Source organism: Sciurus vulgaris (assembly GCF_902686455.1).
Source record: "Sciurus vulgaris genome assembly, chromosome: 17".
Lineage (NCBI taxonomy): Eukaryota > Metazoa > Chordata > Mammalia > Rodentia > Sciuridae > Sciurus > Sciurus vulgaris.
The window spans coordinates 13,245,412-13,311,998 of record NC_136478.1 but is presented as its reverse complement, the minus strand read 5'-3'; the positions used below and the strand labels follow the sequence as shown (position 1 = coordinate 13,311,998).

At 48.5% G+C, this 66,587-nt stretch overlaps 1 protein-coding gene across 1 annotated transcript; it reads right to left on the bottom strand.

Moving 5' to 3' along the window:
- Window positions 1-31,868: 31,868 nt before the first annotated feature.
- CALB2 (calbindin 2) lies at window positions 31,869-60,066 on the bottom strand. Its single transcript, XM_079116813.1, has 11 exons — window positions 59,918-60,066; window positions 48,400-48,476; window positions 45,228-45,317; window positions 42,412-42,492; window positions 38,095-38,151; window positions 37,499-37,576; window positions 36,921-36,976; window positions 36,606-36,645; window positions 36,378-36,431; window positions 35,470-35,541; window positions 31,869-32,550 (listed from the first exon to the last, which is right to left on the bottom strand). The coding sequence occupies exons 1-11, from the start codon at window positions 60,009-60,011 to the stop codon at window positions 32,434-32,436; spliced, it is 816 nt and encodes a 271-aa protein (XP_078972939.1). The 5' UTR covers window positions 60,012-60,066; the 3' UTR covers window positions 31,869-32,433.
- Window positions 60,067-66,587: the final 6,521 nt, after the last annotated feature.

Sequence of the window (66,587 nt, the reverse complement as noted above, 5' to 3'; positions counted from 1 at the left end):
GATTATATACAAATACTATACCATTTAATATAAGGGATTTTGCTATCCGTGGGAGCTTCTGGAACAGATACCACAGATACCAAAATACAACTCTCCATGTGCGAACTTTGAGTGGTGGCAGGGTGTGGATAGACCCACGATGCTAGGTTACTACCTGAGTTGGAACTCTAGGAGGTGGCCTTACCATGTCCTGAGGCTGGGCTCCCTTTGCCTGTCTTGCTTGGTTGATGCAGGAGCTCCTTACTTCATGTTACCGCATCATACCTCACTCTGTATAGGCCCTGTTCCTAATCCTGGCATTTGGTACCAGTCAAACCAGTCATTGCTTTAGTTCAGCTTCCTCCCGTTTGAGGATGCAGGATTTCCTTGGGCTTTCTCCAGGCTGAAAAAGCCCCAGCTCCTGCAGCAAAAGCATGTAGTCCTGCTCTCTGGTCCTCCTCCATCTGCCTCTGTTTGGTGTTGGCATGGCTGAGGTAGCTAACCACTCATTAAAGTCTGTAGTTAGTTAGAGTTGTCTCTCCAAGGAATCTGCACAGCCGGAGACCAACTCTCTCATTCTTTGCAGCTTCTAGACATGGTCATGTACCCAGTTCTTGCCAGGGGAGCATGAATGAATAATGTGCCATATCTGGGCCAGGCCTAAAGAAGCAGAGTGTCCCGATCCCTCCAGAGACATTCTCATTCTACCAGCTCAAAGCAAATGAGGTGGAGACCCCAGGGCATTACAGAATCACAAGGTGGAAGCATCCTGTGTGCATGTATCAAATGCAGAGCAAAACTGCCCACTTTTGATTATTAAATGGAAGGAAAATAAACTTGTATTGAACTCTTATTAGTTTTGAGGTCTATATATTGCTGTAGCACTGGAAAGAGGTAGCAAAGATTTTAGTCTGTGCTATACTGACTTCTGTTGCAACTACTCAATTCTGCTGCTGCAGCATGAAAGCAGCCACAGATAATAAATGAATATGAATTTTATAAATAAAACCTCATGTATAAACAAGCAGTGGGACAGATTTGTCCTTCTGAGTGTTGTTTGCCTACCCCTGCGTTACCTGATGTTTCTCAAAATAATACAAGCAATTAGCATCCATTTAAAAACAGAGGGTAGAGGCCATCAGTAAATCTAATCTGGGCCATAGTAACAAGGGACTCCAAAATTTATAATGTCCATCAAAGGATGAATGAATAAACAAAATGGCACAGCCACTTTGAAAAATGGTTCGGCATTCTTCAGGATGCTAAACATTGTTACCCTGTGGCCCAGCCATTCTGCTCCTAGGTGTATGTCCAAGAGAACTGAAATTGAAAACAGGCACAAAAATTGGAAGGGAAATACTTTTGAGTGACAAAGAAATTCTAAATTCCTTTCTGGAAAAAAAAAAAAAAAAAAGAAAGCCCCAATTATCAGTAGTATTGGTAAGTCAAAGAGTAGTATTACAATCTCTAGGATAATTACAAAAAGAATATTGAACAAGTATACAGTATCCAAACTAATAAAAACACAAAAGTAAGGAAAGAAAATCAAAGAACAGGCAGAACAAAAAGGAGAAACTACTAGGTAGAATTAAATCCAAATATATCTATAATTATATTAAATGTAAATGAATGAATAATTCAATTTGTAGAGACTGACTAAATTAAAAATCTCAACTATATATATTTAAAAGAGACATTAAAACAGTACTGAAAGCACAATAAAAACTAGAAAAAATACTTCATGCTAAAAGAAAACCAGTGTTGCTGTATTATACTAGACAACATATATATTTGAGATGTTAGTGAACACTTCCTGAGTGTTTGAACCTAAGGTTTTGAAGAATACTCTTTATGAACTTATTAATATAGCCTCAAAATACATAAAGAAAAATTGACAAAATAGACAGATGTACCACTCACAGAAAGAAGTTCATGAGGATAGAGATTTGAATAACCTGACTAGAAAACTCAGAACAGTGCACACAACCACCATAGAATCCACATAACCACCCCAGATACAGAACATTGACAAAACGACCACACGTTGCAATAAATTCAGATTTAATTTTTACAGACTACATTCTTTGAACACAGAGCAACTGAGAAATAAATAAGAACACTAAGATCTTTATTTTGGAAATTAAGAGACGGACTTCTAAATACTAACAAAGGCTGTTATAACAATTAGCGCTATTGTAAACTCAACGATCAAACATGAAAAGGTGAGCTAAAGCAAGGCTTAGAGCGTGGACATCACCGGGTCATCAGGGCCACAGCCCACCGGGCGTTGGAGCCACTGAGGACAGCGCCTGCTGCAGGATCTGCCGCGCTTGGCTCTCGAAAGCTGGTTGGAGGGAGGGCGGACAGTCTCGGAACAGCTGAAAAAGGACGTGGAGCCCAGCGTGTTACCAGCAGAGGAAGTTGGGGACCAAGAGATGGGTTTTAGGAGCCAGATTTTCAGATGTTACCAAAGAAATGGAATCAATTTACGCTCTCGTGAGCAACGCGAATGCCCGCTTCCCCCCATTTGTAGGTTTTAGTTCCCGGGAGAGGGCACGGTGGTCATTTCCTGAGGCTGCAATTCGCATTTTTGTTAGCAGTGAGGATGAACCGTTTGCGCCTCCCGAGGCTCAGCTCTGCGAGGGGGGGCGTGCTTGCCCTTGGGGAGTCCCTGCTCCGGGGTCGCGGGATTCGGAAGTCTGAGCCCGCTCGCTTTCGACTACTTTGCAGGGTGACGTCCCACCTTCTGTTATTATTTTTTTTTAAATTAGATTTTCGGAAGGCAAAAACAACCGTGCCCTCTCTGAGGCTCGAACTCAGGACCTTCAGATTATGAGACTGACGCGCTGCCCACTGCGCCAAGAGGGCCGCTGGCGGAGGGGCGTTCTTTATTACTAAAGAGAAAAAGCTGCGGCACCTTCCGCCTGCCGAGCTGCCTCGGGAGCTGGCTCCGAGCCGCCGAGGCGACAAGTGGAACACGTGGGGAAGCAAGGTCTCCCTTCCCGAGCGCAGCGGCCTGGGCGGAGGGGACCGTCCCGGAGCGCTGCGGGTCACCCGGGAGGAGTGGGGTCCTTGGATACGTGCGGGACGCCGGGCGCGCAGACTGTGGGCGAGGCCAAGTGGGGGCAACCCGGGGAGCGGCCAGCGCGGCAGCGGCTCCGAGTGACCCGGCTGCGCTGGGCACCGGGAACCCCCGCCCGGCCTCGGGGAAGGGGCGCGGGCGAGGAGCGGGAGCGCGCGGAGGAGGGGGCGCGTGCGAGAGGCCGGCCCCGCCGGGGAGCTCAGGCCTGGCCACCGTGGTCGCTTGAGCAGGTCGCTGGGGAGCCCGGCTCGCGACGCCCACGAATGGTGGTGGTCCCGGTGGAGGAAGGCCAGAGGGGCGACGCGGGCCCCGGCTGGGCGACGAGGGAGGGCCCAGGGGAACTTGGGGCGCGAGGTCTCCAGGCCCAGGCCTGGGGTAGGGTCGGATGGGAATTGGGGTGAGGTGAGAGATGAACCGGAAAGTCCAGGCGACTCTTGGATGTGACCTCAGTAGGAGAACGAAGAGATTATTACCTTGTGCTTGCTGACTGATCTCTCTCTTAAACCCCATTTCGCTCTCTTTTTTTCCTCTTTCAAATCTTTTTGCTTCCTCCATACCTATAGGAGCATCTCATCTTGAAGGGCAAAAGTCGCCCTTTAACACTCTGAGCACAGTTTAAAAATTCTAAGAAAAGGCAGTAAGAATGAAGGACGCAGGGACGGTGGGCATTCCCTCCTTGCTCCTTCAGGGACAGTTCTGCTACTGGGAGGGGTGGCCACCACGGAGTCTTCACTCATCCCGTTTACTCCCAGATTGCCTTGGACGCAGCTGCTCGTTCACTCAGTAAGCCCTTGTGAAATTTTCGTTTTGTTTTCATTATAGTAGTACTACATTTTAATACCTGGTAGGACTAATCCTCTCCAATTTCTTTTCCGGCTTTTGGGACTGCCTTGGTAACAGATCCAGGCTGTTCCACGTTGATTCTCAATTCCTTCCCTGGTCTTCTAGGGCATGGAGTGTCTAACTAGCACATGCTGTGGCTTCAGGTGCTGCTGCATCCTTCCCTGAGCCAGCCCTGTCTTTTGCATTAGACTGGGACCTTTGTGATCCAGGGACGGGATTTGAGCTGCCCCACATTCCAGCCCCTCAAAAGGATGCAGAAGGGGAAGGTTCTTGTTTCCTACCCTTAAACCACACTCTGCTGCCATCTCCTGGGAGAGTCTCATGGGGGAAGGAGGGTGTCAGTGAGGAAAGCAGTGGCTTCCCTTCCCACCAGTCTTGAGCCGGTACAGATTCAGCCCAGCAGAGCTGTGGCACAACTGTCATGCATTCCATTTATACTTACAGAGCTGGTAACAGCTCAACCCAGCAGCAGGTTATCGTAGAGGAAGAAACACTTTCGGGGTGAGAGTAGACTTTTTACTGGTCAAAACCATTTTTCAGAACCTCAAACTCTGTCCGCATATACTCTTTTGGACAAACAGAAGTTCTTATTTAGGGAAAGATTGTGTTTTCTTGAAGGATCTAAGGGAACAGCAGGTAGAAGGGACGGGGCACAAGTTGTCCTCCATTGGGGTGGTGGCCTTCCTGGTGGGGTGGGCGTCTTTGCTTGGGGTGATCATGGAACTTGTGGAAAGGACAGGCAGCCTGCGATGTCTAACTCCCTAGAAGAGAGGGTTTCTTGCCCCTCTGGTGGGGCCTCTGCTCACCCTAGGAAGTGGTGTTGGGGCCTCCAGTCTAGACAGGGCTCCTTCAGTAGGAAGAGAGATTCCACAGGTTAGGTGGTGGGTGGTGGAGGGGAGACTCCACCTGCTTTGGGGTTGGGCCAGGAGAATTCTCTGGAGGTGGAGGGCATCTTCCAGGAGCCTCTGATGGCTGCTATTTCTGGGAGCTACTGTGAGGGGTGTGGATTGTCGAAGTGTCTCTGTTTCTTGTTTTTTCCTACAGGGTGCCTCGGGTTGGCGGTTCTGTGTGGCCAGAGCTCTTTCGCTGTCCTGTGCCATGAAGGAGGGTCCTTCTTTTGGGGAAAGATTTTGCTGCCTTACTTGTTGGTTTTTGCCTCACTGAATCCACTGGTTTTGAGGACCGTATGTTTGCTGATAGTCTTCACTAAGACCCTGTAGGCTTTTAACACTGATTTCCAGGAAGGCATTGTCCCTATGAAGTAAATAAATGCCTTTGAATACGCGCCCTTTCTCTAGCTGGTGCTTCACTGGTGTGCTCCCTTGGTGTCATTTTAAAGAGCCTACGTTTCTTTCGCTGCCAGGAGCACTTTGCTCTGCACAGCCGTGATCTGCTGATGGTCTTCATGGACCTACAATCATTTTCGAGAAGAGTGTTGACTTTGCCCAGTGAGTGCTGTTTATCTGTTTTACCAGTTCTTCCTGGTGTTGCCTGGCTGATAAAACCTCTCTGTTTTCCCTGGAAGCATTCCTCGTGATTTTTCACTGTGGGTAAACAGAGACTTGGTCAAAGTCATCCGCCACTTATTACAAACTGTTCTTATCATTCTGCTGGCCTGTCAGCTCTTCCCGTGGCATAGTGTGATCTTTCAGAAGGCATCTTCTTGTGTCTTGCGGAATGGATTTCTGGGACTTTCTGAGATTGCTCAGAGCATTCCATTGAGTCTTTTTTTAAATTTATTTTTTAATTTTTTTCCCTTCCCTTCCCCCCACCCCTCCCACCCCTCTTTTCCCTCTATACAGTCCTTCCTTCCTCCATTCTTGCCCCCCTCCCTATCCCTAACCCTAACCCTAACACTAACCCCTCCCACCCCCCATTATGTGTCATCATCCACTTATTAGCTAGATTATTCCTCCTTTGGTTTTTTGAGATTGGCTTATCTCACTTAGCATGATATTCTCCAATTTCTTCCATTTGCCTGCAAATGCCATAATTTTATCATTCTTTATGGCTGAGTAATATTCCATTGTATATATATACCACAGTTTCTTTATCCATTCATCAATTGAAGGACATCTAGGTTGGTTCCACAATCTGGCTATTGTGAATTGAGCAGCTATGAACATTGATGTGGCTGTATCTCTGTAGTATGCTGATTTTAAGTCCAAGGAGTGGGATAGCTGGGTCAAATGGTGGTTCCATTCCAAGTTTTCTAAGGAATCTCCACACTGCTTTCCAGAGTGGCTGCACTAATTTGCAACCCCACCAGCAATGTATGAGTGTATCTTTCTCCCCACATCCTTGCCAACACCTGTTGTTGCTCGTATTCTTGATAATCGCCATTCTAATTGGGGTGAGATGGAATCTTAGGGTGGTTTTGATTTGCATTTCTCTTATTACTAGAGATGTTGAACATTTTTCCATATGTTTGTTGATTGCTTGTAGATCTTCTTCTGTGAAGTGTCTGTTCATTTCCTTAGCCCATTTGTCGATTGGATTATTTGTATTCTTGGTGTAGAGCTTTTTGAGTTCTTTATAGATTCTGGAGATTGGTGCTCTATCTGAAGTATGATTGGCAAAGATTTTCTCCCACTCTGTAGGCTCTTTCTTCGCATTGCTGGTAGTTTCCTTTGCTGAGAGAAAGCTTTTTAGTTTGAATCTATCCCAGTTATTGATTCTTGCTTTTATTTCTTGTGCTATGGGAGTCCTGTTGAGTAAGTCTGGTCCTAAGCTGACATGTTGAAGATCTGGACCTACTTTTTCTTCTATAATCTGCAGGGTCTCTGGTCTGATTCCGAGGTCCTTAATCCATTTTGAGTTTAGTTTCATGCACGGTGAGAGATATGGGTTTAGTTTCATTCTGTTGCATATGGATTTCCAATTCTCCCAGCACCATTTGTTGAAGAGGCCAACTTTTCTCCATTGCATATTTTTGGCACCTTTGTCTAGTATGAGAAAATTGTATTTATTTGGGTTTGTGTCCATGTCCTCTGTTCTGTATCATCGATCTACCTTTCTATTTTGGTACCAATACCATGCTGTTTTTGTTACTATTGCTTTGTAGTAGAGTTGAAGGTCTGGTATTGTGATACCCCCTGCTTCACTCTTTCTGCTAAGGATTGCTTTAGCTATTCTGGGTTTCTTATTCTTCCAGATGAATTTCATAATTGCTTGCTCTATTTCTGTAAGGTACATCATTGGGATTTTAATTGGAATTGCATTGAATCTGTATAGCACTTTTGGTGGTATGGCCATTTTGACAATATTAATTCTTCCTATCCAAGAACATGGGAGATCTTTCCATCTTCTAAGGTTTTCTTTAATTTCTTTCTTTAGTGTTCTGTAGTTCTCATTGTAGAGGTCTTTCACCTCTTCTGTGGGATTGATTCCCAAGTATTTTATTTTTTTTGAGGCTGTTGTGAATGGGGTAGTTTTCCTAATTTTTCTTTCCAAAGATTCATCACTTATGTATAAAAATGCATTAGATTTATGTGCATTAATCTTATATCCTGCTACTTTACTGAATTCACTTATGAGTTCTAAAAGTTTTCTGGTGGAATTGACTGGTTCCTCTAAGTATATAATCATATCATCAGCAAATAGGGATAGTTTGAGTTCTTCTTTTCCTATTCGTATCCCTTTAATTTTTTTGGTCTGTCATTTGATTGAGTCTTTAAAGCTGCTATGCTGCTTTCTGCAGTGTTCTTTGCCTGTTGGATTCTGAATACTCATCTGTTCTTCCTGAGCCTGACAGTTTGGATCTGCATGTCTCTTCTCCCCATTTAAATTCTTTAAAGCTCTTCTTACCTTGGAATGCTTTATTAAAGCTCATGTGAAGTCCTGTAATATTTCCATAGATTCTGGACTTCTTGACATCCTTGCTATTTTTCCTTGTTCCTCTGGTTCCAAATGAACACGTAGATTCCCCACTTGCACTGGGTTTGATTTATTCAAGCCCAGACACTTCCCCAGGCTGATTCCTGTTTTGCACCCTGATGAACTCAAACAATGCCCTTAAATTTATGTTCAAAATATGCTAATGTATTTAGAATGCCTCAAAGTCACTTCATTCGGGGACCCACTCTCAGGGTGAGGAAGGAAAATTGCATCCCACCCCTTTCTTCCTGTTAGCTAGGTACCAGGGGGTGCAAAGAGCAGGGGTCACTGGGACATTCTTGTGGACAGGTGAAGGAGGACATAGGTCCCTGCTGCCTCAGTTTGGCTGACCTTTGCTCTAGGTACTCTCTTCAACTTCTTGACCACAGAAGAGTTTGGGGGCAGCGTCCTGTGTCCTCAGCCTTCCTCCCTGGGAGCTGCAGCCTCCAGTGGCAAAGTGGAGTGCTCTCAGATGCTGGGTCATGGGGACCTTGTGCCCCTTGGTTGTGCCCAAGCTCTGACATGCTCCATTACCCATGGCACAGAGCCAAGGGGCTGGCTACAGAACTGGGGGCTGCTGGGACCAGGGATGCCTGAGGAAAACAGGAGGGGAGGGTGCAGGGGCTAGGTGTGGGATCCCAAGCTGGGCGAAATGGGAGACCTGGGAGGCCTGTTGGGGTCCCAGTGACCCCTTCTCATGGTTGGGGGTCGTGGTTGAAGAGGACAAAGAGAGCAGAAGAAGCTGAGGTACCACCTTCCCAGGCCCCACCATCTGACCTTGGATCAGGCCTTCTAAGCCCCCCAGTTGTAGCCCGTGCCCCTTGTGTGTCACAGAGGGCTCTTGTGCTGCTCCTTGCTGCTTGTAGCTCAACTGTGGACCCTCTTCAGTAGAGGAGCCTATCCCAGGGGCAACCTGCCTCTCTGTCGGCAGCCCTGGAGTCTTCTTGTCCCTCACACCCTTCCTTGGTCTCCCCGACTCAACTCCTAGCCCACCCCAACCCCACTGTTCATGTCACCTCTGAAAGATGCAGGTGTTGACCTGGAAAAATTACCTTTCTGCAGAATGGAGGCATGGAGAACTTGGTTTTTGTTTGTAGATCTGTTTATAGCATATATCCACCCCCAGCTCTCCTGCTTCTCAACAGCAGAGGAACAGCATTGTTTGGGTTTTGGCATGATAAAAAGCACTGATGTGTGGACTTTATTCTGGAGGGCCGACCTGGCTGGGTATAAAATCCTAGAGTCAGTGTGGTTTTCCTTGAGCTCCTCCCTCCCACCACCCCTGTGTCAAAGGATGCTGTGGAGACATCTGAGCCCAGGCTGGTTCTAAGCCTCTCTGTACAGACTTCCTGGTTTATTCTTTTTTAGCTCCAATGTCTATTGGGTGGTTCAAGGTGTGAAGGCAGTGTGGGTTCTGAAGCCAGATAGTCTGGGATCAAAACCTCCTGAGTCCATCCCTCATTGTATGGGCTTGGGAATTTGATATCTCTGTTCTTCCATTTCTTCATCCAAAACATAAGCATAATAATGGCACTGACTTTACAGGGTTCAGTGGGGTGACATATGTAAAGGATATAGGATGAAGTTGGGACATTATGAGTACCATCACTAAAGCAAATCTTGCACAAATAATTTATAAGCATGTCAAAATTGTTACATAATCCAAATAGCAAGGGAACCAGCCAAGAAAAAACTGAATTTCTTTTAGTCTTGTTAGTAGTGACTTCCATGGGAAGAAGGAATCATGGACAAGATTGTTTGGGTGACAGTGGCCAGCTTTACAGTCCTGCAGAGCTATGGTTTCTTCCTCAGTTACTTGGGTGTTGGGGCCTGTGTCCTAAAGACCCAGAGTCATCGTCTAACAATGCCAGGTGTGGGTGGTAGTGCTAAGTGTGCAGCCACCAAGTTCTACCTGTTTTTCATTGGAGACATTTTTCTTTCTCCCTGATTCATATTTCATGTTAATTCTTCCCAGAGTGCCCACCCTTAAAAAAGCATGTTGAGACATAATTCATTTTTATAGATCACCCATTACCACATACACCTCAGTGGTTTTAGTGTATTTAAGATCTAATGCACAATCACCACCATCATTTTTAGAACATTTTCTTCAGCCCCCCCCAAAGAAACCCCATATTGATTAGCAGTCAGTCCCTATTTCTCTCCCTGCACCCCTAAGCCCCACCAATCCAATGCCTGTCCCTGTAGGTTGGCCTCTTCAATCCACTTGATATAAATGGAATCACACAAGAAACCTGTACTGGTTTCTTCCACTCAGCATAATGAAATTCAGTTTCCTTCAGATTATAGCTTGTGTCAATACTTCATTATTTTATGGACAAATCACATTCTATTGCATTATTGTACCAATGCAAAAGCCATTTAAAATTTCAAGGAAATTGAAAGGGCAAGGAGAGGGGCAAGGAAGTGTAAATAGACCAGTTTGGCAATATATTGATATTTGATGAAGTAGGGTGAGGGTGGCAGAGATTCTTTATACTGTCCTTTTTTTTTTTTTGGTGTATGTTTGAAATGCCTCGTAATGAAACTTTGAAGATTATTTTAAATTTAGAGCACCATGCCTAGATGTTTTCACAGGAGAATTCTGTGTAACCGTCACAGACCAGACGGTTCCAATGATCTACCAGTTGTTCCAGATTATATTATTTTTTTGGTGAGCGGGTACCAGGGATTGAACCCAGGGGTGCTTAGTCACTGAGCCACATCCCCAGGCCTTTTTAAAATTTTTATGTTGAGACAAGTTCTTGCTCAGTTGCTTAGGGCCTCAATAAATAGCTGAGACTGGCTTTGAACTTGTAATCCTCTTGCCTCAGCCTCCTGAGCTTCTGGGATTACTGTTGTGTGCCACTGTGTCTGACTATTATTATTATTATTAATTATTAATTAAAATTTAGAAAGGAACACTTTCTGATTTTTGTGAGGCAAGAATAATATTAATACCTAAACCCGAAGATGAGAATATAATAAGAAAATTAAAAATCAATATCACTTATGTATAGCAAGGTGAAATGCCAAATAAAACATTACCAAATAGAATCCAACACCGCATTAAGAAAACAACATACCATGAGTAAGTGGACTATTCCAGGGATGCAATGTTGGACCAATACTAGGAAATGTGTTAATAAGAACTCATATCAACAGTCTTTAACAAAGTTCAAAACCTACTTCTGATTTAAAAATTAAAGAAAAAAGAATTAATCAATACTTTCATGATGAGATATATAGTGATTGGTCTAGATCTAACCTCTGTCTCTTCAAGGTATTTTCTTACTTAATGAGGAAATACAAGAGGATCAGTCTTGCCAGACATCAGACATTAAGCAAAACTATAAAGCTAAGAGGGACCCTTGGACATGGAAGGACATTAACAAGCAACTGGATAAGTTTGCATGAAGTCTGTAGATGAGGTAGCCTATCAGTATTCATTTTCTGATTTCAATTGTTGCATTAGAGTCGTGTGTTATGGGTAAGTTGGGTGAAGGGTATATGGGAATATTATTATTTTCATAACTGTTTTGTAAGTCTAAAAATTACTTTGAAAGGAAAAATTAAAAATTAAAAAAAGAAATGAATGGATAAAATAGAAGCCCTTACTCCAGAGAGTCTGATTCAGTAAGTGTTGGAAATGGGCTCAAACTTCCTGAGCGTTTCCAGTATTTGTGTATAAATTCTCCTGGATTAGGTGACCTTTAAAATCTCTTTTACTCAAGAAATATTTGAATGAATAGATGCATTTCATGGAACTGAAATAAATAAATGAAAACATGGTGATGTGACTTATGCTTGGCAAGGAAGGCCCTAGGCTGTGGGTGTGAGCGATTGATAAGTTTCCATGCCAGGAAATACATCCTCGTTAAATTTTTATTTATTTATTTGGTACCAGGGATTGAACCCAGGGGTGCTTAACCACTGAGCCATCTCTTTTTATCTTTTATTTTGAGACAGAGTCTTGCTACGTTGCTTACGGCCTCACTAAGTTGCTGAGGCTGGCTTTGAACTTGTGATCCTCCTGCCTCAGCCCAGCCTCTGAGTTGCTGGGATTACAAGTATGCGCCATTGTGCGCGTCATTACGCATTTTTAAATCAAATGCTTCCTACGAATCAGACTTTTTTTTTGCTTTAACTAAATGCTCAAATTCCTTCCCTCAGAATATGTTTATTATTTTTTGGTGCCAAGTGCTGGGGTTAGTGTTGTGGGGGTAAAAAGTAGGGAGACTCAGGTCCTGCTCCCGTGGTGTTTGTGGTTCATTGGGAAGGACACACAGTGTGTCCAGGGGGACAGTAGAGGGCAGTTGAGATCGAAGGCAGGAGAAACTGGATCAGGCTTACTGGAGGGCAGGGTGAGCAGTTGGTCTGTTGGAATGTGGGGGAAGGGAACGATCTAGGAGGCAGTTGACTGTGAGCTGAGAGGACCGTTGGGGGAACCAGGAGACAGTTGGAGAGGGATGGGCCAAGGGATGTGAACCACAGTGCTGTGAGCAGAGCAAGGAGACTGGTGGGGGTGCTGCTGGAGGAGGTAAGTCCTGTGTCTGCTGTGTGGTCCGTGGGAGGTACTGAGCTCAGTTTCCTGCTCTCCAGAATCCCACAGTCCAGGGCTGGAGGCCAGCAAGGCCACCATGCACCAGACTTCTGGATAGAATGAACTTAGTGCCCTAATGGAGCACTAAGGGATGAACTAGGGATGAACTGCCCAGGGCTCGGGCTAGAGTCAGGGGCCAGAAGCTGGGACTGGTTGAGTTGCAGGGGAAGATGGACATCCATAAGGACCTAGTCTGCTGACCTTTGGAAGTGTGGGTCAATGGAGAAGACTTGGAACAAAAACTTGACATTTGCTCTTACAACTGTTTGAGGATGAATTCTGGGAGGGAGAAAATGTAGCCTGAGGGTCATGGAGTGGACATAGGAAGGTCTTGAGTAGGGTCACATGGAGCCATAGAAGGAGAGGGGCACTTGGGTGGGTCACCCAATTCACACTCTGCTTGTGCTCCAGGATGAGCTCCATCCTTGTGTTTTCTCACCCTCAGATTGGAAACTGAATAAGACCCATGTCAAAGCGTGATTGTAGATTTAGATGAGCATGCTTTCATAGATAAAGAACTCAACCAATGCTGTCAGTTAGGGGCAAGAAGAGCTTGAAGGAGCATCTCAAGGGGCTACAGAGAATGCAACGGTGGTGCCAAGTCTGAGGGGCAGGTTTTAAGTAGAGTGGAGTCAACATGACATTGGGTACCAGTTAGATGGCAGGTGTGTACAGGGCATTATCATAGATAATTCTCATGTAACCTTAGGAGGGAATTTCTGTTATCATCCCTATAGTACTGTGGAACAAGTTCAAGGTCAAAACGTATGACGTGCTGGGAGTGGTGGTGCATACCTGTAATCCAGCAGCTCGGGAGGCTGAGGCAGGAGGACTGGGAGTTCAAAGCCAGCCTTGGCAACTTAGTGAGGCCCTAAGAGACATCCTGTCTCAAAATAAAAATATAAAAAGGGCAGGGATATGGCTTAGTGGTTAAGCCTTCCTGGATCCAATTTCTGGTACCAAAAAAAAAAAAAAAAAAAGTTGTATGACTTACAGGTCTTGGTCTGATTTGGACCTTGGGTATAAGTGGCCCTTGCATTTTAAAGGCAAGTCTCCTTTAGAGACTGTCATTTGCAGGATGCTTTCCAAGGGCCAAATGCTGGCCATCTTGAGATGAATAAGCCCTGAGTCATATCCTCCGTGAGCTCCCAGGGTGAGGATCCCTGCATCCTTTTCCTCCATTGTGCCATGTCTAACCCAGGACAGGACCAACCCCAGAAGGTCTGTTCAGGTCCCAGACTCCCTTCCAGTTCCAACACCTTCCGTGGATCCCTGTGGCCTCCGGCCTGTGAATCAGATGTGACTGGCCCAGAATTCTCTGCCTGATTTCAGGGCCTTGTTTGTGCCTTGAGCCTCCAACCCATCCTAGCTTTCTCTGACTGCTGCCCAGCCTTTACTGGTGCCCTGGCCACCTAGATCCTTTTCCTTTAATACCCTTTATCAATCTTTTTTTTTTTGGTTCAAAATGCGGCCCTTCCCTCCACCAGGTGAATTCTAACCACCCTCCTACACAAGCCCCACCTGCAGGAAGTCTTCCCAGCCATGAATCCACACTGATCCTTTCCTCCCTTCTCTTTTCCTAGGTTGAGAGATGAATCCACAGCATGGCTCAAGGTGAGAGACTGTACTTGGCTGAGACATGTGTATCTGTCCTGGGTTATAATAAAGAAAAGCTCCTTGAGCCAGGGTCAGGATCACAGCTATCCCTGGGTTCACACTTACTGCTCTGGGGAGGTTTCCTGCCAAACTCCTGTCACCATTTGATGCCATCTTGGGCCCAAGTCCAGCTCTGGGGTTGGAGGGACAGAAGTGGTGTGGGAGGAAGAGCACTGGACTGGGAGTCAGGGTCTTGTCTTCCACTGCATGGCCAATGACCTTCAGTAAATGGATTCCTCTGGGCATTCCTCTCTGGATCTATATACTGTGGATGTGGCATTGGGCCAGACTGTCCTGACTTCATTTTCAGGACCTAGGACCAGAACGTTCTCAAACTTTTAATGTGCACATGAATCCCTGGAGAATCTGTTATAATGCAGATTCTGGTTAGTGCATTTGGGGTGGGTCCTGGGAGTTCGCATTTCTAACTGGTGATTTTGGATGCCTGGGTCTAGCTCAATGGTTCTCAGCCCTAGCTAAATACTAGAACAGTCTGAGGGGTAGCTGCTCCCCTCCCCTCCCCGTTTCTAAAGAAAAGTTCATTTGGAGGAGGCTGTAAGAAACCTGACGTTAGACTCACATCCCAGGCACTTTAAATCAGAATTGAAGACAAATGAATTGTTTTCAGGAGAACGTTTTTGTCTTTGCGCCCCCTTGTGGCCACCTTGTGCACCCTCAGATTGTTGGAGAAAGGAATATCAGAACAATAAAGAAAACAGTGTTGTTACCCATGGTGAACGGACTTCCTTGTGACCCCAGGATCCACCCTGCCATGGGTCAGGGCCTCCTCTGGTACTGAATATAATTTTTTAAACAGGGATCTCAGTCTCACTGTCCTGGGATGTCCCAAACTAGTGGGAAAACTTCATCCCTGATATACAGGGATGATCCAGGAAAGAAGGGGCCCTGGCTGGATCCCAGACCCCACACTGGCCAGAGCTGGACCGTCCGTTATAGTTTTGATTGACATCTCATATTGGAGCCTGTAGAGTTGACCGCAGGAGAGTGGAAGTGCTCTAGTTGACGTGAAGGGCTGGGGTGGCAGTCAGAGGCCTCTGGAGACTGAGTAAAGGGTCTTTCTAAAAGGTCCTTTAATCGGTGAGCGGCAGAGTCATGGTGAAGAACCAACCCCTGGGCCCATCCTTCTCCATTGCTGCTGCCCTTTCCTTGAAGCCCTGAGCTTATCCTCAGGACCAGGCCCTGGCCGAGTGCCTTGGGGCCTTGGGTCAGCAGAGTTCTGCCTAGAAGAACCAGTAAGCCCTGAGAGCAGGGGAGGTGAGCCCCCTGGGAGGGACCCTCAGGCAGAACCCAGGGCCCCCCTAGAAGCCATGGTGCTGTGCTGGGGCTGCCCCTACCACTCCTGCTCACCCTTGGTTGGTTGATTCTAGAAACCCCAGAGAAGCAGAGACAATTCTGCTCCAAGAGTCTCTATAAGCATGCTTAATTTTTTTTTTTTTAATCATATCCCTGTCCTGTTCCAAGTCTTGACTTTGCCTTAATGGAAGCACCCCAGCCCTCCTCCCATCCTGATCACACCTACAGCGCTCTGTCCCACAGACGGTCCTGAACCCTGAGGAAAGATTCCAAACCTTCCCTCTTAAATCCTCCTCCTCATCTCACTCAGGCAAATCCAATGCCATTGCCTGTGGACTTTGTCCCAGCACCCCCGCACCCCCACCCTCCCCCACCTCCTCTTGCTATAAAGGCACAGAGTGAACTTGCTCTGTCCCCTGAACCTGCCGAGCAACTTCAACAGGCACAACCCCTTTGCACTTTTTCTTCTCCCTACCCCCACCCCCAGGGACAATTTCTCTTTCTTAGGGAGAAAGGGTGGTTTAGAGTTTGCTGAGTCCCCTGCAGCTGGTGCATCAGTGATGTTTCCCATGTGTTGAATTCTCGTCCAGGTTGGGGACAACCTTGTGTGGGATCCAGGAAACCAAGAAGTGTTTATTGGCAGGATCAAGATATGAGTGCTGCTGGGTGTAGTGGTGCAATCCTGTAATTCCAGTGACTCTGAAGGCCGAGGCAGGAGGATCGCAAGTTCGAGGCCACTTCAGCAACTTAGCAAGGTCCTAAGCAATTTAGTGAGACCCTGTCTCAAAATTGAAAAAAAAAAAAAAAAAAAAAAAAAGGGCTAAGGATGTGGTTCAGTGATTAAGTGCCCTGAGTTCAATACCTGGCACCAGAAAAAAAAAAAAAAAAAATTGGGTGCTGGGGGCATCATAGGAATCCCACCAGATATGGACCTGGCCAGAGGGAGGTCTGGCATGGGGAGATGGGCAAATTCTCAAGGTGGAGAGATGCTGTGGCTCATGGTGAGTTAGGAGGGAGTGGGGAGAGGACGTGGCTGGGACGGGGGGTGGGGGTGGGAAATGAGGGGCATTGTCCATCTCCCTTCCCTAAGAAGTGCCTTCTCCCCTCGTCTGCACCTACCTCTGTTCGCTCTTCTAAGCTTGCCTCAAACATCAGCTCCACCATGTCAGCCCCTCTGATGGATTTCTTTGGTGTCTGGTCCTCCATTCCATGGCCCCAGCCCAGTCCATGTGCTCATTTCCATCAGATCTTTGCCTTGCGGTTTCTTTGGACATCTGCCTTATTCAGGAAACTGCACGGGGATGTGGGGCCTGAATAGTGTCTGGTCATTTCTGGTCTCCAAACTGCAGGTCCCAGTGGTTGGCATGCAGAAAGTCACCAATGGGTGATGCTGTGTAGATAAGTTCAGGGATGCAGTAAGGGGAAACCTGCCTCGTATGTGGCAGGAGTCCCAAGGGGTGCTGTGGAGGGAAGGCGAGACTTTCCTGGAGCTCAACCCATAGCGTCCGCAGGAATCTTACACACCTAAGGTATGGGTTACTCAGCAATTAGCCAGCAGAGGGCACTCTGGCACCACCTGCCTTGGCTTTTGGAGCCATCTCCCCTAGGTCCTGATGGTAGGATGCGGGATTCTGGCAGCTGGCTGGCTCCTCTGCACGTAGGTGCAGGAGCAGGGAGATGTCTCTCTGTGGGATTAGGAGTAAGAAGGCTCTGATGAGGTGAAGTGGCATGGGCTAAGAGCAAAGCTAGTCCCTCCCTCAGTGCCCCCAAGCTGTGTGAAACATTCACCTCCCCACTGTGGGCCTGCTTCTTGCCCATCAGATGGTGGGGCTCATCACTTCCAGCCTGTTTTAGGATGCAGAGTGACCTCAGTAATACTGGGTGGTGCTGCTGCTGTCCAGGCAATGGGGTGAAGGTGTTGGACCCATGCATTTTGGGGCCCATATGGCCCTTAGGGAACCAGAATCATGGGAATCAACCATCTTCTATTAGGCCTGGTCCTGGGTTGAGCATTTCCCATCCCCCTTTCCATAAGTCACTGGTGCTCAACCACAGGGGTGAGGTTGCCACTCGGAGAAAGCAGACCTCTTCTGCTAGGTGTCAGAAGGCACCAGGCATCATGGCAAGTTGGTTCTGACTCCGTGACTGTCCCCAAACTAAAAAATATCCAAAGACATGGATGGGCTTGTCCCTGGGAGGGGGCACGTGCTGAAAGAAATAGCAGGTGCTGGGGAGTTAAACTTCACAATACTGTTTTACCACTTTAAAAAAGTGGGTCTAGCAAAAAAAAAAAAAAAAAAAAAAAAAAAAAAAAATCGGCTGTTGTTTTCTGAAACAGAAAGATTTGACCATGTGTATTTTCAAACTACTAGACAAATGCACCTCTGAACACATTGGTTGAATGCAGTTTCTTGATTGTCACAGGCCTCTGACAGATGTGAAGGTGTCATGCTGAGCGGGTTTTCAACAGCAATCGGATAACCTTTCCAAGACTAGCAGGATGCAAAGACAGAGGATGGACCCCTTGGGGCTTGAATTTCCACGCCTAGGGTCAGTTTCAGGCCACAGCGTCCAGCCAGAGGAAAATAAGGTTGGTTCTTGCAGGAGTAGCCACTTGCTAGGAAACAAGAGCAGAGGCTGAGGGAACCAAGAAGAGATTTAATGGAGGAAAAAGACAGAAGTCTCAGGGATTCATCGTTACTCTCATTAATTTCCAGGTGTTTTCAGATTGCTGATCTGTCTGAGGAGCACAGAAAGCAGCCTGGTGGGCTCTGAGTGGGCAGGTTGGTGATGGTAAATACACCAGGTGGGTCTTGGAGCTTACCACGAATTGACTACTGGTATGCTGGTCATGTTTACCTGTGAGTGCGTTTGGAGATGTGAAGGAGCTGACCGGGGGACCTTGAGGCTACCAGGAATGGTAAGCCAGCCGGAACTGCACCTGGGGACGCCTACACCTGTGAGAGATTCGGAGCAGTGATCGGCTTCCGGCAAACACCTGGGGGCGCCTCTGTTGGGCAGCTGCTCTTGTCCACGTTCACGTCCATCTCTCCATGTCTGGCTGAAGGAGCAGCTGTAGCTGGCAGCTGGTGCGGCAGGGTGTGAGGATTGGCCAGGTGTCTTCAGTGACTCTTCAGTCTCAGCCTTTGCATTTCACTGTGTGAGCTGGATGGAAAGCTGAGTGTGTGTGTGTGTGTGTGTGTGTGTGTGTGTGTGTGTATGTGTGTTGCGGGGGAGTCAGGGTGGCCAGGTGGGTTTCATGAATGTCTCCGAACCTGGAATGCCTGAGGTCTTTCCTGCAACTCTGCAGTGTCACCTTGAAAAGATTGCCTTAACTTCTCTGTAACCCCTACTGCTCTGTCACATGGCGATCATAATAATCCCAACTCAGTTGGGTGGCTGTGAGGTTTAAATGAGGTAATATGTGCAAATGGCTCTTTTAAGCAGGGCCCCTTTTAGTTATAAAGATTTAAAAAAAAAAAGTTGGAATATTTCCTTTACAAAGTACCTGACCTCAGGGTCTTTGAGTGTCGGAGATTGAGAGGTGTTCATGACTGCTCATAAGAAACTGATGAACCCCTAACCCCGAAAGCCTCTCTGTGTATGATCATGGTACACATATTACTTTTTCCCCTCTGGGGATGAAGTAAGCTGCTCAGAGGGGTTATGACTCAAGACTGGATGTCCAGGGGATCTCAAGGGCCTATGTTCTGGACCTGCATTTCTCAGCTTTGGCACTATTGACATTTGGGGCCCAGTCATTCTTTGGCGTGGGGGACCGTCCTGTGCATTGTAGGATGATTGGCAGTATCCCCGTCTTTACCCACTAGATGTCAGCAGCACCTTCCCCCTACTCCCTCCCTAGTTTTGACAATGAAAACTGTTCTCGACCTTGCTGAATGTCCCCAGGGAGAAGCGAGGGGGCGAAGTCAGCCCTGATGGAGAACTGCCATTTCTTCATGTTGCCCCTGCACTGGGCTCTAAGTGGCTACAGGCTGCTGTGTCACAGTTTGGTGGGATTTTTTTTTTCTGAACTTTGTTGTTCTTTGTTTGCTTCTATGCACTGATAGGAAGACCCGCTGCGGTCCCAGGAAACGGGTTTTTCAAAGTTGAAGGACTACAGACTTTCTAAACTTCAGCCCTGTTTGAAATAAAGTACTGGTTCCTACACCGGGCTGGGCAGCTGAAGCAACTGGAACTCAGTTCTTCTAATTCTTGCTGTGCAAACCTGGAGGTTTTTTACAGCCTTAAATGCAACATAAAATTTGCAGTCCTTTACTGTTGGGTAAAATGAGAGCTACTGATTACAATGAACCTGTGAATTCTGTGGGGAACGAGATCTTGAGGTAATTTTCTTTTGTGGTGAATACATTTTTGTTTAAGCGCAGACCAGAGAGTTGGTGGATCCTGATTCAGGCAGACACCAAAGATGGGTCCTAAGGAGAAGTCTTCACAGGGCACAGGTGGAAGAAGAGGTGGAAGCATTTGAGGTCCCCGCTATGTAGGAGGGGGCCTACATGCTCAGGGTGGGAGGGCTGGGCCTTCATTTGGGGGCATCCTGAATGTAATGAGTGTCTTTGCACTTTCTGTTAAATCATCCTTCACAGACAAATCAGGCTCAGCTCTTCTTCTCTTGTTTGACTTCTTAAACACCAGCTCTCAGATTTTCACGTAATTCCCATCTCAAGGCTGTGTTGCTACTCAGGAGTGAAGAGTGTCCCTCCAGACTTGGGAAGCTTTTTACCTGAATCCCTCATGGAGCTTGCTCTAGGGTGGTCCTCCTGCTGTGGGCTTGCCAGCACATTGGTTCCTCATTGTTGGGTTTGCCTCTGGTGCCGGGCACAGGGCAACGGAAGCAAGCTTTGGACATGCTGTTGGTGCAACAAGAAACACCACTGGGTCCTAGCATACAGGGACCCAGGTACTAGTTTTTGCCTTGAGTTGGCCAATGACCCAAGGTGTAAAAATCAACACGGAGATAAGCTCTCAGAGGTGTGCTTCAATAATAAGCATTATCACAGCCTCCTTTTTGATCATGTAGCCGTCATTTATATAGCTGATCCTGAGCACTTGGTGCTTAGGATTCCAACTAGCACCTTGCAATACCATGGTCGTGCCCCAGCAGATAGAGCAGGTGCTGAGTGTCTAGAGTTGGGTTAGACATGTGCCCCTCGGCAGCACTGGTGCAGCTGTTGACCTGGGACTCCCTTTGCAATGATGCTAGGGGGTTGAGTACTGCATGATGCAGACCAGACCGATGTTGTGGGTCATTGATGGCGTGTGGTATTGGAGATTTTGGCTTCCCATCTGAGCATGGTAGCCCCAGAGCTTGGGTATCAGGTTTGGAATTCATTGCAAATGACATCTCTGAGAATACACGTCTTAAAACTGGGCACACGCCACCGAGGACTGTTGTGGTGTAAATTGTCATTATCAGTGTGCAGTCTCCTGCTTGCTGTGTTTTCAGCAGGAGAACATCTCATTCTCTCTGGGTGAGGCCCCAATCTCATGATTCTCACTTAGGGGAGCTAGGGACAGATATTGAGGACCTGAGGAAGCTGATGGTCAGACAGACCCCAGATTTACCAACTTTTGGGGAACAGAGTTGGTTCCTCTTTGACACATTGACTCAGAGGTTCTTCTGCACTTACCTGCAGAGGTGAAGGGTTTCAGCAAAGTGCAGATATGGGGTCAGGAGAGACAGCCCTAGGACAGGGGTAAGGCATGCTCAGCAGGCACCAGCCTCAGTCTAGGCTAAGCTCTCAGGGAGGGTTGAGGACTCTGCATCTTGACTGGTTGGTGGCAGAAGGAAAGAGTTTTGTGTGTGTTGGGGCAGGTGGTCAAACACTGGTCAAAACAGTGTTTAGGAACCTCAGACCTCAGACTGTGGTCTGCTTATACTCTCTTGAGCAAACATAAGTTCTTATTTAGGGAAAGATTGTGTTTTCTTGAAGGATCTAAGGGAACAGCAGGTGGAAGGGAGGGGGCACAAAATGTCCTCCATCAGGGGTGGTGGCCTTCCTGGTGGGGTGGGCATCTTTGCTTGGGGTGATCATGGAACTCGTGGAAAGGACAGGCAGCCTCTGATATCTAGCTTTCTAGAAGACAGGGAATTCTTGCCCCTGTGGTGGGGCCTCTGCTCACCCTAGGAAGTGGTGTTGGGGCCTCTAGTCTAAACAGGGCTCCTTCAGTAGGAAGAGAGATTCCACAGGTTAGGTGGTGGGTGGTGGAGGGGAGATTCCACCTGCTTTGGGGTTGGGCCAGGAGAATTCTCTGGAGGGTGGAGGGCATCTTCCAGGAGCTTCTGGTGGCTGCTATTTCTGGGAGCTGCTATAAGGGGCGTGGATTGTGGAAGTGTCTGTCTCTTGGTTTTACCTGCAGGGTGCCTCGGGTTGGCAGTTGCCACCTTCTGTGTGGCCAGAGCTCTTCCACCCGGGTGTGCCAGGAAGGAGGGCCCGCGGGTGTTCCTGTGTAGATAGGGCTATGGATTCTACACCACCTTTCTGTTGCTCTCGATTCTATCCGGTCTGGGAGTTGATGTCTGTGCATTTTCACTTCCTCAAGCAGCTTCTTCTCTTTCTCCTTCCTGACCAACTGTCTGCCCACCAACATGGCTTGCTGCTGGTGGCCCCAAGGGGCCTCGTGGTTTTGCCTTCATTTTCCTGATGAGCACTGACCGACAGGAGGGAACTCGGGCCTCTTCCCCACTTTCCTCACGCCTCCATCTATTTCCTGCTCGACTCCTCTCAGTGGGGACGGAAGGCTGCCTCTTTTTCAAACCACTCTCTTTTTTCTTGACTCTGTTTGTGTTGCAGAGCCATGACTTGCTGCTGATGGCCTTCTGAAGGCTTGTTGTGAGGTTCTTCTTGATTTTTTGAAAGACCATTGGCCGTCCGTCCACCTCCCTGTTCTCCCTGCGTTGGCACAGTGAGAACTCTTGTCTCCATTGGGAGGGAAGGGGACTGCCCGTTTTGAAACATGGCAGACAATATTTTGTCCTGGGATCATGATCTGACTTGTCAGACTTCGTATTTTGTCACCCTGGTGTTCAATTGCTTTCTGACTTGTGGCGCATTGGATGCTAGGGGTAGGTGTGTCTGCGGGGTGGGAACCGACCCACCTGCACCAGTCTCATTGGCAGAGGGATGTCCTGGGTGGGGGTTAACTCTCCAGAACTTGTGGCCTTGGGCCTTTTGGGCCATTTCTTTCCCCTTCTACACTCTTCAGCTCCTCAGTGTGAACCAGTTGTGGTTTTAACTGCTCTGTCTCTCATGAAACCTCCTATCTTCTGAGGAGTGTCTCCTGACTTCGCCATGAAACCAGAGCCTGAGAAAAGTCACACTGGAAAGGGAGCCCTGAGCAGTCTCTCCCTTCAGGACCTAACAGGGGTCACCTGGTGAGATGAGGAATCTCCTCTGCTGCCTCTTTGGGAGCAGCTCACACCCTCTTGGCTTCTCCTTTCTGTCTGTTGACAGAAAGCCCTGGGTGACACCCACCGAGTCCCACAGTCCCCATCTCAAGAGGAGCAGGAAGGGGGTTTCTGTGCCTCCAGAGCTGTCACAGCTGCAGTGAACCCTTGGGGGGGGGGGCTTTTGTGATTTAGAGTGTAGTTTTGTGGTCAAGAGGGACTCTTCAAAACTTTATTTTTGTCTTTAAAACTCGTATGCAGAAACCTTGCTTTTCCTTGACTTGTAAGTTCAGTTTGCAATTTCTGCTCTGACAAATTTTTATCCTTCTCCTTTAAGGGAGGTGGTGAGATTCTGGGTCACTTTCAGGGCAGTTGGTGATGAGAGTCCCCACCCTTACTCATGATATGCTGACAGCCACAGGCTGATGCTGACAGTCACAGGCTGACTCAGCTTTCGGCTGATTGTTGATGGGTTAATTTCTTTCTCCATACTCAAAAGGGGCGGGGCTGGCTTGAGGAGCCTGCATCCTGTGCACGTAGCCCTGGGGGTGGCTTCATGCTCTGTTGCTGCCATCTTGAGATTCGGGATTTTCGAAGCTGCGGGCTGTGAGTCTGTTAGCACTGGGCCCTATAAATCAACTTCTGTTTCTGAAGAGGGGCCGTGTTGTGGGGAGTGTACCCGTAGAGAATTACTGAGGGCAGCGAGGGGAAGAGCAGCTGGGGCCCAAGAGAAAGAGTGGCCCAGAAAGGCTGGGGTTGAGGAGAGAGGGGAGCAGGCAGGACAGGGAAGACTAAGAGGTTCTCTTAGAAACAGGAGGAGAAGGGCAAGAGGTCGGGCATTTCATTTGGGATTCAGGAAGGCAAGAACGTGTGCTCGATGTCCTGTCCACCTGCCAGGCAGGACCCTGCTAACCTCAGTGTGCGTGAAGCGCAGTGCTTGGCCTGTTAGCAATGCTCCAATAAATAAGTTGTTAAACAGCCACACTTTCATATCGGAACCGGATGAGTTTCTGGTCTAATGCGCGGGTTAAGCAGAAACCCAAGGGTCATTTGGTGTTGGTGACAGGTTCTTCTGTGGCTGGTTTAAGTGATGGAGCACATGCCTTTCAGTACATAGAAGTGGGATGTGATCTGGTGGCTCTGACCTCCGGGGGAGCTCTGTGCTTGTGGAAGAGCTTTCTTCTCTCGGTTTCTGGCCCCCAACTCTGGATTCTTTGGATCCCTGTCAAGTCCCATTTTCCTCCATCCTCCCCACCATGGGCTGTGCAGCTTGTCCACTCTTGGCACCTTCAAAATGTCCACTGGACTGCACCAGAGCACTGCTGGTCCAGCCCACTGCTTCCGTCCCTCTGCCTATTTCTGCATTACCCGTGATGCTCTGCACCCTGCCAGCATTCCTGCCTCATCCCTGCAACTGAACATGGGCTTCAGTCAGTGTAGGTGGTCTGTAAATGACCAGCCTGCCTTCCTGGGCTGCTGCTCCCTTGGTGCCTCACTCTGTGTGGACTTGCTGGAGAAAACCCTTCATTCAGGCTGAGGCATCTTCTGGAAGGTGGTGGTGCTGGGAACCCAGGAGAGGGACTCCGTACTGTGGCAACTCCTTCCTGGGTGACTTGCAGGGGAGCCAGTGGAATTTTTCTTTGGGAGAGGGCTCGTGCTGAGGGGTGAGCTCAGCATGCTCCATGGTTCACGGCAGATTGCCATTAGTGGTCTGGGTGGGGTCTCTCTTGTTTTATTTCCTTTGAATCTTTCCTTTGAATCAGATTTCCCATTCCCCGGCCACTGTGGGTAGCTTCCAGTGTGTCAATGGTGCCTGTCTTGAATGGTCTGACAGAGAGCGTTGTTTGTGTGGTCGCTTGTGATTCACGCAGATGGCATCGTCTTACCAGTTCTTATTCTCTTTTCTTTCTCAGCATTGTGTTTTAAGATTTGCCCTTCCCTCTGCACATTGAAAACTTACTGAGATTGCCCAAAGAGCTTTTGTTTATGTGGGTTAAAACTATTGGTATTTGCTGCATTAGACATTAAAAGAGAAACAGTTAAAAAATACCAGTTCATTTGAATATAGCAACGATGGTAACACAGCAAGTGAACGTAAATAACACTTCAGCATTATTATGAAAATAGTTTTGACCTTGCAGAGTCCTTGTCCCAGTTAGGTATCTTTTTGTTCCACAATATGAAAGGACACCATGAAGGACTAAACTTGGAAAGTGAATTTTATTTGTGTTGCTGCATATCACCTGTGTCAAGAAGCTATGAAATGTATTCAATTTTAGTGAAATCTGCTCAGGTTTGGTGGAATCGCCTCCTTGGTTATTGATTGATACCATGGCCTATACGATGAAAGATCATTCTGGATGGCAGAGATTCTGTTTCTTACCAGAGTACTTTTTGGTGTTGTATGTAGAATTTATAATATCCTGGAACAGATTATTTAAGAACATCTAGAACAAAAAATGTTTACATATGAATAAGCTATATTTATAGTTATCTGCTTATTTTACTTATTTTGTAGTCCATGCATCCAAAGACCTTTATTTTTAAGATGGAGATAATATTTGCCTTTTTAAAAGAGTGCAGGTCAATGATTTTTAGTGTATTGTTGGACTGTGAAAACATTACCACTACCTAATTTTAACTCCAGAACATTTTCCAAAATGAAATCTTGATGCTCCCTCCCCTCTCTCTGCCAAAGCCAGCCCCTAATCTACTTTGTCTTCTATGGGTTTGCCTCTTCTGGACATTTCATATAAATGGAATTAATGCACCTTTCATGCCACATATTTTATGCAGTATGTGGTTCCTCTTAGCATAGTGTTTTCGAGGTTTGTCCATGTCGATGCATGCATCAGTACTTTGTTCCATTTATGGATGAATAATATTCCGTTGTGTGGATATACCGTGTTGTATTTCTCCATTCATCAGTTGATGCACGTTTGGATCGTTTCCACTTTTTCTGCCTCTTATGAATAAGACTGCGAACATTTGTGTGCAAGTTGTTATGTGGACACGTATCTTTGATCCCCCTGAGTCTGTTTCTTTTGACATGTTTTCTTAGCAACCAAATGGGTAACGGAGGCTCGTTTCTCAGGTGCCCATGACTGTATGTCTAACTCTTCTCCGACAGCTTTTCAGATCTTTCTGCCTTCCCAAATCAGATAGAAAGAAATGAAGGGGGGCGTACCTAGCAGCATATCTTTCACCTCGGCAGTGATCTTTGAGATTTTTCCATTGGGGTCTTGGAAAATCACAAAGATTTGTTCTTTCAGCTTATAAAAAGAGATTCTAGAAACAATCAGGTTTGTTCAGTGTGTTTTTGTTGTAAGACCTGCATGAGAAGAGTTGTCAAAAGAAATGCTCAGCCTTCCCCAGGTTACACTTACACGGACAAAACGTTATTCATACTCTTAAGTGTTTTAGGAATTGTGGGAAACCCTTGGAGATTGGCCAAGGCCTGTGCCGCCCATGATACTTTTACTCTCAGGGGACACACTGATAGAGAAATGTGCCAAGCTTCATTCTGATATTACTGTTATGGTCATAGATTAACCACAGCCACAAAGTGTACAGTTTCCTGGGTTTACAGCCTGTCTCTTGATGGCCTTGATGTTTAACTGATGGCTCTTCAGCCTGTGTCTTCAGTGATAAATGACTGGAGCCTTAGGGTAAATGCTGTGTCAGGGGTACCTCGAACTGACCCCCTTTAAAGAACAGACTTGTGGGTATGGGTTCCCGAGATGATGTCACTCAAGCGACTTTCAGATTGTCCTAGTAGATGGAGTCGGGACACTTCTTAATCCAGAAGAGGACGGCTTCCTGAGCACAGGCTGCTAATGCAAGCTCTTGTGGAACCAGAAGAGGCCACACGGGCTGCAGGAATGGATGTGGGAATGCTGTGTGGCTATTTGTTTAGACTTTTGTTAATGTTGTTTAATGTTCTATCTGTAGGCTGTCTTCTTTAGCTCCTTGTAACCCACAGTGATTTAGTGAACTCTGCTTTTGTAAAGGGAAATAAAACATGTAAAAATGACACTCTGACTGGTGTGTGGGGTATCCTGGTTGCTTCTTGCTCTCTCTTTCCTTTGGGCCTGAGGTGGTAACAGTAATCCCACTGTAACTAGTCTGGTTATTCACTGACCCTCCTGATTCACCCACATGTTTGTCAAAGACCTTTGCGAACAGATCCTCCCTGAGTGAGACTATTAGTAATTGGCACTAGAGATGACCTGAAGAAACTGGATATTCTGGGATTGGGTTGGTCCATTTTTCCAGTGGGGCTGAGATATCCTTCCCAACAGAGAGAAAAAGGAACATGGATAGCAGATGGTGACATTCCAGATCCTTAGAGAGTTATCTTTGGTAGCAATAGGGCTGATAGGCAGGTAGAGGGTGAAGCACAGAGATTTCAAATGGTTGTGGCACTTAGTTTCTATGGCAACAAGAGGGGATTTAAAGATTTTGGAGTCACCTGGATTCTTCTTATAGCCTATAGAAAGCACACTGGGAAAAGAATTAAGAAACCACAAACATATAATCAAGAGTGCATGAACAAGACCTCTGGGGTGCTCTTGGAGAGTCATCTCCAGTGGTGGAAGGCCAGTTTGGTGGAAGACCAACCCCAGGTGACATGTCATGTGCTGCATGTCTGCAGAGGTGAGTGTCCTACGCCAAGACTGGGAGAATGGACCTGAGATGTGGGGTGGCAATGTCTCACAGACAGAGGTTTGAAGCCTCCGTTTATCTTGAACCTCCCACTTTACCCCCAGAGGTAGCCCCTTCCCTGACGGGTTTCCCTGGCCCCCATAGGAACCAGCCCTCCTCTTGTAACAGCCTTGAAGCAGCTGCAGGTGAGTCGACCAATCATAGGCCGATGACCCCTGGACTTGGCACCACCTTCTCCCCGCCCCACCCCGCTCCTCATTCACACTTTGACAGACAGTTGCCCTGACAGTAGGCCCACCTCAAATTATCCCAGGACCATTGTGCTGTCCATTTCCTGTTGGCATCCCAGCGGAGACAAGAAATGTGTTCAGAATCTGAATTCCCCGCCAACTCTCTCCAAACCTCCTCCTCTTGCAGGCTTCCCATCTCAGCAGTTGGTACCCAGGTACTCAAGCCAGCACCCTTGCAGGCATTCTTGACTTCTGTATCTCTCCCACCTGGCTCATCTGGTCCCTAGCAAGCCCTTTTCATTCAATCTTAGAAATCGATTCAGAAGCTGATGCTTAATATCGCCTCCCTTGCAATCTCTTCTCGACTGCATCAGTACTCCAGCTTCCCAGCTCCTCCCCCTGCTCGCTTTCTTGCCTCCTATAGTTTAGTGTCCACACAGAAGCCAGAGTGACCTTTAAAATTGTGTCACCTCTCTGATGTCACCTCCTTGGAGGCTTCTGTTAAAAGAACACAATTGTCCTTTTAATCACAGCCTCTAAGGTAACCATGTGGCTGGGCTTCATCTATTTCCCCAACTTCATCTACTGTCCACCCTCTGAGCATGCCAAGGACTCTTCCACCTCAGGATCTTTGCACTGGCTATTCTCTGTGTGGCTCCTCTCCTTCCAGATGGTGGTAGAATCCATTCCCTCACTTGATTCAGGTCTTGCTTGAATACCCGCCTTTCAGAGAATCTCAAGCAGCACCTCCCACTTTTCTAACCCTTGTTTACCTTTTCTTTTCAGCACTGTGGCTCCTTTACATTATTTACATTTTAAAATCTGTGCTTGTCTTTTTAGAGTGTACGCTTCGTGAAGGTATGTGGTATTTGTTATTGAATGAAGACAATGGAACCAAGTACAGGGGTCTGTGGGAGTGGCATCCAACCCAGGCATTGGGAGGGCAGCCCAGGGTTCCCCAAGGAACCCTTTCTTACCACTGCAAAGGGGGTCGTGGGCCACACATTCAAGGGTGCTGGAGTGTACACCAAAGAGTGTCCTCCCATGGGATCACGTGTTCCCTGAGTGGCCAAGGACATGCCCTCTCAGTGCCACCAGATCTGTCCCCCATGCAGCATATAGTAGAAAGCACTTGCCAGGAAGAGCTACCATTAGCACTTTCCTTGGAAAAAGAACTGGTGGTCAAAGTCCTTTAAAGTTCCTCCAGGGACCTGGCATCCTGTGGTTTGGACCAGCCCCTCCGGGGCTATTCCCACTTGACCTCGGGTTCCAGAGGATGGAGCTAACTCTAGCTTGCAGAGTTAAGGTTCTGAGAACTGTCTTCCCCGTCAGCTCTCAGCAGAGTTGAAGCCCCTAGACACTCTCCTTTCTCTTAATATAGAGTATTTCTCTCATTCTCTGTGTTAGAAGTGAGGGTAGTCGATGGGGTTGCCTGGAGAAAGCTTTAATTGATTTTCTGTTTCTACATCGAACACCACAGACTGGGAAATTTTATAAAGAACAGAGGCTTATTTAACTCAGGATTCCAAACTCTGAAAGGTCCACGCACAGGATGCTGGCATCTGGCGAGGGCCTGCCTTCTGCATCCTAACATGGTGGAGGTTCAGCTGGTGAGACAGAGCAAGCAGCTCTTCTTACAATGCCACGAATACCATCATGGAGGCCCTGCCCTCACGGCCTCGTCTAACCCTAATACCTCCCGAAGATCCTACCTCCAAATACCGTTGACATATGACTTTGGGGGTTATGTTTCCAACACATGTATCCCAAATCACAGCCAAGGTAAGCTCTTAAACAAGGTGGGAGAACCTTTATGCCCCAGGCACTGGGCCATTCCTGCAGTGGGCCAAGAGATTGGGGCTCCCCTCCAGAATATAGGGTTATAAGGATTTGTGCCTGGCTTTCGATAATCTTCCAGAAGGAAATTGTATGAATCCAAGAATGTGCCTGGAGTCATCACCTTTAGCTGAACTCTCTCAACAGGGCTGCTGTAGTTGTCCACTTCCAGAGTCAGGTTCCAAGCTTCTGTCTGGAGTGGGAAATGTTGGGATCCTGGCCTCTCAAGGGATTGGAGCTGGACAAGGATTTTTCCTCCAAAGGCTTGTACTTGGAGTTCAAGGAACAGATAAGCCTGCGCCCCAGCTCCAAGGGCATCTGTGAGTTAGGCAACTGCAAAAAGGAGCGAGAGGAGCATTAAGATGAATCACGCCACCCGTGCGCCCTGCCTCCTCAGCCCTTGTTCTCTTGGTGTGGTCTTAACACAGGAGAGAGTGTGCAGACCACTAACTGATGGCCCCTTGGTGGCCTGTGGGTTTGCTCCTTTGTCCTGATAACGTGTGCTCAGAATGAACCAAATGGCTCATTTAAAAAAAGACCATTTCTTCGTAAGAGCACGAGTTCCCCCTCCTTTGAAGGCAAAAGCATACCGGGAGGTGGGTGCCAGCAAACCTGCATCCCAGAGCCACAATGGGTAGAAAGGACCCAGCGCTGCACCTACCCTGGAAAGTGCCCTCCCATCTTCCTCCATCTAGGGAGCACTGGGCTGAAGACCAGGGGAGTCTGGATGCTGTCAGATGGCTCCTCTACCCGCCCCTTCTGTGTTTTTGTCTCTTTCTTCCTCTTCTCCTCCTCCTCCTCTCTTCAGTTCTTCTCAGGTTTTGGCTTCCCATCTGTGTTTCCTGTACATATCTTCTCCACTATTATCTGACCGGCTCCCTCTTCCCAGGGTCGGTCAGTCTGTCCTTGCCAGCATCCGGATCCAAGTGTCTGGTGGCCGTGGTGCCACCTCTAGTCTCAAAGTCACATTTCCACCACATTTCAGCCCCACACCTTGCCTGACAGTCCAGGCCTCAGTCCATCTGAGATTATATGTCTACTCTTTTTTTTTTTTTTTTTTTTTTTTTTTGGTACTGGGGATCGAACCCAGGGCCTTGTGCTTGCAAGGCAAGCTGTCTACCGACTGAGCTATCTCCCCAGCCCTATAGGTCTACTCTTGCCCAGTCAGTGGTGGGTGGGCCGGCAGAGGTCAGACAGCCCCCTGGGTAGTGCCATCCAGCCTGTGAGTGGGCTGGAATCTCTCAGAAACTGGTGTGGCTGGGGAAGAAAGCTGAGATCTGATCCAGGTGCCCAGGATCCTTCTCGGTTTCTTGCTCCAGGTGGGTTTCTGGATATCAAATCCAGTAACATTCCCACAGGTGACTTTGGAGTCAGACCAGCCCATGTTTGAATCCTAGTTATGCCACTTAGGAGTTACAGTACCTTGAACAAGTTAATGTTTTTTGAACCTTATTTTCTTCATCTGAAAATAGTATCCATTTCATGGGTTTGTTGTGAAATTAAATGAGATAGTTCTGTCAAAATGCATCTTTTTTTTAAAAAATATTTTTAGTTGTAGATGGACACGATACCTTTATTTTACTTATTTATTTTTATGTGGTGCTGAGGATCGAACCCAGTGCCTCACATGTGCTAGGCAAGCGCTCTATCACTGAGCTATAACCCCAGCTCAAAATGCATCTTGTGGACAATAAATGAGTTTTTTTTTTTTTTTTTTTTAATTACCAGTTATTTGGTAATTCAGATCTTCTAGGAGCTGAAACCACTCTGGACTCAAAGGCCAATCTGAAAGCCAATGTGGCCCTAAACCAAGGGGCATCCGATCAGGTGTTGCTGGGTAATTTGCACTTGGAACTCCTGGCTAGCGGTTTCCTGTGCTTGCGGGATGATCAGTTAGTCCCAGCACTGCCATACCCCCTTGGTATTCTTACTAGGAAGGGAGGCAGTGACCCACACAGTGGATTCACATTTGAAACCATCTACTGGATTCATAGCCTGGCCCTGTACCCAGTTGGCCATAACTCAACTTTTGTACAAAATCTTCAGTGTCCTTGACTGTGGTGACAAACACAGCACCTCTCTTATATGGTCAAGACCATCAGCCAGGTCAGCTACTTGGCATAATACCAGGGCTTGGTCACCTTTCGGGGGACTGGTAGCTGCTGTCCTCACCTGAGATGTAGAAACAAGCATGGAACAAAGAAGTGACTCAGGTTGGTGGTGCAGAGACAGGGCAGGGCTTGGCCAGTGACAGTCCCGGGTTCTTGGGGTCCTACATGCCAGCTAGGTGGTCCCAGCGGCCTTCCCCACCCACTGGAGAGGAGAGCGGCTGAGAGGTGGGGACCCCTCAGCCAGAACCACGAGGCCTCCACAGCAGAATGTTTCCACTTTATTGTCTGTAAACTCTTCTTTGGTAAACAAGAAGACAAGAAACCCAAGAGAAGGGAGCACGCACGAAAGGAAGGCAAGGAGAGCGCAGAGGCCCTCCGCAACAGGAGCTCCGACGACAGCTACACCATTAGCAGGGAGGTGGGTGGAGCCGCAAGTCTGGGTGGGCGCGGCACCGGGAAAGGCAAGGGCAGCGAGGGGGCGAGGGGCGAGCGCACTCTGTTGGACCGAGAAGCCTAAATCATACAGCGAATGAGCTCATGCATCAAGGCGAAGAGAACTAGGGAAGCTCCCCCTGCCCGCACCCGCCTTCCATGCAGGTGGTGATCCACCGGGCAGAGCGCTCGGCCAGGCCAGGGTCGGGCTGGAGGCAGGCTCAAAGGAGGCCCCTCAGCCGCCCAGCCTCCATCTCTCCTCTCCTGCTCTGCAGGCTGGTGTGTGCAGGTTGCAGGGACGGGGGGAGGGGCGCTCACGATCTCTGGGTCTGGGGAGCAGTATCAGGGCAGCCAGGGCAGGGTTTGGGGGAGGTGGAGAAGCAGCCCCTGCCTCCCCTTTACATGGGGGGCTCGCTGCAGAGCACAATCTCCAGGTCCTTTCGGTAGAGCTTCCCCGCCTCGGCCAAGGACATGACGCTCTTTCTGTAGTTGGTGAGTTGTTGGATATTCATTTCCTAGGAGAAGGAGGGAGAGGGTGAGAGCAGGCTCCGTGGATGGACCCACCCAAGAAGCCCTCCTGTACATTCATAAACACGCTGGCCTGAACATTTCTTCCCATCCCAGGGCAAATGGCTCAGAGGGACACAAACCCTGGGCTTTGGGCCAGACAGACCTGGGTTAAAACCCTCTGGCTCACTGGCTGCATTCCTTTGGGGACTTTAGTCAGCCTCTGAGACTGGGCTGCCTCACCTGTGAAATGGGTGCCTCATGAGGGAGGAGTGAATGTGAATACTTGGTACAGAATCTGTGCCAAACACTCCCCAAAAGGGTAGCTATTAGATGCCAGTTATCTGGGCATAACTTGTGCATGTTCCTCCATCTCACAGGGCTGCATTTACTCAGACCCAATCAGGTTCCCACAGGTGATGGAGGGATGGCCAGGAAAGCTGCCTGGTCTATTCCAGGTCTCCTGGACTATAATTCTCGAAGCCTCTCCCACATCTCTTCCACAGACAAAACTCACCAGCCCATTTCTTGTTCACTGGCTTCTTGTGGGCCCCTAAGGTGATTCACGAACATACACTCAGAAGATGGAGGCCAAAATTAAACAATACTGACACCTGAGATGCCTTATGTTGAATATATGCTGTATAATAATTGCTTTGAATACAAACAGCTAATGGGTGTGAACTATAGCAAGGTCACCATCAACACTGAAAATATCACTTACACCCTACTTCCCCTTCCTCCCTTCTACCCCTTTCTTCCTTATCCTACCTCCCTTCTCTTTCTGGTATTTTTCTCCTTTAGTATTAAAAACATTGTCAGATACATTTTTTAAAAATACCCCTCTCTCCATTCTGCTATAAGAAAACTGAGGCATAAAGACTAGGACACTCACTAAAAGGTTGGACCAACTTGTCATAAATATCCTTAGTCAATCCTCTGAGCCTGAAGTCTATCTAATTATTTACCTGGGTCACCTGTCCTCGATCACCTCTTTTTTTTTCAGTTTCCAAAGGTCAGTCTTTTTCATTGTTGTTTAGGGACATCCCCCCACACAACTGATTTCTTGTACCACCACCTAGTCCATGAGTACTTCACAAGCATTTCTAGTCTCTCCTAAAGTTGTAAAGTCCCAGGGAATGTCAGAGCACTGGAGTGTGCCTGGGCTATCCGCCACTCAGGAACCAAGGAAGGGACCCTGCACATCAACCCCACACATGAGAAAACTCCCATGGTGAAATGTGGCAGGGGAGAGACTTAGTGTCTCCAAGTTTCACTTGAAACTGGAAAGATGTTAGTTGCCATGGCCTTAGGTGTGCTAAGAAATATTGAAGTTCCATCCCATCAGCCTGTCCCTTTAGGAGCCTCCAACATTAATCAACTGGGAAGCCTTATCATCGTCCCTGCAGGCACCGTCAAAATGGAACTGGATTCGCCATGTGAGCTCACCAAAAATGGCCTTTCCCTTTCCATCTCAGGTGCTGTTATTTAGTCATGCCGCTCACTCTATTGATTCATTCCCTCAATCCCCAGGTGCCAAATCTGGGGCCTGGTCCAGGTGGAAGTCTCTCAGGTAAACAGTTTCATTAATATCCTGTTCTATAACCTTCAGAGTTGTTTCTGAATCCCAATACCTGAATCTTTGCCTTGGTTCTGTATGTGGGGTCAATCTGTGCAGGCTTATGCATGGTTCCTAGTCAAGCAAAAGCCTAGTGAGTTGATGGCCAGGAAATTCAGGTCACTCTGAGATTTAATGCATGCCTCAGGGTTTATCAACCTCAGGTGTCAGACAGGGCCTTATGAAGAATAATTATGCCCCATTAATTCAATTATAAAGACATTTTCCATTAAGGTGCCAACATTCCTTGGACCTGTAGGGGTGCATAATTTTCTACTGGGTTATGGAGCCAGGAAAATTTTTTTCAGTTCAAATACCTAGTGAGGACTTCCTTCTACCTAGGAAGTCTTTGATTACTTATGTTTTCTGCCTCTTTCTAAAAGCACTTGGAGGTAATGTATGTGTGTGTGAGTGCACACACACATACACAAAATATAGGATGAAATAAATGAAGGATGATATTCAAGATGAAGACAAAGAGATCAGAAAGCACTTGGAAAGAGAGACAGATAGACTCAAAGGCTGCAGAAAATTTTTTTCCCTGAAATTAAGCATTAAATTTAGCTCTTGCTTGGCAGCCAAGGCAGTCAGACAACTCAAGGAATTATAGAGCTTTCAACGTCTAATTAAGGAAAGCAGCAAAACCATTTGCTCTGTGAAAGACATTTTCCAGGAGGTGAAGAAAGATGATTGCAAAGGCCCAGTCTCCTGGATGCAGTTCCATCTGATCCCTCCACCAGGGCACCAGGGTAAGCCCACTGGGGTCCCTGGAGGGTGCCCAAGAGCCAATCCCAGGCAAAAGAGCGAACTTCACTTCTCAGTCTTTTCTTTGAGACAAACTCCTTGATAGGGATTCCTTTTAACCCCTTTCCCAGCTCCAGATTCCTCAGTGAATCAATTCAGAATAGCTGCTCTTTACCCCCGTGGCCCCTGCCCTCCAAAATCTCTATATTGAAAGTCTTTTTTGTGGGCGATTTGGTTAACACTGCCACAAGCTGGGCTGTGTCAAAACTGTCATTGCCTTGTAATCATTAGCGAGAGCCCACAGGTGGAAGCAAACCCTAGCGTCCATAAATAAGGAATGGGCAGATGAAATGTAGCTTCCACATGCAAGGCAAAGTTATTCATCTTTAAAAAGGAAGGAGATTCTGACTTACTACAGCACGGATGAACCTCGAGACATGACACTGAGTGAAATAAGTGAGTCACAGAGAGATTGCTTGACCCCCCTTCTATGAGGTACCTACTGAGGCTAAATCACTCTCCCCACGCAGGGCACCTGGCCCCGGCCTCTGGCTCACTTGCTCACCTTCTTGTTCTTCTCATACAGATCCTTCAAGAGGGCATCCAACTCATTCTCATCAATGTAGCCGCTTCCATCCTGCAGGTGGCAGCAGAGAGTCAGCTCGGAGCTCTGAAACCCAGGCCCCTGCCTCCCAACCTTGCCTTTTGCTTCCTCCACCTCTGACCCATTCCAGGGAGCCCTGAGGGCCTATCCCTTCCTGTTACTTTGTGCAAAAGAGGTGTTCAGACCGTGTAATGATAGAATAACGTGTCACTTCGGTCCACCAGTCAATGCAGGAACTGGAAAGTTCAGTACAAGCCTTTTCTCAGGGTGTTTTTCCATTGCATTGAAAATATAAATGAAGTTCCAGAAGCATCTAATTAGCTCCTTGACTCTGGGGCTATTTCAAGTCAACTTCCTAGACTGGGTATGTAGCTTAATGGCAGAGCACTTGCCTACCATGGGCACGGGCCTGGGTTCCATCCTAGGCACTGCAAACATAAATAGTCTACCTCCAGCCCTTTGGTTATGGATAAGACCATTAGAGTCACATGGCGTGGGGTGGGGGGTGTGTATGGGGGGTCATCACACTCCCAGCACTGACTCTAATGTAACCAACTGGCTCTGGCACCAATGTGATCACACTTAGCTGCATCAGTCTCCTCTACTAATTATTCTTTGCTGCTCTTTAAAGAAGCCAAACCCTTGGGCTCCATAGGTCATGGATAGAGGGTGACACTTGTCTAATCACAGAGCAGAAGATGCTGCAGGAAGGAACGGCATGGCCTAGTGCCCCTCTGGAGAGCTGATCTCTTCCCACAAGAAGTTGAAGTTGATCTCTTCCCACATGAAGTTGAGCCTTCCCGGCCAGGGCTTCTGGGGGGAGGGGGTGGTGTCCTGATTTTCTTCCTGTGTGGACTTGCTTCTCTCACCTTGTCATAGAATGTGAAGATGGCGTTGAACTCCTCTGAGGTCAGCTTCATGCCCTGTAAGGACCAAGGTATAAAGACAGAAGCCAAAGTGCTGGAGGGTGTGAACGTGAGCATGTAGGTGAGGTGTGAGGTGGGCAGTGGATTGGGGCAAAGGAGGGTGGGAGGCCCTGGAGCTCAGAGAGGTGAGGGAAAGGGAGGAAAGGAAGAAAAGCAAAGTGACTCTTTTACCTGAAACTTAAGCAGAAAGTTTTCCTGGACAGGCAAGAGTCTGCAAAGAAAATGTCAGAGCAGAGATTAGGAGATGGAGCACAGGGAAGGGTCATCCATGCAGCTGGGGGCTGTTGGGACTGCAAGTGCAGCAGTGGAAATCATCTCTGAGCACTTTATAATTAGGGGTTGGTGAAAAATGAGAGCAGGAGAGGGACAAAGTGAGTTTTGGCTTTGTCTTGGGCTTCTTGACACCTGGACCTGCCACTTCTCCCGCCCATTCTTCTTACAGGAGTCTTGTTCAAGATGATACCCGTGGTGAGGGCAGGCACTTACCGGGACATTTCAGAGAGGCCCAGTTTGCCATCCCCATTCAAGTCAAACATCCGTAGCTGTTGGGGACAGAAAGAGGTGTGGGTGTTATTTGTTTTGACCTTCTCTCACATGGGGCCTTGACCTGCCACCTCTGTCCGCTTAAGGGGAAAAGGAGGAAGACTGAGTGTGCTCAGGCCTCCTCTCAGGTCACCTGGAGGCCAGGGACCAACACAGTCTCCATCAGTCACTGGATGAGACAGCAGGGTCTTGGTTCCTGCTCTTCGCTCCCCTTCTCAGGAAGAGGGTTGGTGGTGGCATTGCAGGCCAGCACAAAGGCCCAACCTCTCCAGGTTTATCCTCTCCTGGGCTGCAAAGCAGGGAAACAGATTCTCCGCCCGCTTCACCCCACCAGCTCACACTGGCCCAGGACTCAGCCTAGTAGGGACCTTGAAGGATATGTGGGGCCATGAACTCACATCCCTGTTGCCAGCTGCCACTATGAGTTGCTTCACCCAGGCTGGAAGAATCAGCAAAGACCCTGCACACCAGGACCCCAGTGGCTTGCACCCCTGGGAGGAGGGACCCTTCTATTCACTCACTATGGTTTGGGTGTATTCCTGGAGCTTGGGTTCATCGTATGGCCGGTTGGCCTTCTTCAGCAGGTCTGACAGGAATCCCTGGAACACAGAAGGCCTCGTCAGAGCTTGACTCACTCATTCAGTCCCTCATTCATTTACTTATGTGTTCATTCAGGCAGTTGCCATTGCTTTCTGAGGTCTACCACTTATGTAGCTTATGTCCCTCATAATTTCTTAATCCCTTAACACCTGTGCAGTGAACTTAAAGACCTTAGGTGGCTTCTGGCTATAGCAATAGGAATAGGAATTTGGGGGCGGATGTGCAAGCCAGAAGGCCAGTCTTCTGCAATTGCCTCAGGATGCTTGTCCTAGGCACTAGGGTGCAGAGGAGTAGGGTTGGTTGAACTCTGTGGCCCTGCAGCTCCACATTACAGAATTTACAGGGCTTCTCTGAACAAGTCCAACAATCCAGTCCAGGCTTGAATATTCCTAAGCATACCATGAATCCAAGCTCCTCATCCAACGTCTCCTCCCTTTCCAGGTTCCTTAAACCCATGGTCACTTGGCCTCTGTCTCATTCTCCACACCCTCCATACCTTCCACAGGGCTCATCCTACCTTGAGCTCATTGGCTTCGATGTAGCCACTTCTATCTGTGTCATACTTCCGCCAAGCCTGCAAGAGGAATGTCAGCCTGTTCATAAAGACGTAGCATAATCTGCATGCCTCCTTCCATTCTCCTTAATGGGCCAGGCAGGGTCTTACTGAAGAATATTAGAGCAGAATGGGGACATGGGGGTGGTCTAGCCCAGTTACAGAGAAAGAAATGAGGGGAAGTGTCTTGGTCAAGTTCACACAGAGAAGGAGGAAAATGGCTTGAACAAGGCCACCCTTCTCTAACTTAATGCAGGCCTGGATCCTTTTCTGGATCAATGTGTAACCAGTGTGGATGTTTTCTAAGGAGTTAAACCAAGTAGCTTCTACCAGGGCTAGAATGGGGATCTAATGGATCTTAGTTTTGTTCTGGGACTATGGAGGTATCATTTTTCTGCTCTGAAGGCTTCTCATACCAGGTGAGGGCTAGAGGGAAGGAGAAGAACCCCCCAGCAGGGGAAGGAACGGGCTTAGGTTACTCTTTGTTATGCTCCCTCCTCCATCCCTCCACCACACAGCCGTGTGTCTGATGGTGAAGCAGAATTGGTAATCAGTTTCTTTTGTATTACTAAAGTCACTCCCCTACCTTCTGATAAAAACAAAACAAACCATCCTTTTAAAATAGGAAACCACCTATCAATCCATATGGTTCAGGGAGATTGACCTCATCTCCACAAGTGGGCACGTGACAAATGCCTGCCCAATCAGATGCCTCTCTGGATGGATCCCATCCCATACTGGTTGTGGGTTCTGATCTGAGTCCCAATTTGGTGCATGTATTGGAACCAGGGCACAGTTTTCTGAGCACAGAAACTGTATTCTTCAGAGAGGTGGCAGTTTCGGTGGGCAACATGGGATTGACCACCTCCTCTGTTCTGTCCACTGGAGCAGGAGCAGACATTACACAGGAGAAACAAATATAGTTGCCATGGTTTTTAAGATGTTCACAAGTTCTTCACCTTCCTTCCAAAGGTAGAACCTAATTCTCTTCCTCTGGATGTGGACTTGATTCAGTGACTCACCTCTAATGAATAGAATATGGCAGAGATGAGAGTGTATGACTTCTGAGACTAGGCCATAAAAGGTTGATATGGTGGCTTCCTTCTCGCTTGCTCTTGGGTCACTTGCTCTGGAGGAAACCAGCTGTTGTGTCATGAGGACATTCGGCACTATAGAAAGGCCCATGCAGTAAATAACCAAGCCTTCTGTCAACAGCCAGAAAGGAACTGAGGCCTCTGGCCAACACATGGTTCTCATGTGAGAGAACCACTGTGGAGATGCCCTATTTCCTAACCCCAGTCAAGTCTTCAGGAGACAGCAGCACAGCTGACATCCTGACCAGGAGTTTGTGAGTGACTCCGGGTCAGAGCCACCCAGCTAAGTTGTCCCTAAATTCCCAACCGTAGAAACTGTGATATAATAAATGTTTATTTAAGGCTGATAAGTTTTGGGGGAAAATTTGTTACACAGCAAATGACTAATACAATATCCTACGAAAATACAGTCCTGTATGCAAATGCAGGGAAACCCCAGCCTTTTCCCCAAGCCCTCTCTCTGGTGGAGATGAGTGTGAATGCCTTGGGGTGGGAGTGCAGGGCAGGAGAGGCTGCTACTCATGTCTGGCAAAGAGGTCAGAGAGCTCTGTTCCCCTGAATCTTGGGATTATTTTGGTGCCTTGGATTTCTTATTTCTTAGATTTTTCTCTCAAGTTTTGTTCTCTTGACTTTTCTTCCTTTTATCCCCCATTGGCTCCAAACTGCACACCGAACACCAGCTAGACTTGGTTTTCTGACAGCCAGCAAGCACCAATCCTGTTCCCTGAATTTTGTCTCTGGCTTCCCCCATTTCTCCACACACGCTCCCCATGTTAACAGGAGTGTTTGAGTTCATGGATAATTTATTTCTTTTACATCAAACATGGCAGTATGATTTTCATGGTGCATTAGCACCAGGGCTCAGGAAATTTGGTCCTGATTTTTCAAAGTTATGAGACATGAGCAAATTTCAGCAAAAGAGTCAATATACTGTAGACAACTTTGGTAGATGGTATTTGATGAGGCAAATGTTTTTTTCTCCGGAGAAAAAATACCTTATATTCCACCAAAACATGCCTGCCTGTGCCCAGAAAACCCACCCTTGAGAAGGCACTAAGAAATATGTGCGGGTTTCCAAGTATGACTTCACCAACCACCTGCAGGTATTTAGAGCATTAGAATCCAGCTCTCAAGTGGAGTCTTGACTGAGAAAGGAGGCAGACACTCTCCAAGATGCTGAAAAGGCAGGTAACCTGCAGGGACCCCAATCCTCCACAGGCTGCTTTTCTGATTGATCCTGTCAGCAGGCCTGACCCTCCTCCCTGGGCCCACCCTCACTGCAGCTGGCTCTGGGCTCTCACTCTCCTCTTCCCCACCAGCACACCATGCCCATCAAGGTGTCCTTATTCTCTTCTCATTTGAGGAAAAAAGTTCAAGAAACCAGGCTTTGTAAAAATCTCAAAGAAGTCCTGAGGTGTCCCTAAAATTAGAAGTCAAAATGTGGTGCTGAGGACAAGGTTTTCAGGACTCTGAAGGGATCATTTCATGCTTCTGGCTGATAAAAACAGAAGGAATGGATACTCCAGAAGGTACCATAGGAGGCTGGTACATAGGAGGGTGGGGTCTCAGGAGGTGCGGTGCTGGAGGGTGCTTGTTCTACAGTTATGCTGGGGCTTAGGAGGATAAAAGCGTGTAAGAATATGGAATCATGCCAACCACACAGAGAGAAAATGCTAATTTTGAGAGAGAGAGAGAGAGAGAGAGAGAGAGAGAGAGAGAGAGAGAGAGAGAGAGAGAGAGAGAGGGATGCTTTTTGTTCCTCTGTTAGCATCTCTGCCCCCTGAAAGCTATCTTCATCCCTATCCAGACCATAGATGAAGAGGTCAATTTTTGTCTGCTTCTTTACAGGGAAAGGAGGGCTCAGACACATTTTTCTGTGAACAGAAAAATGAACACTCATAAAAAGAGCACCCCCCCCAAAATTACAAGAATAAGCTATACTTCTCCCCCAGAAAGTCAAGAGAACAACCAAGACAGACTCCAGAATGTCAATTACCAGCTTATGGAATCTTTCCGTCTCAGAAAAACTGGAGAAAATCCTTTAAAGCACCATAAAATTAAACCCATATCTGATGCTTAGGCAAACTGCTCTTAAAAAACGACTCTTCCACCCTGATAATTGGTCCTTTCTAACTGACTTTGTATCCTTGAGGAGAGGTCACCCCTGTATGGGTTTCTGGGCTGGCTCTGCCCACACATGGGGAGGGGGTTACTGGTGACTGGGGATGGATTTAACCTAGTGAATGGCCACTGAGTCATGTTGAAGGCAGTCATTAAAAATCAGGGCACATAGTTTTCATGGTGGGTACGGGTTGGGTTTCACTCTGAGAGACATACTCTCTGAATGGCTTGGATGCAGAGTCCCAGAAAAATAGCAAAAAAAAAAAAAAAAAAAAAAAAAATTATTGGTAATTTGCTGGATATCAGGATTAGTAATATGGATTGAACCATCCAGAACTTCCAATTTTTGCATGTCAAAAAAAAAAAAAAAAACCAGTTCAATATCAGTAATGTTATATGGTTAAATCTATCTATTAAACGTTATTCAAAAGACATCTGAGTTTTGATGTCAAAAGTGTGGATGTGAAGATATCAAAGAATTCTTATTGTAAAGGGCATTACCCAGTTTTAAGGGGGATGCTCAAGCCCAGACTGCAGTCAAAGATCAAATCCAGAAGACCCTGGAAACTAGAGTTCTCACTGGGGATTTCCAGCTTTAGACCAGCACCTAAGTCTATCCTTCCCAAACCTGCTCCTTGGAACTCTGACTTCATGGGACAAGAATGTTAGTGGTGCTGGGAGGAGCTGGAGCCAACAGTCTTCACTGCAGTTTCCCATGTCATTTGCAAATGCCACCACAAATCCCCAAAGGGGAGATGCAGGGACACAGCATGCCCAATTGTCTTTGACCCAAACTTTCATCTTGATCCCCAAACTTTCATAGGCACATGCCACCCAGGCAATCTTATTAAAAATGTCAGTTCTGATTCAGCGGGGCAGGGAGTCTGTCCCTCTGACAGGCACCCAGGTGGTACTGATGCTGCAGGGCCAGGCCACGCACCACACCCTGAGTGGCAGAGTTCTAAGGCCTTTAGCATCTCCCAGGGACCACCCCTAAGCATGAATGTGGGCCTGGCTTTGAACCCAGGAGGAAGGCTGGTCCCAATGCACGGGGAGAAGGTCTCACCTCCATAAACTCAGCGCTGGAGCCCACGTGCTGCCTGAAGCACAGAAGGAAATTCTCTTCGGTTGGCAGGATCTGCGCCAGCTGGAGACACACAGAGAGAGCAACACCAACATTAAAGAGGGACCTCAGGGAGTGAAGTAGACTTTACCATAGGAAGGGTGGAAGGGACCAGTGGAGGGGCAGTGTGGAGGCCACATTTTTGCTGCCTTCCTGGAGAACAGGGGCTGACAGCCCTTCAAAGGGGGAGAAGATTGTTCTGAGAAGTGCTTCTGGGACAGACAGGAAGTGATAACAAGCTAGCACCCAGAGCCTGTGCAGTAGCGTACGCCTGTAACCCCAGTTACGCAGGAGGATTGCAAGTTTGAGGCCAGCCTCAGCAACTTAGTGAGAGACTGTCTCAAAAAATAAAAAAGGACTGGGGATGTATCTCAGTGGTAAGGCATCCCTGGCTTCAGTCTCCAGTACCTGAAAGAAGGAATGAATGAAGACAAGCACCCAGACTCAAAAGAATACTCGGTAGATGACCCCAGGTATATAAAACTCTAAAGAATTCAAACTAATCTAGGTAGATTGGTGGTTGCCTGGGGTGAGATGGCCTGCTTCAGGTAGGAGGAACATTTGGAGGTGACAGAATGAGTTGTCTCTTGATCGACTGTGATGATGATTTCATAGTCTAAGATCTAAACTCAAGAATTTTTATGCTCTAAATGGATGCAATTTGTTGTATGTGTAATACAAAGCTTCTTCCCGTCCTTTCCGTTGCATCACACCTACCTTGTCAGTCTGAAAGCTGCTCTCCCCGCCCTTTCCGGTGCAGCCATTTTCCCCGCCTCCCAACTACTTGTCAGTCTGTGAACATCCTAGCTAGCTATTGGTTCATCAGTCAGCTTGCAAGTATCCTTCTCTGTCATTGGTCCCCTGATAGCCCAGCGGAATTCAACTGCTTCAGGGTAGCTACCCCGCCAGCTTTTCTCTTGCTTTCTCTCCCCCTGACTCACTTTCTTTCTCCTCCTCGCTTTTCCACTCTCTCTAGCACTCGCCCTTTCTCTTTCCTTTCTCTTTTCCTCTCATTTACCCTGCAGGGAGACACTCTGTTTGCTTAATAAACTCCCTTATGTGATTTCCCATGTCCGGCATGGTTTTCATGGGATTTCTTACAGTATGTAAAATAATACCTCAACAGTTTGATTCTCAAAAATTGCAAGTACCGTTCATGCAGCAAACACTGATGGCTGCCCACCAGCTGGCCTTCCCCCTTCTGCTCCTCTGTCCACTAGCAAATCATCTAAGTTAGATAAATGTGATTAATTCCATTCCCCTTGCCTGTGATTGGCTCATGGGTAGGCATGTGACCCAGTTCTGACCAATAAAATGTGAGGGGGGACTGCTGAGGGGACTGGGAAGGGCTTCCTTGCACCTAAGAGGGGCCCTCTCTGCTGGACATGGTGGTATCTGGATGTGGTACCTGGAACTGCTGCAGCTATCTTGCTACCCGGAAGGAGTTTTGGAGGCAGAGAGCAGAACCAAGGGAACTGCAGAGAAGCAGAGCTGGAGGCCTGGCCTCCTTCACCTCGCACCAACCCTGCCAGTGGCCTTTCTCATGAGGAGCCTCACTTGGCTTAAACTAGGAGTCAGTAAACTATGGCGTGTGGACTAAATATGGCCCAAGACTTGTTTGTAAAGTTTCACTGGTACATAACCATGCCCAGTTATCTGCAGCATGGGAGACTAGGAGCGTTCTGGACAAAGGTTGCATGGTCTATAAACCCTAAAACACAATGATTTGTGTTTTTTACAGACAGTCTGCTGACTCCTGGTTTAAGTCCTTGTGACTGAGGATCCTTCCCCTGCAGCATGGGCCTCTACAGCAGCTATTCCTGGTGCTCCTCCTCATCCTCTTTGGGCTGTAGCACCATCCCTCCGTGGCCCTGAAATTTGATCGCTCACAGCTCCTAGCTGCCCCCTGAAGGAAAGCTACCCTCAGCCAAACCAGAGCTGCCCCACCAGGGAGGGTCCTGGGCTCTTCAGTCCCCAGAAAGAGCTTCCACCCACTGACCAACACAGTGGCCTCCACTCTGTGGCACAAGCCACACTCCAGAGTTCCCCATGTAGGCTGGGCCAGTTCTGGCAGACATCACCTGGGGCTTAGCCGCCCCCTGCCCTTTCCTGACACCCTTTCTTCCCTTCTCTTAAGAGTTCTTCTGCAACAGCACTTGAATGGCTGTCTCAGACTTGGCTTCAAAGGCACCGGGCCTAAAGCAGCACCTGAAACAGTTTACCTGGAAGGAGCTGTACCCTCATTCACTTGCCACTATGATCACACCTGACCCCTTGACCATGAACAGCACACTGGTCACCAGAATATTTGACACACATGTTTATATGTAAGCATATGTGTGTACATAGGTACGCATGTATGAATGTAAGCATACATATGTATGTACAAATTATACATAATATATAAATTATGCTTACATATGTAAGTCCTCTGTGTGGATTAAGTATCTATATAAATCTTTCATAGCTGTGCCTTTGGATGAGCTTTCCTGTCCACCTGTCTTCAGTTTCCTGTCCACATTGGTGCACTGACCCTGACGGTCCAGGTCCCAGCACACATTAAAGTCTCCACCCCTACCTTAGGTCACTGTTCCTCTGGATGGATACCCTCTGTTCTCTTTGGTCAGTCCAGAGCACTGGAGGTGGATATTGTTAGGGCCACCCCCTCATTGAGGTCCCCAGCAGGATGCACGTGCCCGGGAGTGGCACAGGGGTCAGACAGGCCTTCCACACAGTCCTTCGCCAGGACCCGCACTCACCTCCGCCATCTCGATTTTCCCATCTGAGTTCTTGTCATACTTCTGCATGAACTCCTTCATCTTCTCCCCAAAGTTGTCACTCTTTGACATCTGTGGAAAGAGGAAGGGGGCTGACTCTGCTGCCACCTCGCGTGGGTGTCGTGAATCTCAGTGCAGCAGTGTCAGGAATCGCTCTGTGAGCTGCTGGAGGAGCCAGTGCTCTGAGGGATCAGGGTCGTGACCCTTTCCTTGTCACCATCCCTCCCAACCAAGTCATCTTTTATTCAAGTCCGGTCACATAATTCTCAAAGTGGGAGGGGACGTGGGCATCCTCTGTACCATGTAATCAAATATGCCTCGCTGCCTTCAAAATGGATTAAACCACAACTCCATCAGAAGGACTTAGACGTTTTCCCATTATTCAGATGTGAGCACTGAGCCCCGGCATTTTAAATTTTATTTTTCCACATTTTTATTGGTGCATTGTAGTTGTACATAATGACGGGATTTATTGTTTGCATATGCACATGACATGACGGTACAGTTTGGCCACTATCATTCCCCAGCACTTACCCCCTCCCTCCCTACCTCTCAACCTCTGGTCCCTTTCCTCTATTCTACTGATCTTCTGAGTTTGGCTTTTTTTTTTTCTTTAAACATAATAGTCTCAAGTTCCATCCATTTTCCTGAAAATGACATAATTTCACTTTCTTTATGACTGAATCAAACTTCATTGTGTGTGTGTGTGTGTGACATTTTCTTCATCCATCATTCGTTGATGAATGGTTCCATAGTTTGACTATTGTGAATTGTGCTGCTATAAACATAGGTGTGCGGGTATCCCTGTAGTAAGATGGCTTTAATTCTTTAGGCTACATAGCAAGGAGTGGTATGGTCATATGTGGTTCCATGCCTAGTCTTCTGTGGAACCTCCATACTGATTTCCATAGTGGTTGTACTAATTTACAATCTCACCAACAGTGTGAATTGTTCCTTTTCCTCTACCTCCTCTCCAGCATTTAATATCACTTGTATTCTTGATGGTTGCCATTCTGACTGAAATGAAATCCAAGTGCAGTTTTGATTTTCATTTCCCTAATTGCTAATGATGTTGAACATATATTCCTATACTTTTGGAGGCTCCAACATTTTACTGAGGCAACTTGTAATAGGACCTAACTTATACCAGTGCCCCCCAAATAGTTCATTGTTCATTTCTTTCTTTAAAGACTAACTAGCAATTCTACAATAGTTCTTACTCTGGTTTTATGCTAGCTGGAATATGGGAAGTCATTACATGGTGAGGGACAATTTAAATTGTCCATTCAATTATTCTGACTATAGAAAAACAACTTAAGTTCCTTTAGCCCATTACTTCTGGTCTTAAATGTAAGGCTGTCCTGAAGCTCTCACATCTTCCCCTGGTTTGGGATGCTGTGGATTATTTGCACCAAGGAGCTCTTCCTCATCCCCATCAGCAATGAATCCCCAGGGCACCTGATGCCTTTGCTTCACTTAGCTGATGATTTCCTGGGTTGTGTGCTTCCTAGGACTGGGCAAAGGGAGATTATACCCATTCCAAGGGTCTTTCTAAATCCCTTCTACCACCTTTTACCTTTGGAACTGGTTTCAATTTGCCAATCTTTATTTGTTGGTCAATATTTCTTTATTCACATTTGCACCTGTGCATGGTGTGATGTCAGGCATTTATCACAAATGTGGTCAAACTACTTAAGTTTTGCCATGCCCTTTCGAGGTTAGTGGACTCTCCTTCTTACACTCTAAGATGAAATGACTTCTCTCAAGGTCAACCAGTTAAGTACAGCCAGAATTTGAACTCAGGGCTCCTGCTTCGAAGGCCAATATTCTTTCTACCATTTAACGAACTGCTCTGCGACTCAGTTGTGGGTTAATAGCAATTGCGATTGTTGTTGACAGACTTGAAAATCACCCCAATGCCTTCTGAGGAAGGGAATGACTAAGAGAAGGATTTCAGATTTGAAATGTTCCCTTAAAACACATTCCTCTGCCTAGTCCATGATCTGAGTCAGTTTTGAAGCCCCAACTTCTGTAATCCAGGCTTCATTATTGTAGTAACAAGGGTCGTTGAGGGAACTGTTGATACACCAGCCCATGAATCATCCCCAACCCTCTAAGCCCACAGTTTTGCCCTTCTCACTGGGGTGCTCTGCCGAGCCTTGAACCAGGAGTTCCTGGGTGACTTGTGACTCACCTGCCAACTGCTTCCTGAAGAGTTGTGAATAAGCAGTGGATAGTCCAACAGACATGGAGGAGGGGAGAGGAGAGAGACCCTCAAAGGACCTGAAGGAGCTGGTGGGAGGGAGTGGGCTCCATACATTCCAGAACCAGTCATGGGAATCACAAGAGGCTGGTTCCAATCTCCTTAGCTTTTCAACATCACAGCCCCTTCCCACAGCAATGACATTGCTTTGACTAAAGGCCAGGCTGTGCTCTGGAGTCTCTATGCTCAGGTTCAGAAGTCTGTGACCCCTTCACACACGAGGCTAGCCAGAACTGCTTCAGAACAAACCTCCATTTCCCTCCAGGTCCTTGCCGAGGGTCCCAGAATCTGTTGGTCTACAAGGGTGGTTCTCTACTGAGGACCATTCTGTCCCCACCTAGGGGAATTTGAAGGAGGGTGCTACTGGAATCTTCTGGGTAGGCCCAGGCATGCTGCTGGACATCCCACAACACACAGGACGCCCCCACCCCACAACAAAAACTAGCTCCAAATGTCAATAGTGATGAGACTGAGAAACTCTGATCTAGGCTGCAGACCCTGAGGTCCCATGAGCATCCAGTCTCAAGTCCTTACCCCTCTGAAGCATCTTAGGAAGGCTGTGGATTCTCTCCCTAGGAAAAAAAGTTTACACTCTACATGCATACACAGAAATACAACTGTGTAGTTTTGGGGAGGTTACCAACCCTGGGTCCCTTATGGTCACCCCTTAATCCCAGACATCCAAGATATGCAGATAAGGTACTCTTAGGGAGTGTTTTTAATTTTTCTTCTTATCCTCACAGATAAAAGAAAAACTTGAAGTGTCAAGGCCAGAGACCCCAGTCCTGCTGAGCGGATGCACAATGAGCAGACCATGCTCACACAATGGAGCAGATCATGTCATGTCAGGGCCCCGACAACCTGAAATGACAGGAAAGGGGCTGGGCTTACCATGCCAGAGCCTTTTCTTGCCTTCTCCAACTCTTGGAAAAAATTTTCTAGCTCTTTACCTTCAATATATCCATTTCCTGCAAAGATAGAAAAAAGAAAAAATAATAAGTACCTTCAGCTAAATAGTAAGACTAAAGGGGGGCGGTGTTGGTGCAACAGGAGTGGGGTGGGAAAGCCGGGGCTTCGGTACAACTTCTCCCCACCGTCCCCCAACAGGTGTCTTAGCCAGCAGTGTTAGGGATATGGGTCTTGCCCTCCCGGCATTTCCATGCTGAGACTGACAGGGTTCCTTGGGATATTCAGTCAGCAGCTGGAGAACTGGAGAAACTAGCATCTGGCCCAAGCTGGCAGAGGTGGAGAGAGACTGGGAGTTGTCCACTCAGTTCATAACCTTTAGGGCAAGCACTAGGTGGCTCGGTGGTGGAAGTCAGCCATCTGCATCGGGGTTTGTCAGCAGGTGGCAGGCCCTGGTCAGAGGCAGAAGTTGGGTCCCTGGAGTTGGAAAGGTATATGGGGTTGAAAGCTATTCTCCCAGAATCCACGTTTACCTGGAATCTCAGAATGTGACCTTATTTGAAAGTAGGCTCTTTGCAGATGTCATTAGTTATCATGCGACCACACTGGGTTAGGGTGGGCCCTAAGCCCAGTGACGGCGGGTGTCCTTATAAGAAGGCCATGTAAAGACATAGACACAGGGAAGAGGATCAAGTGAAGATGGAGACAGAGATTCAAATGCTGTGTCTATACGCCAAGAAAAGTAGCAGATTGCCAACAACTCAGAAGCTGGGGGACACTTGGAACAAATGGCTCTCCCTCAGAGCCTCAAGCAGGAACCAGCCTGCAGACACACTCCTCGACTTCAGATCTGCAGAGTCCAGAACAGTGACAGGATATATTTCTGTGGTGTAGGTCATCTAATTTGTGGTACTGTGTGACGGCAGTCCTCAGACTTGACTACGGAAGGACACGGTGAAGGAAAATTATTGAACCCGTCTCATCGGCAGAATGGATTATCATCACGAAATGGGATTTTGTGTGTAAATCACACAGTCCATTAGGAGTGTGCAAAAACGCTGGTGTTGTTAGAATTCAATTACCAGAACCTGTGTGCAAGATGGGACTGAACCTGAGGAAGAAGTGAACTGATTAGAACTAGGCGGCGAGGTCAAAGCCTGACTTGCCAGAGATCGCAAGTGGTGACAGGTCCTGCCGGCTCCTACACCTGAGCCCAGATGGCCCAGGCACCAGGGACCATGACAACTGTCAGTGTGCTGTGTTGGGGTGGAGGATTCTGGGGAAGGGAAATCAGACAGGGCTAAAACAGGGCTTCTCAGGCTTTACTGCAGATTGGAATCTTCTGGGGATCTTTTAAAAAATATGACTCTCACCTTCAGACATTCTGATGTAATTGGCTGGGGTGTGAACTAAGCATGGTGATTTTTTTTTTTAAACTCCTAGATGATTTTTCCTGTGCAGCAAATTTAGGAAACCACTGGACTAAGTCAAGTTCCAAATCTGATCTAAAGCCTGTGAGCAAGGTTCCCGTAGACGAGGTTCAGCTTGAACAGAGAGGGGTGGTGGGCTTCTTCAAGAGCGACTGGAATTACAGACGTAACAAACAAATAACCCAAGAAGGGGCATTTGCCCTGGCCTCTGGGTGGGGCGGGAGGTTCAGCCCAGCCTCTCTTCCTAGTGCACCCGAGAACTTAAATTCCAAATAATTAACAGAGGCACCCTCTAGTGAAAATGCACAATGAACACAGTATGGAGAGATTCGCATGAGATAAATTATGCATTTTTGTCTGCAGGGAAAAGAGGTGATTTCAATGTGTGGAGGGAAAGACCTAAGTCCCCAGTTTGGACTGGGTAGTCGTCTTTCTTCTGACAAACTTCTTGGGGGAGTAGGCATTTCACAAGCATGTGGTGCCTAATGGTCTGTGAGTCCTGCTGGAGGTGGGGAGGAAGAGAGGAAGGGCAGGGAGAGGGGCTTTCTGAGCACAGGGGCAGCCATCCAGTGGATGATGTGCTGGGTTGGAGGAGGAAGTCACTTTTGTCTTCTTGGTCACTTGCTGTAGTGACCAGGCCTTTCTCCCGTTGCTTAGGTGCAGCTTCCTCTGGACTGAGAGGGCCAAGTCCTGTCCTTGCCTCCAAGACTGTGCAGAGTCACACAGGGAGGTAGGAAGCTGAGCTGGGCTCTGGGTCCATCTGCTGCTTCCGGAAGCCTGAGGCTTCTGTAGGAGGTGCAGGGGGCTTGGAGCCGGCACCATGAGCATGTGTCACGGTTCAATGAAGCAGAGGCCACAGGGCTTGGACCCTGAGTCAGGGCCAGGCGCACATGTGGGTGAGGGTGTGCCTGTCTGTTTTGGGAGCGTATCTGGAGGCGTTCTTCAGAGCCGACAAAATGCGTCATGCTGCTCTGTGGGGCTGCCCCTCCTTCCAGTTCCTTCCAGCCACCTCTTAACACTTGATGCTCTGCCATTTCTTCTCCAGCCCCATTCACCTACTATGTCAGGGGTTGGCAAAGTTCCTGGCCCTTCCTGGCAAGGCCCCTGGTTTTCTCCTACCTCTATCACACCCAGGCTGTGGGTATCACCTCTTTAAGCCTCAGTTTCTTCACCTATAAAATGGGGATCATGACAGTGTTTCCCTCATATGGCTGCTGTGAAGATGTAGCAGGATCATAGTAACAGTATACCTACAGTGCTGGCCCAAAGTGAACCTCAAAAATGCCTCCAGTCATTGCCCTGGTGGGCCGGAGTCTCAGCCAGTGTCGGTTCTGGGAAGGCCTTGGCCTTGGGCTGCTTGCTTCAGGCTGTGAGGATTTGCAGGGTGAGAAGGATGCAGAGCAGGTTCTACTGACCAATTCCACCCCAGAGGAGAAAAGTAAAAAGCCACAGACCGAAAGAAGTCACCTTCTCCTCGGGGGCTCCCTGGACCTTGTCACAACTTACAATACAATAAGCATTTATTTTTACTCTATCTCATTTGAAGGCCGGGAGGTGGTTTAACGACCTCAAGGAACTCAACCAGCCAGTGCGGCATCATGCCCCAGGACACTGAATGTCAACAACCCCTGGTATGGATCAAAGTCTTTCATTTTTCAGAGCACCTTTGACCTCTTCTTTGCTTCAAGCAGACAATTTGGGGCCTGATTATGTGTATGGCCTGTGCAGGTTGCCGTGGGGACCATGGCGACGCACAAGGGTAGCCCTGATAGCATCTTCCTGGTGACTGAAGAAACTGAGGCACAGAGAAGGTAAGTAACTTGCTCAGGATCACACAGTGAAGCAGAACCATAACTGAAGTGTCCTGATTCCTGACTGGGGCTTCCCTGGCTCATTGGATCCTTGCTAAGCATCTATTGGGCACGCCTTTTGTGCAGGTCAGATGCTAGGTGCTGTGGGTACAAAGGTGAGCACTCCCGACATCCTGAAGCTCGTTTCTGATTGGGTGGGGTGGGGGAAGGGCCGACCCTCAGCAAGGAAAGGAATGTACACGTGGTACCTGAGAGAGTGGGGAGTACAGTGAAGGCTGGTGATGTCACGGAGGTGACTTCCAGGGCTGCTGGGGCAGGTGGGGCAGTGCAGACCTCCCTGAGCAGCCCCAGGCCCAGGGAAGAGGGAAGGAAAGGCGAGGAGTGAAGTTAGAGGCAGGTGAGGGGACGAGGGACTGGCTGGGATGGTGGCATGGAAGAAGGAGGCTCCAGGTGAGTCCCTGGCTCCATGCTGGGACCCCGGCACCCCGCTTCCGTGTGCCCCAGCCAAAGGATGGAAATGCCGTTTAGCACAACAAGCCTTTATGTTTTGAACTGAACAGCAGTTCTGCTTGCTGCCGGGGCTTGGGAGCTGTACCAGGCTTTTGACGGCCAGACCAGCCCCTGAAGACAGAGGTTGAGAAGCTGAGAGTGGGGTAGGCAGGGCCCAGAAGAGGCGTTCCCCACCATTGTGGTAAAAAGGTCTTCCTGGTCTGACTTCCCTCAAAGCCACGCCCATCCATCTCCTCGGAGGTCCTGCTGTGGGAGGCTGAAGTAGAGGAGAGGCCAACATCCTCTTAGGGAGGACTTAAGCATGGGGTAGGTGGTTTGGTTTTTCTGTGACCCTCTTACAGGGGGTTTGGGTTACTGGCCACCGAGCAAATCTCACAAGGATGAGCATTGATAAGAATGTGGTTACCATAGTAACCAACACTCCTAACCTCCTTATCAAACCACATCCTGTGAACAGGAGGGAGAGGGGGCAGGGTGGGAACCTGGGAGCCTGCATCCTTTCTGAGCCTACCTCTTGCTTCCATTCTTCACTACCACATGCCTCAGTTTCCCCAAGTTTAAAAGGAGACGATAGTTCTTGACTTTGGCAAACCTTGACCAGAGGATGCTCTGCCCCATAAAAGTTTGCTTGTTTCTCCCTGAAGTGTGTATACACAGACTTTCTAAGAGTTGAACAGGTAACAGGTTCCTGAGTGGGAAGTCTAATTCTGCCACCAGCTCTATGCCTGTCCACGTTCAGCAAGTCAGCTGCTCTGAGCCTCGGTTTCTTCAGAGTGGGAGTAACTACTCATGTCCTCTCTACTTCACAGAGTAATCGTGAGAGCCATACAACATAATGTGGTGAAAGCACTCTAGAAACTATAAAATCTTACTTCAACCCAAGGTGTGGTTTTATACCCCCTCCTCTTATAGCTCTCTGAAAACCCTTCAGCCCAGGGGCTTCCACCAGTATTGCTTTTATCAGAGGACCAGTTCTCAGTCCAGGCTGGTTACTGGAATCACCTGGGAAGGGTTTACAGCACACCATTGCCTGTCCCTCCCCAGGCCTTCTGACTTAATTGGTGGTGTGGGGGTGTTTTCCAAGCTCTCGGGGTGATTCTCACGTGCACTTAAGGTTAAGAACTCCTGTGGAGCAGCAGGGCCTCACCTGTAAGGTGCAGAAAATTACCTGGGGACCTTATTAAAATGAAGATTCTAATTCGATCACTTTAGAATAATGCCTAAGAGCTTGCTGTTCGAGAGTGGTCTGTGGGCCAGTAACATCAGAATTACCTGGAAGCCAGTTACAAAGGTAGAGCCCAAGGCCCTTCCCGATGCTTCTGAATTGGACTCCTCTCCCCTGAGCAGTGATGTTCAGCAATCTGTTTTATCACCTGGTTCAGGTGATTCTTTAACATGCTAACATCTGAGATGTCTGTAGTTCTCAAATTGTACTGGAGCATCAACATGGGGTCACTTGAGAGTTTGTGAGAAATGCCAATCATTAGGTCCCACCCATGACCGACTGAATCTCTCTGGGGGCTGTGGCCCTGAGACCTGTATTTTAATCAGCCCTCCTGTGTGTTAGGTTTGAGAGCCAGTGGCATGGCTGTTGTAACCACTGTCTTCCAGTTCATCAGTCTGCTAAGTACCCCATAATGTGTAGTAGGGTAGAGAGGTGGGAGGAGGTAAGTTACACAGTTTTGTACTTCTAGTCAACACACATCAGAAAGTGCCTCTGAGGTCAGATCACTTGTTGGATGTCTGCACAGACAGCCAGTTAAAATTTATTGAAAAGCTAATATCCCTATAAAATACTGATATCCCTATAACTTCCAGCCTGAGCATTCTTTGGAATAGTTGAATCCCACCCTTTAGGGCAAGAAATTGACTCCCAATATTAGTATTACTTTGCCTAGTACACACCAATAGTAAAGAGTTCTCCTTCCTACTCACCTGGTCTTCACAACCCTGTCAGGTAAACATCAACAATTCCACTTTATAAAGGAAACTTGGAGGGGAAAGGAGTTTGGTCACTGGACTAGCAGAAAACCCAGACTAGCCTATTTGCTTTCTGTTCAGCTCAGCCATAACCTCTGTCCATGTCTGTATTTGTCTGGATTTTTCTCTGTTAATCACATATATGTGCATGTGTGTGCGGGTGCATGCACACATGCACACACATGCACACACCCACCCCTATCTCCCAGGGGCTCCTGGAAGAACAAGTCCCAGGGCACCAGCTATGGGATGAATGTTTGGACACTTGGATTTCAGTCTATTCCTAGGCTCTGCTACTTCTGGACCATGACTCCAGAACTGGGGTGGGTCCCCTGAACCTGTGGACAGTGGGCAGCAGAATGCTGGGTTGAGTCCCAGACATGGAGGAGGCCGGAAGGATGGGGCAGATTGTGTGAGAGGGGAGACAGCAGAAAGCCAAAGTGGAGGGGGAGAGGGCTGGAGCCGGAGGCCCCAGATGGGGCTGGCTCCGAGAGGAGGGCATCTGATGCAATCTGCCAGGAGCCACGCCAGCCGGGCTGTGTTCTTCAAGAGCCTTGTGCCTGCTCTATTAATTCGGGCCCCCTAGGTATTGGAAAAGATTTCCCGGAGGGGTCTCCTGAGCCCTGGAAACCTCCCTGAAGGGCTCAGCTAGCAAAAGCCTCAAAGATGGAAGGGGAATAAACAAGACGAGTGGGCAGGGACACCAGCAGCTGGTGGCTGCCCAGGCAAGGCGGGTTGAAGTGTCTTGTTTGTGAAAACCTGTCCCCTGGGCTGCCTCCCCGGGGATCCCCAGCTCTTCCCGGACCCAGCACCTCCCCCTGGCTGGTGCAGTCATAGTCTGAGAGGCAAGACCATGATTGTCCACAGGGTGCCCAGGGCACAGCTGGCACATTGAGGACACCCCACACCAAAGGGCGCAGTTAGTGGAAGGGTTGTGAGGTTGGGGGTGAAGGAAAAGGGGTGCAGGGGATGTGGCTCCAGGGCTCCCCTGGGGGTGGGGGCAGGAGGCTCTTCCAAAGAGCCTCAGACCCTGGCGTCATGCTGGACTGAGGGGTCTAGAGATCCCACAGAGGCACAACGGGGCGAGAAGAAAGCCTTGCTCAGACGACTTTCGTCTTGGTTCCCAGTACCAAGCTCACTGACCTTAATGGCAAAGCTGTTTTTATAAGTCCTGTGACTGTATTATGAATAATAGCTATATTACCTTGAAAATACTGTAGAATCTGTGTAAACACTTAATACCTGCCATGCATCTTGTAAGCCTTTTTGGCAAGCCTTCCCTGGTGGGATTTCAGGAGTCTTATTTGGTATTCCAAAGCCAGTTGCCCAGGCCTCCCCACCCTGAAAGGCGCTGTTATTCGAGTTTTCCTTCCCTTTCCCCTTGAAGGGACAAAAGGGAGTGGTGGCCAGCACTCTGGGAGGGCCGACCTGGACACTGGGTTCTGGCTGGTGGTCCTTGGTGTTGTGGGGGTTTGCAGGACACACCTTTTGTTTTGTTGTTGGTACCAGGGGTTGAACCCAGGGGTGCCTGACCATTGAGCTATATCCCCAGTCCCTTTTTATATATTTTTTTAGAGACAAGGTCTCACTGAGTTGCTTAGGGCCTCGCTAAATTGCTGAGGCTGGCTTTGAACTCGTGATTCTCCTACCTCAGCCTCCTGAGCTGCTGGGATTACAGGCATGCACCCCGCCACCCCCCAACTGCAGGGCACTTCTGTTAGGACCACTGGGCTTGGAGGAAGAGGAGAAGAGATGGGGCATCACTCCTTAGCCCTGCACGGTCCTTCCTAATTTTCAAAGTCCTAGAGTGTAGTGGGGCTCAGAGGCCCAGCAGTTAAGGAACCAGGCTAAGTCCCTGTGAGTGGCTTTGAGAACCCCTGCTTCACTGGGGCCACTCAGAGGTGGACAAAGCCCACAAGAGTCTGCAAAGGTATATGTATATGTTCTTTTAGGGAGGTATCTATAAAATTATTTTCTTTTTACATTTTTATTGTTTTGCTATCTGTATAAGAAAACACTCTCTTGTGAAGTTTTCAAATGTTACAGAAATTAACTTAGAAAGTTGTTTATTTATTTTAATTTGATCTCATCTCTTCAGGGAGAACCACTATTGTCTGGTGTATCTCCCCCCCACCCTGCCCCAATATTCTCCAGTGGACTTACATCATTAATAATAAAAATGACCTCATGACAGTATTCTGCTAGAGGCTTTTTTTTTTTTTTTTTTTTTTTTTTTTTTTTTTTTTTTTTTTGGTACCAGATATTTAACCCAGGGGTACTTAGCCACTGTGCAGCATCCCCATTTAAAAAAATTTTTTTTAGTTGCTCAGGGCCTCATGAAATTGCCAAGGCTGGCTTTGAACTTATGATCCTTCTGTTGTAGTTAAAACACATACTTGGACATCTTTCCGTACCAGCACAAAAGCTCCACTTTAGTATTTTTGGTTGTATAATATTCCACTCTAGAGATGATCATCATTTATTTTTCTGATTCCCCTCCCCCCAAATCTTCATTATTTCAAAGAACTTGTTAATAGGTTCCCTCATTCATATAGTATTTGGCATGTGTAGGATAGCTATTTTCACCATGTAGGGTTGATTACTGGAGTGGGATTTTTTACTTGGTCCTGTGGATGTCTGCTTGCCCCTAGGAAGGAACCCATCTCCTCCCCACACTCCTACTGCTTCCAGAGGGTGAGCAAGAACTAAGGCATTTCTCTTCTGAGCCACAACTTGATCAGCAGTGGAACGGTGGCGTCAGTCAGAACCACACAGAGAGGGCATGTGAACTCCCAGCTGCCTGGGTGTTGTGGCAAAGAATGACCAGGAAGCAACAGAACAATGGCCTCAGACATGTGAGGGTCACCCACCATGGAGGTGACAGGTAGAAGGGCCCCAGACCCCACCTGGTTCATAGGGTGGTTGGCTGTCCCTTTCTGACCCCTGAGGTTGGCTTCAAGTGATAACATCTGAACCCTCCCAGTGCCTGGCCTTTGTGACCACTGAGGAAGAGTCACAGGTGGCATATGAGACTAGGCAATGAGATCCCCGGCCCCCTCCTGCTTTGCTGTGTGATCTCGTGAGGAACTTTGCTTCCAGCTCACCTCTCTCCAAATACCTGCTCCACCACAAAGTTAATGGGAATTTTGAAAGCAATCTCTCTGGGCAAGGATGCTAGAATGATGTCTCTTCCTCTGTTTTGGAATGGGCTGAATTTTGGAATTGGCCAGTGCCTCCCAAACCCACTCTCCCTGGGATCCCATTATTTCCTAAGGTGTGCAGAGGTGGCTCCCTCTCCCTGGTGGCTGTGATTAACTGCGCTCCAGTGAGCTCACTCCAGGGACCTGGTGAGCTGCAAAGGAGGGTCCTCCCAGAGGTCTTTAAGGTGATGAGCAGCAAAACTCTGAGTTGGGAAGAAAGCCTATGTTGCAAACAGAAGCCAGAGTTGGCCAGACCTGGTGCGCTGTTGGGCTTACCTGTAGCCTCGGCCTTGGGGTATTTAAGAGGGGAGGGATGGGCACAGAGAAGGTCAGAAGTGAAGGTACAGAGCAAGATGGCCCCAAAGCTGCTTCTGGATCCTTCGGTGGAGTTCCAGTTTGACTGCATGTGTCTTTTCCATACCCACCTCACCTGCATCTCTGCCATCCTAACCCTATTTGCTTCTATTAGACCCAGGGTGCCACCCTGGGACTTCCCTAGGGCTGTGACCCAGACAGGGCAATGGGAACCCTGGTGGGCGAGGAAGCAAGATGCCAACTTTGACCTCCCCTTCACACAGGAATGGGCGGGGGCAGAGGCACAGAGGCTCCGGGAACTCTTTGCAAACTCTTGGGTCTCACTGTAATTTAGCTATGCTCCAGTCTGGCCAAGGACCCCTTTGATCCCTTTCTGGGGTAAAAGAAGTGCCCACTGCCTCCGAGGCTGGGTTGGGGGCTCTTCTGTGGGCAAGTGGGAGGAGACTTGTTACCTATCATGGTAGAAAAATCTCTCTTTCAACCCCAGCAGGTGATCAGACCCCACCTGGGTGGGGAAACAAGCCCTGGCCAGGCACCGGCGCCTCCACTGACTTGCTCCACAGCCTGGCCCAGGTCAGGCCTTCTGTCTGCCTTCTCATCCGCAGGAGGGGACTCTGCCCAGAAGCTTCATAGCAGGACTCAATAGGGTGTGACTGTTTTGAAAAGTACAATATCACAGATTGTGCATAAGCATAAGGCTTTGCATGATTACGGAGAGGGCTACTGATTTTCCCCGTGAGAAAGGAGAAGGTAGGATTGTGGAGTCCTCTGTTTATAGCTGACTCATCTAGCAGGAGGCCAGTGGTATAACCTTGGCCGCTTGGTAACTTTCCTTGAATCCTGTAAGTCTCTGGTGCAGATAAACTGGCAGGAGCATCCTCAGGGGATGTGCAAGCCATGTGGAGTACTGAGCCTGCAATCCTATTATGGCTCTTTTCACCAAGGGGGTTTTACGGAAATGCAACCTCTCCTTAGCCCCATTTTTCAGATTGAACAATCTACCCACCTCCTGCAGTAATGCACAGACAGGTCACAGTCCTAGCCAGGTATCCGGATGCCAGTTCGCTGCTTCTACTTTTTCAGTTGCCTCGAACAAAACAAAACTTCACCCATTAAGTCCCTAGACCTTAACCCCTGCCTCCCCACAGCAGAGGATCTCTGTTTAGCCACCTCCACACCCTGCCAAGGTGAGGCCAGGAGGAGGGAAGAACTGAATGAGCCACCACCTGGTAGTGCTTCCCATCCCCCTTGCTCTCAATTCCAGGATAAACACCCTGAGCCACCACCCTGCCAACGGGTCTGAGATGCCAGCACATCTTGGACGCCAGGACCTTGGAAAGGGAAATCAGATGGCTTTTTTTTTTTTTTTTTTTTTTTTTTGAAGTGATGGAGCAAAAGTCTCCAGCGACATCAGAAGCCTCTACAGTGGGGCTTCCCTGTGTGCCCGAATTCACCACCATAGGTGCTTGGAGTTCCAGTGCTGGAAATTATCTCCAAAGGCCATTTGGTCTGGTCCACACTTTTTGGGTTGGTCAACGTCAAGACCACACTATGGTGTTTAAGACTGCATCCAGAGATGGAGTCACCAAAAGCACCCAGGATGATCACTAGGAGAGAATAGGGAGGCTGGCACCCCAATCCTGTTTCAACACACCCACTGCTGCTCCGGTTGGGAAATCCACACGCCCATGGGGCTGGAAAATGGACAAAAGAAGCCCCAGGGCCGGGGGTAGGGGGCTTTCAGAGGCTCAGGTGCCATTCTCCTCCGCTGCTGCTCCTGGCCAACCAGGCTGGAGGGGACAAGGCTCTCCCGTCAGGATGCCCAGACTGCCCCAGCTTCCAGAACGGTGATAGGGCTAGCAGCACTCAGGAAGGGGAACACGAGGGAAGAACTGAGTGGGCTTCTGAGACCTGTGGCCGAAGCAGCTGGAGGCAGGAAGTTACCTTTAAGGGAAAGGTGGGGAGGATGTCAGGGGGAACCATGGGGCTCTTCCTGCCCTGGCCTCCTCTCTGGGCAAGCTCCAAGTTGCCCAGAATGAGAAGGCAAAAGCGGTGGGCTCTGTGTCCACTACGGTCAGGGAGGAAAAGTTACTGACAGTTGTTCCCAGAGCATCCGAATGTCTCCCAAACTCGAGCCCCCGATCCCAGCAGCCCTGGGGGCAAATGCACACCTACCCGCACTGACCCATGCCCCCTGCCCTTCCACCACAGGTCCCCTGGGGGCCAAGAGGTACCAGAAGTTGGGAGCTCTACTGACCGTCTGCGTCAAAGTGCTTCCAGATTTCCAGGAACTGGGATGCTGTCAGCTCCGCCAGGTGCAGGTAAGGGGGCTGCTGCTGCGGGCCAGCCATGGCGAGCCGCTCGGACCTCAGGCAGCACAGCGCTGTGGCTCTGCGCGGCTGGGCTCAGGCACTCGCGCTGGTGCTGCGCGCCACGCTGCCTTTATATGCGGTCCTGGGCTGCGCCACGCCGGGCCGCCGGCAGGGGGCGCGCGCGCTCAGGGAATCGCTCTGGGGCGCGGCGCGGCGGGGGTGGCGGGGCGGGTCATCCTGGTGCCTTGGGGCCGCAGTCTGCGCTGAGACCCCGGGCGCCGACTAGGGACGCCCACAGCCATTTCAGCGGAAATGGGCAGAGGTTGCTCTTGCTTTCCCTCTCTCTCTGACCATCTTGAATCCAACCACCAATTATTGTTAACAGCAGCAACAACAATAACAATAACAGTAGTAACAATCACGACCCACAATAATACTGATATAAATTGGATCACATGTTCAGCAAACTTTGGAGTTCACTAGGTCTCTCACGCTTCCTGTCACCTGAGGCTTTCACAGCAGGAAGAGTCAGGTCCATTTTTCTGATGAAGAACTTGAATAAAATGATTAAAGGATGTGCCCAGCACTCTTCACACCTCCTAGTCCCTTGGGGGTGGTGGATTTCCAGACTTGAGGAAGGGCAGAGTTAAGACTACCGGGAGACAGCTGGGACCAGCAAGACCCAGGGAGGGTTCTGGGAGTGGGGAGGGGCATTCAAATCCCTGGGGCTTGGTCTATCCCTCTTCTGGGTACCTCACTCCTTCCCTGTTACCTACCTCAGCCTGACATGCTCTGGGACTTTCAGACATTTGTCCATGGGGTGGCAGAACTAGACCCTACAAGACCACATCTTAACCACACCCACCTATGGACATGCTGAGGATCTGCCTACTTCAGTAGGCAGCAAGGTCCGACTCTGACCTAGGGATGCTGTGAACATCAGACAAAATAGAAGCAGCTATTGACAGCGTATCCTGCAGAGGACAGATCGGACTCCCCAAGCAGGGAAGGGGGTTCCCTCCCATGCTCTCTGATGATCTGTGCTGGCCTTGTGGCCCGCCTTACCTTCAGAGGGACAGCATCATCCCTTCCTCTCCCTTCTCCTCCCACAGAGTGAGGAGACATGAATTGGTGCTCATTAACATGTGCTAATGAGTGTTAGCTGAACTCCCCCTGTGCAAGGGGGACACCTGGAAGAAGGTGAGAATCAAAAGCAGGTCGCTAGGGGAGGGGGAACCCAGGAGGAGAGAGCATGGGAAGTTGATCTTTGGGGGCAGGGGTGAGCCCACAGGGAGCCTCAAAGGGAAATACAGAGTGCAGTTTCTAAAGCTTCAGCGTTTGCCCAGGATGCAGGTGTTTAGAGTTACTAGCAGATACAGGTTGGGAGGGGTCTAAATGTATGCCCCCACCACTGCCGTCTTGGGCCAGGGGAGCCTGGGCTGAGAAATTCACCACAGTCATGGGCTCCTTGCTTTGCCTGCGGGGGAAGGTGGCAGGATGTTTCAGTGGCTACTAGTAAGTGCTCTAGAATCAGGTTGCTTGGTCTGAATACCAGAATATGCTGTGTGACCTTGGATGAATTATACAAACTGTCTCTGCCTAAAGTTTTCTCTTCTACAAAAGGGGAACATGGGTGTTTACCTCTTAGAATTGTTCTGAGGATTAAATATGTTTCTGCTCCTGCTGCCCTTCATGGAACCAGTGATTGATGGTGAGCTTAGCAAGAAATTCCATGGAAGGGCTAATACTAAAGCAAGGCCCTGTGGAGAGGCTGAGACAGATAATTTCTCCAGAATGCAAGCTCTTAACCACCATGCAGTACAGTTCCTCAAGAGGCCAGGCTGCAGCCTCTGGGCTTTGACATCTGTCATTCAGGTTCCTCTCAATCACCTCCTGTCCCCTTCCCTGCCCAGGTCCCTGGGTTAGAGACCTTACCCCTGGTTCTCTAAGGACCCAAATCAGTGCCTTGCTCCTGACTAGGGAAAAATGGTCCTGTGTATCAGTTCAGGGTGGCCACTGTGACCTGCAAACTCTTCACTGAGACAGACCTGCTTCATTCATGGTGAATGTATCACTGGAGTCGTTGCTGGGGGCCCATCCTAGCTCTTCCAGACACATGCCCCGGCAGGACCTGAGCCCCAGCAAGCCCCTATGTCCCTAAAGCTGAGTCCTGCAGAAGCAGTCACATTTAGAAGTTACAAATCTATACCCTGGAGTCAGATGGCTGTGGTTTTAAAACTCACAGGTTATGAGATTTTGGACAAGCTATGTGACCTCTTTGAACATTAGTAAAGAGAGAGGTAATGATAATAATGCTAGTCTTACAAAGTCATGGAAGGACCAAAAATAATGTAGTTAAGGAGATAACTAGCAAGACTCCTGGTGGCAGTGGATGCTTAATGGAAAGGTAGGTATTGTTATGAAAGCAGGCCCACAGGAGGGCTTTCTATTGTTGCTCTGAGAGGGTGGCGCTTAGACCACACCTGGGAAGCCAAAGGCAGAGGCCTCCTTCTTCTAGCTCAGCACTCCTCCTCCTCCGACCTCCAGCTGAGGCCATGACAGTAAAAGGAGAAGCCTCAGTGCAGAGAGGACTTTCTTTCTGGCTTCTATGAAGCTAGCAAACCTCTTGAGGTCTTGGGGTTACTGCAAAGAGGGGACCCCATGAGCCTGCTTGGTCCCAGGCAGCCTGGGTTGAGCAGGACTCGGGTTTGGGCCACAAGTGAAGGCAGACATGCTTGTTCCTGACTTACCACTGTCTAGAGGCCTGAAGGAGCCCAGATTGTCCTCGCTGTGTCTAGAACCAAGATGGAGTGACCACAGTGCTCTGCAGCCCTCGGAGATGCAGTGGCTGCTGGGAAAGGTGCATGGAGTGCAGAGGAGGAGTGGAGTCAGGTGTGAGGTGGAGCTGAAATCTGCTCCAAGGAAACCTGTCCTCCACTATGCAGAGGCCTCAACCCCTGACGATGTGCATTGTCTGCTGTTGTAATACAATGCATAGAGACCAGGTCACTCTTGAAGGAGAGCTTTACTTAGCTCGTGGTCCTGGAAGCTGGGAAGTCCAAGAACATGGCTCTGGCATCTGGTGGGGACCCTCTTGTGGCAGTATATAATGACCAAGGGCTTCACTTGAAGATACAGAGCAAGCATGACGGCTTGGGTCTCTCTTCCTCTTCTTATTAAGCCACTAATTCTGCCATTGGGCCCCACCTAACCCTGATTACCTCCCAAAGACCCCACCTCCAAATACCATCAACATGTGAATTCTAGTCCATTTCCCACCCTCTCCATAGTGTCAGGATGGTAACAAAATTTCAACACATGAATTCCAAGGTAACACATTTGGCACCCCCCCACCTCTAATGGTAGCCAGAAATGGGGACACCCCTATTAACCACAGGTGTTCTGCTAGGTGAGAAAATCTCCTCCATTTCTCCCCAAAGCCCGGGCCCTCCCACCTGGAAGGGCATTTGCTAGCCAGCGCCCTCCTCTCCAGGCTTAGCCCCTTTTCCAGTTTGCAGTGGGGGAGGGGAGAGCTTTGCACAGAGAAGAGCCTGGAGTTTTAAGCCAAGGCAGATAAATGACCAAATGTGAGAGGGAAAACATGGCTGTGGATGAAGAATTCATTAATGGCAGGAAGGGAGATATTTTTTAAAGCAAAGATGATTTTAAAAAAACACAAACAAACAAAAAAAACTTTGCGTTTTCAGGTCAAGAAACTGGACTCTTGTAAGTATTTTCAGATGCCTGAGGTTTTGCTCCTCTTCTTGGACTTCCCTTTTATAACCCTGACAACTCGATGATGGCACAGTGGTGGTGACCACGAAGATGCCTTTCCCGGGGCTGTTGAGTGTCCTGCTTTGTCGTCCCCACACTCTCAGATATGCAATGCAAGAATGAGGCCCATTTTAAAGATGAGGAAGCCAAGGGTCAGGGAGAGTGACACCCAGCCGAGGCCTGGCAGCACTCTGGCTCCTCCAGATCCCGGGTTTTATGGCATCCTTGTGGACCAGGTGTCAAGTTCCTGGGCAATATCTATAAAGTTCTTTGCAGACCCTGGCCACCAGTGCCACAGAACCCTCCAGTGGCAAGGAGTGACACCACATGCCCTGTTTCCAGGGCGTCCACCAGTTCCCCCTGGGGCTGGTTTGTCCCCTCTCTAGATAGGCTGGGTGGGCTACTCCCCTCTCTGCATCCCCAACCCACCAACTGCACCGGGCATGCTGCTATCTGACTCTGGGGGTTGGCAAGAAACTGACCCCACTGACCCTCTGCCTTAGGCCTCCAGACTCGTTCCCCAGAAAGGGAGAGAGATGTGCCGACTGTGAGAAGGTGAGATACTGGAGAGTATCAGTATCCACCAGTATCGTCAGCCAGTATCCACTGGGATGTGGTAATTGGCAGAGCTCCTCAGAGCACCTGGTGTTATTTTGGAGCACATCAAAGAAAAAAAAAACAAAAAACAAAAAAAAAAAACAAAAAACAGAACCTGGTACCTCCCTCTTCCTGCAAATGTTTCTTTCAGATATTGCTTCTTTGGTCTTTATAATGGTCGGGCCTGGCTACCAGGGTGCAGAGAGCTGGCCTCGCTTCCCAGAAGGGAGGATGAAAGAGATGCAGGAGCCTAGCAGTTTCCATGGAAACAGATGGAGGTGGTGGGGAGAAGAGAGAGTCCAGAGGAACCCAGAGGTAGGAGCAGAACTTTTGAGTAACTCAGTCTGAAGCCCGAGATCTGTGGACAAAATACCTCCGGGCAGCAACTGAGGTAGAACAGCAGCAGCGGTGGCTGTGGATCACCCCTCCCTCAATAGGTGGGGACGCAGGGGTGAGAGTTCAGGCTCCAGAATCCCACAGGTCCTTTTCAGCTCCTGGATCTGCTGCTTACTAGCAGTTCTGCTTTGTGTTGGCTGTGAGACTCTGGGCAAGGTGCCCCCCTGAACTTTGAGTTCCTCATTGGTAGAATGGAGAGTACCCTTGTAACTCCTTGGAGGCCCTTGTGAGCATTAAGAGAGGTTATGCATGTGAAGGGCGATGCAGGACCCAAAACAAAATCAACAAATGTTACTGCAACTGAAGGCAAGTCGTAGGAAGTCTAATGTAACCTGTGCAGCCCATCCCCACCGGCCAAAGCCACTGGATCACATCTCCAAACATGAAAGAGCTACTGAGGTTCCCTCTCTATCTGCAGACAGTCTAGGATGAAGCTATTAGATCTGGAATTTCTGCAGTCATCTTGGCAGTGAGTGAAGAATCCAGTGTGGCCAGAGACAGGAGAGGGCAGAGTGGAGACTGAGGATGAAACCAATATTGCAAAAGACCTGGCGGAGAGACTATAAGACATGGAGTCAGAAGTGACATTCGAATTGCTGGATCAAGTTGAGCCTGAAGTAGTACATCAGGACTTCACAGTTAGATGAGTCAGTATATACTCACTAGTGTTTAAACTCACTTCTGGTAATTTGCTTTCGTTTTGTTTGCAATCCTGATAATCCACAAAGAGGACAGTTGTCCTCACAGGAACTAGAATTGGGAAAATTTCAGGAACCAAAGCTGCTCTCTCTTTTTCTTCTCTTAGCACACAAGGCGGGGCCACTCCTTGACAGATCCTGTCCCTCGGTACAGTGATTTTACCGCTCCCTCAACCAGCTTCTCTCTCAATCTTGCCTTTCACAGTCCCCAGCCTCAGACTGTCCTCAAAATCCCAGTTGCCATTTCCCCTAACAGTGGTGGCTTCTCTGTTGCTCTATTCCAGATTCCCAAGAGAAGAATGTGATTGGTCTAGAGTCCACATCATGGGCTACTGTCCAGCTGTGCATGCCATCAAGGGTCAGGCGCTGACCCCTTGCTCTGGCCAGCTGTGGCTGGACCCAGGGATCAGGGGAGTGGTGGACAGCGCAGGGAGGGGCAGATTTCCCTCAGAGGCAGCTGTGGGTATGGCAGCATTATTGACACTTCTGCTGGGTGCTCAACTTGGACAACTTGAGCAGGTGACCGGACGTATTTGCTGTAAATTGGGTGAAAAACCACTCCAACCAGTGGGTCCACATGTAAAAGGGGGAGCCCCAGATAGGGGTTGGTACACATTCCTTTGTAAAGTCTCAGATGGGACGTTCTTTTCTGACTTTGCAGGCCACGGGGGCTCTGCCATCGTAGCAGAAGAGCAACTACAGACAATGAGTAAGCAAGGGGACCTGGCTCTGCTTTAATAAATGTCCTTTAGAAAACTGTATGTTGGGCAGATTGGACCTGTGGGGCCTGTGATTCCCTAATCTGGTAAGGGAATCTCAGGTTCCCCCACCCCCTTATATTTTGGGTACAGATATCTCCTGCTGAGTGGTATCCCGGCCCTTTTTATTTTTATTTCGACATAGGGTCTTGGTTGGTGGCTGTGGCTGGTCTAGAGTTTGCATTCCTCCTGCCTCAGTCTCCTGAGTCACTGGGACTACAGGCGAGTGTCACTGCATCAGGCAGGAATCCTAGGTTCTCTGTCACCTCCCCAAGCTGCAGTTTCTTCTTTTGTGAAAGGAGCACCCTCACAGAGCTGGCATAGAAAGACTGTGGTAATGACTCAGGAACGTGATGTGTGAGGCTCCTTAGCACCGGGCCGGGCACGGAGCA

What these genes read in the sequence shown, in the direction of transcription:
- CALB2 (XM_079116813.1), bottom strand. Translation starts at nt 60,011, where the DNA reads ATGGCTGGCCCGCAGCAGCAGCCCCCTTACCTGCACCTGGCGGAGCTG. An exon ending in ACTTTCTGCTTAAGTTTCAG is followed by an intron (nt 36,432 to 36,605) that starts GTAAAAGAGTCA and finishes TGGTCCTTACAG; the next exon opens with GGCATGAAGCTGACCTCAGA. An exon ending in TGTATGAGAAGAACAAGAAG is followed by an intron (nt 32,551 to 35,469) that starts GTGAGCAAGTGA and finishes TCCTTCTCCTAG; the next exon opens with GAAATGAATATCCAACAACT.